The following is a 72,089-nucleotide window of genomic DNA, read 5'->3' on the forward strand; positions in this document are numbered from 1 at the left end:
ACGAGAAAATGTCTCTAATTTGTTTACGCCATGCCTTCCTGGGAGGTTATTACGTATTTCAATTGACATCTATTTGAAAGCCTGCACTGTTGATTTTTTTCTTCCTTCGATTATAATGATTAACATATAAAGTTAAAGCAGTAATGTACTGAATAGTGATCATCAATTTGACGTACACTTGTTGTCAACTGAGTTACGCTGTAAGCCTACAGTTATAAAAATAGTAAGTAGTTGGCATTTCTCCATGTGTAATAAGTACGACGTCTAGGATGGAATTCATGGAATACGACAAGATTGACTAAAAAATCAATTTACCTCTAAGTAGTTATAAGATATTGAGGCGCTCATAGCCAGTTGCGCTCACCGATCGGTAAACGATCTGTGGGTGAAGCAACCGTTGGCGCGGTCATTCCATAGATGGGTGACCGCATAATGGTATTTGAACTGGGCGTCTCCGTGCTTCGGAGGGCACGTAAAAGGTCGGTCCCGGTTGTTGTCGATCAAGATAACAGTCGTTAAGCCACGTCAGAGGCTTTAGGGCGGCTTGAATAACTTTGACACTAGGTTGACCACTAACCACACGATAAGAAGAAGAAGTTATAAAATATTTATAACAATACAAAATGATGAAATGCCGTACAGCGCAGTCCAAAGCTAACCATTAGTTTAGTTTACCCTATGCCACGCCAAAATATAGAGGCAATTAACTGTTCCAGGACTTCGTTATCATGAATAGATCTGATTTCTCGAGATAAATGAATAATCTAGGCTAGAAAACACCTGTTTACCAAACCCATTAGCCTTGTTCAGTAGCTTTGTTTGATTGCACGTAATTCATTCATTGAGGATTCACATCTAAAACGTTGCATTTCTTATATAGGATAGAGGCGCCCATAGCCAGTCGCGCTCACCGGTTGGTAAACGATCTGTGGGTTAAGCAACCCTTGGCGCGGTCAATCTATAGATGGGTGATCGCATAGTGGTATTTGAACTGGGCGTCTCCGTGCTTCGGAGGGCACGTAAAAAGTCGGTCCCGGTTGTTATCTACTACGATAGCAGTCGTTAAGCCACGTCAAAGGCCTTTGGGCGGCTTGAACAACTTTGACACTAGTTTGACCTCTAACCATACGATGATGAAGAAGATAGAAAGCTAAACTGACGCTACACACTGAACATACCTATAGTCATAAACTTACCGTTAGATAGAAACCCGATATTACTCACCCTCGCTGCTACATTTCTTGGTATTTCTTTTTAATATAATTAAATTAACTCTACACTCATCAATCTTGAGATAGTATTACGATGTGATTTAGCACATAAATATAAGTATAATATAATGTAATAGATACCTTACGTCTTGTTTTTTGATAGTAGATATCTTTACTAATATTATAAAGCTGAAGAGTTTGTTTGTTTGTTTGTTTGTTTGAACGCGCTAATCTTAGGAACTACTGGTCCGATTTGAAAAATTCTTTCAATGTTAGATAGTCCATTTATCGAGAAAGGTATAGGCTATATATCATTACGCTACAACCAATAGGAGCAGAGTAGCAATAAAAAATGTTACAAAAACGGGGAAAATTTTACCCATTCTCTTTTACGTGTCGCAGGCGAAGTTGTTCGGGTCAGCTAGTTGTTAATAACATGAAAATTATAGTTTTAATACTATCTTAATTTTGTGTTATGAAACCAATTTGGTTAAGGGCTCTTGCTGGAAATGTAAAAAATTATTTGCTATTTGCCAATTAACGGGTGATTTTGTATATTTATTGACTCAGTTATATAATAGATTTATTTATTAATTCGGTCAATATAATCAATATTGATGTTGATAATAACCATTTTGAAACAGCATTGATCATAACCGACCAAAACCTCAATAATCTACACAATTACTGAATATTGCTACATACTTTTTACAATAAAAACCAGACTAATTAGTCAATATTCTTTCCAACTTCGTAGTCAAAAACTAGTCACTGAACGAACCACAAAAGATTTTACTGAACACTTCAACAACTCATTTTTTTGCTGTTTACTAGACAAGAAATAATGCCAGGTTTCCACTTACGCCTTACGTAAGTACATCTTTTCAGGTACTATTCTCCAAGAGTTATAAATCGTTGCGCACATTGTAGTACTGTTGGCCAAAACAAGGCCATGTTATGAGTCCTTGACTGAAGAGATCTTCACATCAGAATAGATGACCAAGTTGCGTAAATACTTTGTTTGTTATACCTTTGATATCTTTAGTACGTACTTTTTTGGTACTTGTCCAGGATATGAGAGTTATGAAAATCTATCCTTATTCGTGAAATGTTTTGGAAATGAGAATGGGCACTTCTGGGCGGTCGGCGGCCATTAATGAAAGTAGTGTCAAATTAAAGTAATGATAACTAGGAACAACTTTTACTAAGAACGTTTTGCTGCAATCCTTTTAGGAAGCAATATATTGATTGTACAATATGTAAAGATAATGGAATTTCATAGAACATAACCAACTGTCAGAAGATGATCTTATCCTTGTCGCTCTGGGTACGTATCAAGTGAAGTTAGCTCGTAGTTATTATGCTATCTAACCATCTATCGTATGGTTAGTGGTCACCCTAGTGTCAAAGTTGTTCCAGTCGCCCGAAAGGCATTTGACATGGCTTAACGGCTGTTATCTTAGTTGACAACAACCGAGACCGACTTTTTACGTGCCCTCCAAAGCACGGAGACGCTCAGTATAAATACCACTATGCAGTCACCCATCTTTAGAATGACTGCGCCATCGGTTGCTTAACCCACAGATCGTTTACCGACCGGTGAGCACAACTGGCTATGAACGCCTCGTTTTTATGCTGAGCATTCAAGACAGGGCTTATATAACATAGAAGTGTATCATGAGCAACAGATAAATCGTCTCAGTGAAGTGAGCAAAATGTTTACTTGTTACGATATTTATTTTTTTACTGGTTATGATTGTTCGAATATTAATAACGTCTATTTATTGTCTATTTGTATGGAACATAAGAAATAGTATTTTTCATTTAATCTCCGAATATAAGCTAGAATATGTTTTTATACTATTAAAAGTACTAAAAACAAAAATGTATTTTATTCGTCATATAAGTGCGTCGCGGCAATAAAACTTCTACACAGTAGTTATCGGACCAAAACTACATAAAAAAGCACAAAATCAAGTTTGGCCGCGGATCGCCCAGGCTCCATACTATTTTGCCCATTCTCTTTTGTTTCCGTAGCATGTGATATACTAAATATACGGATTTAAATTCTTTATTGCGTCTGTTTGAAACTATTTTTGTAGATTAATTTGTTCTCTGGTCTACCTGGTCTGGTATATTGGAAAATGGCGTGATTTTTTGTAAGTATGCATCCGTATATATGTCATGAAATTGTGGTCATTGTAAAAATAAAAGACTATAATTTAATACAAAATAGTGTTTTTTCAGCCGTACTGCCGATGGTTGTCTCAATACGTCACAGATATGATTTATTAATGATTGCTGTTATTTTGTTTATCCAATAGTTTGTTTTTATTGTACAGATCAGATACATTTGTACTTGCGCAGTATTTTAAAGTTAAAGCTAAAAAAATAAGAGTGAGGTCAATCAATAAAACTCCATCTTTTATTTTTTATGAACTGCTACGAAGTCGTAGCTCGTAGACCTCGTAGCACGCTACGCCACTATAGCAATCATAAAATAATATTATCTTTCATAATAATTGAAGCTCTACGCTCACATTTATACGGAAATAGAACCTAAAAAATACAAGATTACGAGAACGAAACGTTTGAACAAAGTTTTATATCAACTTCAGCTGTATTTTTAGGATATTTTCACCTAACGTTCAGTTCATTCTCTCTTTTAAACGTACTTGTTTTATATTTACATACGACGTATGCAACTATTTTTATATGGTATGCATTATTATATGTTGAAAATATCGGTACCCAAGTTACTTATTTAAGTTATAATCCCAAGTTGGTCTTTTTTATGTCCGTTAGTGAACATGGTTAAACATTTACCAAAATTCCTAAACCGAGGGTTTTAAAATTAAGTACTTCATTACATTCAAAGGGTACTATAACCGAAACCATACTATGTATGTTTAACATCAGATGTCCCTGTCAGTAAGGGCATGATTTATTTAGAAATCTCCCGGCCAATTGTACTCAATACTACACTAATTCTATTCTCAAATATCCAAGTAATATACCTACATACATGATACTGTAAATGAGAATCTTGCTTTTCAAAAAAACACCGTATTATAAAAGTAGTAAGATCCAAACTATTATCAAAGTCAACTTCAAAGACACGAACGAACTGGACATTTCATTTCCTAATATCATTACGAAAGGGCTTTGTTCGTCCCGGGATTAATCTCACAAGCCTTTCAGCTGTCCGAGGCCTTACCTGAAATATTTAGGTTAATCACTGAAAAAGAAATTATTTAGTTTCAAAGAAACTATCTTTTAAGTTTATTTTATAAAAAAAAAAACAATCTAAAATATTTTATCTATAATTTCTATTCTATTCTATCCCAAGTGCGGGTTACAGAGTTGAAAGTCTTTGAAGAACTGTTTTTTACACTGTTTTTAAAATAACCGTTTCAAAAATAGTAATTTAAGTCCTTAGTTTGGAAAATATATTTTATCTTACCCCTTATTATCAAAATGGTAAGCACTATGCGTTGACCATTGTAGCTGCAACACACATGCCGGCGACCTTGCCGCATGCACATCCCGCTCAGAACTGTCGAATGCTCGAACCAATCAATCGAATGTTAGGAACTTAATGATGCCGGCACCCGCAGCGGCCATGACGGCGCGTGTGCGTGCTAGTAATGGCATAATATCACTTATTTTGAACTAATTCAACAACGCAATTTCAAACCGATAAAACCAAAATTCTGAATAGAATAAGAATATAATGTGTGGACTACTCGAAGAATCTTTGAATGAAGAACACATTTTTATCTTAGTTCTTAAAAGTAACCAAAATACTTTTAACTGACAGCCAACGCCATCTTTGAATAGTCATAAGAAAACTCTACACTGCTGAGAAACTACAAAATATGGCCGAGTGGACACCTCGCTTGTCCTTACTGCCATCTATCGGGTGGTTTATAAAACGATTATACCGTTGGAGGCTCCGCTGAAGCATAAACTTTACAAACGACACGAGATGGCACTGCATGAAAGGTTAACCAAGGTTGTTTACTAATAAATATTCTAGGTGTCGTTAGCAGTCTTTTCATATATTGTTATGTTAAAAATAATGAAGTTTGTACGTATATATTATGCCTACTTTCTGTTTTATACGATTACGATTTATCTTACGATTCATATCAATATTTTTCGTTAGATTGTATTTAGAAAGCATGTAAGTGCTACCTGGATTCCCTAAGTTTCTTATAAATACCGCTTTAAATTACAACTTACACAGCGTACGAAGTTTCATCAAAATTAACAATAAACTATATTATACAATTATTAAAAGCTAAAATTATTTTATATATTTTAAGTCTTTATAATTTAGACTACACAAGCTCTCTTATGCAGCTTAAGGTAACTTAACCTATCATCTTTATAGCTTAAGTGAAGTACACAAACAAGGGAGGAACGAAGCCGTTCAAGGTACAACTCTGCAAGCCACGCTTTTGTTATTAGACGGGTATGAAACAATCTTGTTAAATGTATTATTATTAATTAGTGGCTATTTTTAAAGTGACAAGTGTAGTATTCGCGAGAAAAAAATAGGGTTCACGATTCTCTACAATCGGTATTGTAGTTCCAAATGCGCTTGTTAGGGGCGCTGATCACATTTTCATACAAATTTCTCTATAGCTAGCCGGTTGTCAAAAGCCGACAGTGGTACCCAATTGTGCTATTGTTTAATTAGATAATTTCTTAGGGCGATGTTCGATCTTGCATTATTCGCAAAAAATATCTTGTAAGTTATATGTAGTTTCTAATATCACACACTCTCTTTGACATTTATCATCCTGCTAATTAATGCTAGTCTTTCTATTTTTTTAAAGCTAAACATTACAGTATGTTTTTGAAAGCAAACTCAAGTTAGTATATTGAAATAATTTCGACATGAGATATATATTTCATATAGATACGAAAGTCAGCCGATCTCAAGCAAAACCGGAACAAACCACTAGTCCGTAATAAAAATAGGCGTTCCACCATACTGAGTGGGTGTAAAAGATATTTCTCTTTTATACAATGTTAAAGTGATTATTATGATTCATTTATGACGAGAATGTATTACAGTTTGTAAAAGCAAACGATTCTGAGTCATTATTAACCCGGCGTTCGCACAGTTGGGTCTATTAGACTCGCGCTATTTTGAAACAAGTGTATTTCTCATAATTTTTGTGCTACGTTGCCAAGCTTCACAGTAGCTGGAGCTAAAAATCACCCCACCCCGCGGAACATAGCAATTTAAATGCGTTGCAGCTACAGCGATGGTTGGTAACAGCTAAACACAAAAAAGGTAAAAATGACCCAACTATACATTTCCAGTCATAATTTCGCGCCATTTTAAAAAGTAATGTATTACGTTGTTTTTGGAACTTAGGCAAAAATAGAGCGAGAAGAAAGCTAACGGCATCGGATTTTGAGTATTTCGGAGGAATCTGACTCCAATTATTATGAGAATCCGACATCAGAAACCGATCGTGAACAAAATCATCTGAGTGTTCGCAGCCAAGATAGTGACACCGATCAAGACGCATCTGATGATAATTTCAGTTGTATAATAATATAAGAAACTAGCGGGCTGGCATGGCTTCATCCGCGTAAATTACAATTTAATCCCGTTCCCGTGGGAATTTTGATCCCATTGATCCATAGAAACTTTGTCCCGATCACAAACATAAATTATCCAATTTATTTTAGTTGTTCAAAAATTACATTACATACATTTCGGTGATTCATTTTTATTTATATAGATTAATTATATCTTTAAAAAAGGTTTGTTTTGATAAAGTTTTATAACTTTAAGCAAGAGGATGTCATTTGGTTAATATTTAGTAATACATTTATAAAAAATATGTTATTACTATATGTTACGTAAAGTTGTTTTATTTTTCTTCCAAAATTTCTTAAATAAATACTTGTTTAAACTAATTAATACTTTATCTCACCAAATGTCTTGTTAATATAGAAATTATGAAGATTTTTAATATGGGTCTCCTAGACCCAACCCTACTATCGTTGTTACATTTTAACACTGTGCTGGCGCCGGGTTAAGTATTCCATTTCATAAACACGATAAATATATATGAATATTAATATTCCAAGATTTTTCTGTTGCTTGTTGCTATTTTATTTCTTTAACTTTGTATCATTATTTGATATAAAACAGGATATTTTCTGTAAAAGTAAGAGCGAGATATTTACTTTTGATACATGACACAACTACTTTAAAACACACTTCAGTTTTTTACTATAATTGATATACAAGCAACTCTTGTGATAGTATAAAAAACAGTCGTAAAAAACTCCAATAAAAGAAGTCTAATTTGGTACAAACTTTAAAATGACAATGCTTCAAATCGGCGGATTTCAGTTGAAAACGAACAAAACAGTATTTTCGAAGAAATTTGATCAGAAAATTTTATATTTGTTTTTTCTTTCGAGCAAGTTGTGCAAAACCTTTCCTCGTATGCAAGTACAACGGTCTATTCTACAGCATTCGCAAACTGCGCCATCATCTTTATTTCATAACGCATACATTTCCAGAGGGCTATATTTATAATTCGTAACATCTATATTTAAAGTACAGTCACCCGCACAAATCACGTACGCACAGATCACGTGCCAGCGACCGACCGGGACAGCGTGTTTGTGGGCATTTGAATTAAATTTTCACGTTCTACAAAAGCGGGATGTGTGCGTGACAGAGATCGCGTGTCACTACTCTGTACCTTTTCGTACATACATCTTAATTCCTGCGGTCACTTTCTCTGCTAACTTCGAAATTTATGAATGCCGTTTTCGCAGCACTTTTGCATAAATAAAGCAACTAAATGTCAAATAGTACTGCAGTAACAGTTAAGTGTTTTGTTTTAATATTTTCGAGTTAAAAGTAATATTTATGCGTGTTTTTGTGTGGTCGTAAACTATCATTAATATTTAGATAAGGTTTTAAGAAAATGGTGAAATATGTTTGTTCTTTGTCATAGTTTTTCATTTAGTTCTCCAAATTGCTCAGATAAAAAAGCTGGGTTATGATTCTATTAAATTAGAATGATATTTTTTCTTATATTACTTTAAAATTATGTATATTTCTACAGATGCCGTAGACTTTCAAAATTAAATTAAATCATAATAAAACTCTCAGACGTAGACCCCTTTTTACTCCTTTTCATGTCGTATCAAACAAAAATTCCAAAAACCAACAATCAATGAAAAAAACGCCTATTTTAACTATGAAAAAGTCTAAATTTTAAGTGGCGCACGTCCTCACCATCAAACCGACAGGCACTGAATAATTAAATCTGGTCTGTTCTCAAGAAAAATTGATAGCGATCCGAAGGCAATCGGAATATTGGCCACGTGACCAGAGTACGAGAGCACGGTTTTATTTTTTTACTAGTTATCCGCTCGGCCGACTGTACGCGCGTGTGTAAATATATTTTATTTGGCTATATTTATTATTTAAGGTCTATTGTTGATCATGAAGTAATATTGTCAAGTTATTGATTTAATGTTTTTTTTCAGTGTAAAATTATAAGGAAGACACATTAAAAAAAAATAATGTATGTTTGGAATACTAGGATAGTAACCACTCAATCGGTCAAAACTAATTTATTCTTATTGGTGACGTAATGGAACTGAATATACCTACTTAATTGTAAAACTAAACGTCTCAAAGATACTTTAAAATAAGTTCCTACAGAACACACTTAAGGCACTTAACAAGTTTTTATGCATTTTTTTCAAGATAATTATTTAAAAAAAATGCGCTCCTGATCCAGCTTATACGTACAGTCATGTCTTACAGACTGACAATTTTTTTTATACGAAATAAACGTCCCAATTCCTTCGTATATTCAATAGATCTATGTCATATAACCATGCTAATGTCACTCATCTATTTTGAACCTACAGTCTCCATTCCCACTTCCTAAGCACTCAAAAACATATAAAATAGTAGGTATCAGTAAACATGGAATATTATTAGGACACATAAACGCTCCGTAATAAACGTGTACTAGATTTTTATGTGTTTGTAATAAAAGTTCTGACTCGCCCGAGACAGACGGTGGGAACTTATTCTGGTTCGCTATAGACGATAAAGAAGCGAGCCTGTAGAGGTTATTTCAGCTATTTTACTAAATGGAATATGCTCTGATATAAATATTTAAGTTGTTTGAATATGTACAGAATTTAAAATATATAGGTAATTGTTGAGACAATGAGCTTGTGATAGAAGTCAATGTTGGTTGCGCTGTCAAGAAACTAAATGTAAAAAATGCTATATTAAATTAGATAAACAGTCAGAAGATTGGAATTGCCTGTAAAAATTTAGTTGGAAAATATGGCTTCGGAAAACAAAAACTGCTAAACATCACTAACAAAAGTGACGAATAAAAGGCATTTGTTTTGACAGGTTTACATTTAATAGTCAACCCAAAAATGTATTGTACAAAGCACATTGCGGATTTTTTGAAAAAAATTGCACAAATCTACTCGACCTATGAAATTTTGTTCAATATTGCCATCAATTTTTTGTCCAAACACATGGAGCAAAAATCTCACAGCACTGTGAAGTTTCGATTTGAAAAACGTTTGCATTTCAACAAGACTAAAATCGATTTTAGTTTTAACTATATTTGTAAATATCATTTTTTTCTATTCTATCTTTACATAAAATAGTTGCCTGGCTGTTCAAAAATAACAATATATAAAATAGAAACAAGTAAGTATAAAAAGAGGTAAATATCATCAGTCCCACTGCTGGGACCTAAATCCTCCAATTGCTGTTCGGGTGTGGGTTGACAATGTAAAAAAAATAATAAGTATTATCGTGATAATGAACATGCACTTGGCATTTAGCCAAGGCGAGAAGGAATTTTCTTTAAAAATATAATGAGTCTGAATGAGATATGTCAATCTAAACATAAAACAAATATGGTCTTTATCACGCCAAACGTTAATAAATAAAATACCAATAATGACGACAATATCTATAACACGAGAAATAATTCCTATTTTAGTACTACAAAAGAATATTCCCAGTAAATTACTACTTATTTTAGGTTCTCAAGAATATTCCAAGTACTATAGAAAAAACAAGACGGCCAATTCTCACGATATCGCGGCTCAATCGACAGCGGTATTTCCGAATACAAGTAAGGTATCGCTTCGAGAACCTGGCGTTACGGAAGCAATGTTTGTATTCAGTCAGAATTTCAATGTCCTTTATCTTCGAGGAAAAGGGCCATAAACATGGTCGTAAATTTCATGTTATTTGTGAAAAATTTTGTTCTACCAAGCTTTATTTATACGCACTTATTGTTTAGTGGTGTTTTGTGTGGAACAATCTGAAGTGGGGAATTTATTTGTTTGTGGTGATGTTTTAGGGCGTAATTTTTTTTGTTTGCACTTGATGTGTCAGTGTTTCGTTGGATGGCATTATTATGTATTGGAGTGAAGTCATTGTGCATTTTCGTTTCATTACTGTATCGTTTTCATTAATGTAACTTTAAAAAGTTTATGATAATTTTCAAAAAATTACGATAGGGTTGGTTGCTGTTGAAAAGATGCTAAAATGTCACAAGTTCTGCATCACTTTTTAGCGCATGCATACATCATATTTGTTATACACATAATTGTAGGCAGAGCTGTATGAAATCCCCCATCCCCATCCCACACATCGTAATTTACAGAGGTAGTCAGCAGTCGTGTACGTTACCAGCTCACAGAGGCAGCCAAGACTTTATAGTAAGATCAAAATGAAATTTTACAAGTAAAAACCTGAAAGTTTCAAGTGTTCCTTATTGTAACAAGTTGGAGGTATTCATAGCGTTTAATATTCAGCGTGAAAGTAATGCCGTGTAACTTTGGGGATAGTTGTTAACTATTTTTACGTGGGTCGGCAAGAGTTTTCGTTTTACAGTTTTACTTCTGTATTGACTTTATGTTTCACTATGTCGTACTTCTGTTCTAATGTTCTTTGTGGTCTGAGTTCATTGCTAGGATCGATGACTTGTCTGAGCTTTGGTGTTTTTTTAGTATTAATTATTTTGGGAACTTTTATTTATACTCAGTTAAACTAATAACCGGGTGATTAACGCCGGCTAAGGGCCGGTATTAATTATTGTTATTATAATGTAATTTTTATTGAACAAAGTTTTTTTGCCATACTAGCTTAGCTAAGATTAATTATATTTTTCAGAATATAAAGAAATATGAATACACTTCACTCGGTTCTCCCAAAAATGCATGATATTATACTCAAATGACACTGAAAAATAAATAAACTCCCAACATAATCCTTAAATAAAAAAACAGACAACGATCACACATCTCAAAAATAACGACACCATCAAAATGAGCACCAAAATTCCTAATTAAAAAGACGGACTCATTAATTCGGAAAAAGCGGTGCATTTCAAAAAGCGAGTCTCGCTCAGCTCGACCCCGTTCCGCTCGGGTCGCTCAAGCGCACTCCAAGCCGCTTGAGCGCTCGCCCGCGCTGCGCCGCTTAGCATGCATGTCGACAAACCACCGCTGCACCGTCATTATTTTTGTGTTTAGTTCAATTGTTGGTTTAAGGTTTTTGTTTTATGTGGATTTTAGGAAAGTTATTGTCGAAGTATTCCTTTTTTAGCACCATTTTTTTCAAATATTTTTTCATGCGTTGAAACTACTATTTCAGCACATTCTTTTTGTAAAATATGAATACTTAAGGTTGAAAATAACAGACTTACTGCTCTAAAGGTCGGCTAACGCTAAGCTATAGTATTATTAAGATTTTTATACATCATAAATATAGAATCAACTGCATTGTAGAACTTGCAGGTGTACTAGATGCCTTTACAAATAAATCTTTTAGTAGTAAAGCAATTGAAAATTATTTCATATGCACGCATATTTCATAATATTATTATCTTCTTGTAATAGGGGTCATATATATTTCTAGTCAGAACGTCGTATAAATCCCTCGGCAACATGCGACAGTACCGGGAGAGTTAACTAACGTTACACTTTGACGTTAAATTTAAATGTAACGGATTTATTGCATACACGGCAGCTATGATATATAGTACGTATAATACGAAAATTTGTAATTTTCAAACTTAACTTCATATTTTTTTTAAGGACAGTTAATGAATAGAACACCCTTAAAGAAAGGTGTTAAAATTATTCTCAGCCTTGATTAACGGTCAATAATTAAGCTTATGGTTATAATGTAACCTTACATCTCTGCAAACGTACGCCATAATTTTGAACACCGCTCTATACAAACCAATCAAAAAATATTTGCTGATTTAGGATATCGTCCAGATCTTTCTGGTTTAAAGCCAAATATTACTCTAGCTTATTGTCCAGACAATTTCCAGACAGCTACATTTAAAACAACAAACTCAAAGAAAACACAGCCCTAATTCGTCGCAGGCGGCACTCCAAAACAATCGTACATCAAACGTCAGAAATATAAAAAATACACAACAAACAGCAGAAACGCCGTTGTAATGAAAAGTAAAATTTTAACCATCTGCGCAACGATGGCCTCGGGATAAATTCTCGTGCTATAACAATAAAAACTTTTGGACTTCTCACCTTCTTAATTTCGGCTCGCAACTTTACAAGGCAACTTGGGCTCACGGCTCTATGCTATATTATTTTGTTAAATATTTGAACGAGGTTACGCCCAACGATGTACAATTAAAATTCAATATCTAACACCTTGGGTTTTGTTGGTTTCTCTGTTATTTTAGAATTTACTTAATATCAAGAACTGAATATTAAGGTCAGGTGCGTAGTACTCGTAACCAGTGGTATTGTATGACAAGATATATGTATATGAATGAAGCAATAGAAGTTTGTAAGGAGGTTCTCTAGTCAACCAAGTGGTGTTCTCTGGTCTCTGCCTGCCACTGTGGTAAGAAGGCACGACTTTTTTTTAAATCAGGTACTTAAATATAAAGATTTCATCTATAATATTTTAAACGCAACTAAGATCCTTATTACAAACAACGAATTCTAAGAATAAGTGTGACACCATCTGAAAAGGCATCGTTTCATAACCCCCTTGATACTTTAGTCACAGGAACTTATGCATAAAAATGACGACTTTAATAAAATTTTACAAGCTGAAATTAAAAGCAGCCATTGACACAAAGATGAGGAAAAACACGAATATAAAGATGAAAGAGATCTTTTAAAATAACGTTGAGATAAATGTAAATCTGACTGCCTCCAGATTCAACAATGCGAAGATTTTTATAAATATAAATTAATTAATAAAAAATACTTTGGAGAGCTCGTGGCTTAGTAAACAAAAGCCGCGCGGATCGATCGCTTTGGTTAAGCTATACTTGCCGAGGTTTTTCTTTTGATGGGTGAGCATATTATACATTCCGAGTACCTACCTGTGTGTTTGAAAAGGCAAGTTATATTGTGGGCCGTTTTTAATGATGTTCGACAGTCGTTACTAGTAGTCAGAAGCTTGAAAGTCTTTCAACCAGTCTTATCGAAGGGTATCGTGTTTATTATCCAGGTAATTGGGTAGTGGAGGTCTGAGAGGCAGTCGCTATATGAAAACACTGGTATTCAGCTGCATCCTGTGAGACTGGAAGCCGACTTCAACATAGTTGAAAGACACGTTAGGCCGATATTAAATAAAAATAATTAAGACATTTTCTTTCCCAGTCGACATTATTACGTGAAAACGTAAAAGTTATATAAAATACTCAATATTTAATTTTAGACTACACGGCAGTTCAGACGAAACTTCGTTAAATATAGCCTAAATCATTACTTTTTGAGTTAATAAGCCTCCGTGGGCATATCAAAACTTATATAAAACCTTATTACTTAACAAATACTGGTATTTTCTTAAACTGTTTCTTATTCAAATCAGTTGAATAATAAATGTCCACATTTTTAAGCAGTCGGAGGATACGTAATTTGTCATCAAATGATATGGTAAAAATTCATAAATAAAATCTACTATGCTGTACTATGCTGTATGTTCAAATTTATACATAAAAAATATCAAATCATATAGCTGTTCATGATAAAATTACCTACTTATACAGTAACTGTAGGAAAGTCCTTTATTAGTATCATATACAATATTGATCGTCGCACTGACGATCACACCGTCATACCTAACTTGCAGTATAAATTAACATTAAAACTAAGTACTATTCAACCTAAAATTAAAACAAATATATACTAGATACAGCAAAAGCCAAGAAGCTTGGTCAGTAGAACATAGAACCAAAATATAAAGGTAAATTTTAATTCGCCGTTAAGCTGAAAACATCAAGGCATTACAGAGGGCGTGTGTCGCGGACGGACCAAGTACTGAGATAACTTTTGCCCTGTTAAATAAAGACGACAGTTTTATTGAAAGTAGGGCCGTTTGCCTTCTGTAATTTTCTCGGGATACCCTTGGTTTGTGGTCCGAGGAAGAGAGAAAGGCGATTTGGTAATTGTTTTGATTTTTGTATTATCATTTTTTTCCCCTGCGGTGTGTAGCAGCCTACAAGTTTTAACCATATTATTTAAAAAGTAAGATTTCATACATAATAATATATCAAAGTATTATTTTATTGCTAGATTCTATGAAAAAAATAATGAATGTGTTGTATATGTATATAGTGTAAGTGAGATTTGAGTACAAATAGTATTAATGGTACTAATATTTATACATAATATTATAATGCAACGGGTCTTATACGCGATTGAAAATTTACAAAATTTTTTAAAGGTTAGGATACCTTATTTGCTGCCCGACGTTTCGATCGCATTACAACGACCGTGGTCACGAGCCAGCTCGTGACCACGGTCGATCACATTCGGTCACGGTCGATCGCATTACAACGACCGTGGTCACGAGCCAGCTCGTGACCACGGTCGTTGTAATACGATCGAAACGTCGGGCAGCAAATAAGGTATCCTAACCTTTAAAAAATTTTCAATCGCGTATAAGACCCGTTGCATTATAATATTATGTGTACTAGTCGCGAGAGTTTAAAAACATTACTAATATTTATAGTCATTTGACTGTGATTTGTATTCGTGTATTCATTGAAAAACGATTCCCTGTGAATCAATTTTAAACAATCTTGAAATGTTATTGCTCAGTATGATTCACGGTTATCTATATAACAATATTTTAGTAGAATTTAGTACTAAATACAGATTAACAGCATTTGTCATAAATAGAATGACTAACAAGAACGAAAGCAATAATTTTGCGGATTATAGCCATGCCGGCCTAAATTCAGTAATGAGTGGTTTTGCAATACAATGATAAAATTAATTATTACTATGGTAGAGTTTTGGAAAATGCAATATTACTGAGTGCATTTGACCCCAATGCAAGTGACAAGTTTTATTCAAACGTGCTAAATTAACTAGTTCATGCAGAAAAGAGTGTATAAAACGCACAGTTTGCACAAACACTTTCTATGTCATCACCTTAAGAAAACAGATCGATAAATCTAGAGTTCAGTTAAGATAATCAAATCTATGAATTGAAATCATTCAGTAGAGTAACACACATGTTACAATAGTCACTACGAGATGTGATAGATCGTTTACCACCAAGAAGACTTATTAGAGCTGGTACTCTCAAGCAAGTGTCATAATATTTTCAATTTGTATTATTATTTGTTATCGCTCTCGCTCCCACTTATGCCTTGATCAATCAACAAGAGGAGATAGAGACATTTTTCGCTTTTCCACAAAGTTAAAAACTCGTTATTCGCGGGCGAAAAGTTAAGGGGAGCGAGCATTGTGTCTGGCGTTGAATTTATCGCACCACTGTGATGAGAACGGCTCGATTATGACGTCACAACAACTGGCAAATGTTAATTGGGGCGTTTCGGCTTCTCGTGGAATGAGCTGGAACGGGCCTTGTCTTTCCAGTACTTTGTCCTGCAAGAGGCAACTGAGTAGAAATTGCTAGAATTAGGTTTGGTTTAGTGAGGAGTAATATTATGATTAGTTTTTAATTATGTATCTGTTGTTTTACTTTGATATTAATAATATTCTAGAAGAGAAATGGCAATTCGGATGCTAAGTACGATTTTTTCTTCTTTTCGTATGGTTAGTGGTAGTGTCAAAGTTGTTCAAGCCGCCCGCAGGCCTTTGACGTGACTTGAACTACTGCGACTATTCGTAGTCAAAAGTCATTCAAAGTCATGCATATTAAGTATAATGCCAGTGTCAGTAATTGCTGATGCGCTACCATTATCTTGTTTTTTTTAACCATTTTTTTAATTACTGTCCCTCTGCAGAACAAATTTCTCCTCCCAAACTAGGGAGGGGTGAGGCTATTGTGTTGATATAAAAGATTAATGTTTGTATCATTTTGTCGTTTGTGCAAACTTTACCGCTGCATTTTATCTATGACCGCTCTAGGTGAACTAAACGTCCTAAAATTGTTCTTCTCTCACACTGTCTGTCACTAATTGAAAACGAAGTTATTGGGCGACATTTACATAACTATCGAATAAATAAATAAATAAATAAATAAATAAATAAATAAATATCATTGGACAACTCACACACGGTCATTTGATTCCAAACTAAGCAGAGCTTGTACTATGGTAACCAAATAACTGATAAACGTACTTATATATTTCTAAATACATACTTATATAGATAAATTGACATCCAGGCTCAGAACAAATACTCGTGCTCATCACACAAAGATTTGTCCCGGGTGGGATTCGAACCCACCACACGCGGCGCTACGGTTTTTGCGGCGAGGTGACCGCTTAAACCACTGCGCCAAACGTGCAGTTAATAGAATAGATCCCATTTCCTTATTTTTAGATAGCAAGGTTAACATTTCCCGTACTTATGCAGCGTGGTGGACTCAAGGCCTACCCCTTCTTCGTTTGGGAGGAGACCGTTGCCTGGCAGTGTGACAGTAATGGGTTAAAAAAAGTTTAACATTTATGAATAGTAATAAACGCCCGGTGTCGTCTACATCGTCATTTACCATCAGGAGAAACAAAAGACAAATACTTTATCCAATATTGAAAATACAGCGAATGACAAGTTTGCATAGTTGCATGTATGGGGTTCCATATCACCACAAAATTTTAAATAAAACTAGAATGAGAGGAACATTTTAGAAAATATTTTTGCCTCAGTAGAAGACAATGAAGAATACACAATACCTAATAACTACACGAGAATGTGATACACTCCGAAACTCTTCAGGGAAATACACGCGTTACTATCAAACTTTATTTCCACAATTTTCCTCACAAAATAAACAACGAATAAAACTTCATAGTCGGACACATTGTTACATTTTTCTCGACTCCCAATAAATAAAATTGCTATACGTCTCCATACAGGCGTTGAACGAAAATCGTTATTTACCCGTAAATACCTGCGCGTATCACGTTTTACCCGAATTATGTATCAGATAATAATAACACGAGAAAAAAAGGGAAAAAAATAAGAAAAAAAAAAGCTCGCAAGAGACGCACTTTATTCTCACAAATAAAACACCCAGAAACATATGCGAAGAACTGGCTACAATATATATAAATATGTAACGTTACACACTCTTATTCTGATGGAAACGTCGACTTGAAATATCCGACTGTAATTCTATCTCTGTCTTTTGTTAGTGAAGTGAAAGAGAGAGATGTTTACGTTCGACGTTGAAATTTTCTGTCGATTCGGAATAGGTCCGTACTGGTTCCCCCACAATATATTTTATGGAGAGCGCAACGTTCTTTTTGCAATAGCTACCAGAAGGTGCGCCAACCCTTCATATTTACGATTAAGTCGTGATCAGAAATATAAAATAGTAGTGTTTTTTGTCGATAGCTTTTCCGATACAGCGCGCTAGTCAAAACGCGATTTTGTTTGTATGTATGTATTCGTATACATTATGTAAAAGGTGTCGTGTTACATGTTGATGTACATATGTTCTTGTTTTTGGTGTGTGGTTTGAATTTCTCATTTTTATCGCAAAGTTATCGCGTGTCTTGACAATATCGGTGATGTGTTGTAGATATATTACTCTCAAAATCATAAAGGAAAAGTACAGTTTTTTAACATATTTTTCTCATTTTACTAAAGCTAGAGAGATCAATATTATTTTCTCCATATAATATTACTATAATAGATATAATTCTACGCTAGAATGTGTCCTTCGCATTTTTCTTCTTTTGTACGGAAAGGTACGTGGCCTGACTGCGATTGAGCTAACATTATAATAATTACTTTCAAAATTTAAGAGCCGCTTAGATCAAACAACGTTCACCCATCTTTGGTCTTAAAGAGACAGCGGTTGCTTACCGTTAATAAATTTATAAATGAAAATTGGAACTAAGAACTACTAAGACATACCATTTACACTAATATGTAAACCTTCAACAAGGTTGAAAATCTATAACATGGTCTAAAATTCGATATTCATCAAAACATTAGTCGAAAATCTAAAATTGTTTAAACGATTTTTATAACTACGCTTCTAAATTGACCGATGAAAGACAAGAAAGAGAAAAATTGATAAAACTGCAAAAAAAACTATTTTGAGAACGCGAATGATGTATGAAGGCTCACAAATTTATTATTGGTCCATTTAAGTGAGAATGCTAACGACATAGTCTAGGTGATAAATAGTCTGAATTTTTTACTACCTACACAAACATTAGGCTACGTACACACTATTGGAACTTTACATTAAACGAGAGAAAAACTCGTCTAACTTAGTGGATTGACTCTATGAGTTTGTGTTTAATGTTATATCATTGATAACAACAGTTCAGTAAATAGTCTTTAAAACATCTTGATTCGTTTTGATTGACTTTTCTACATATTTATTCATAAATTATTAAATTAATTTTCAGAGCGTATTGCCACCGATAGCAACAAACACTCACTATCGTCCTAAATATAATATTTTATATATCATACACACAGTATAAAATTTTAACCGATAATAAAAAAAAAACAGTACTTTTATACATTTTTGTTAAGGACACAAAAATCAAGTAGATTGATAGACCAAAAATACTAAAAATATTGTCTTAAATTATTTATCGAATTAACGCAGCGTCGTTAATAGTATGACCTGTGCTTTAAATTGTCGATATGTCTTACGAATCGCTGTCGAAGCGAACCATTTACATCTACACCGTAAGGGAAAAAAGGGGTAAGTGATATTTCCATAAAATTCACACGTTTACTATCAAACATTATAACACATGTAAGGTATAGTTTATTTTCATGGTAGTTTTACCCCGTATTAGGGGAAAGGTGGGAAAAGTTATGGGTTTAGCTCCATTTTTCTATGGGGTAAGTGTTATGTCTTACTTGATGTTATGGTGTTAACAGGTTATGAGTATAACTATGATGATTTGTTACCAAATGAAACGTTTTATTATTTACTAGCTGACCCGCGCAACTTCGCTTGCGTTCAATAAGAGAGAATGCGTGAAATTTTTCCCCGTTTTTGTAACATTAATTACTGGTACTCTGTTCCTTTTGGTCGTAGCGTGATGATATATAGCCTATGTCCTTTCTCGGGTATCAAAATATCTCCATTACAAATTTCATGCAAATTTGTTCAGTAGTTTAGGCGTGATTGAGTAGCAGACAGACAGACAGACAGACAGACAGAGTTACTTTCGCATTTATAATATTAGTATGGATTTATATAATGGTTATAATTTTTAGATAAATGAACTTTTTTAAAAGTTATTCTTACGGTATACGTTTCGTTTTGCAATTGAATGAAACAAAGTGAAAGACCGTACCAAGAGGCGCTCTCTGCTTGCCGCTTTAGGAAATGTATATGTACGTAATTTTTTGTTAGTGTTTGCAACTGTACATTTTTACTCAAAACGGCCGGTTAATTTCTCATGAAATTCAGAATAAATTCAATGATAATAACTAAATTTAAAAAACATTTGGCAACCGCGGATCCCTAGAAGTTTACAGAAAAATAACCTTTGTATAATCTATCGCCCTGACAAATTTTATCTAAACCAATTTAAATTCACATGAAGAAGAACGACAGGCAGACTCACATCCACATTAAATTTAGTACGTGTAATATTATGGATACTATTTTTAGTCTTAAAATAAGCTCAAAATTCAAAACATACGAAAACATATAAAACTTACGTTACTCTCTATTAAAAATGTAGAAAACGCGATGAGTTTTCCTCTCACGATCTGATCATAAAATGTGGATCGACCGCCATACTTGATTTCAACTCTACTACATGTCTACATATTATTATATACTCCAGTTTGGTAACACGAGATGGTAGGAGATAAAGTTTTAAAGAAAATAAGATTTTTTTTAGCTTAATTGGAATTTTTTGTAAGAAAAGTTTTTGAGGCAGAAATTACTATATTCTAATGTGGGCCAATACGAATTAAAATGACATTTTTAATTCGAATATCTCCTCTTGTTTGATTAAAAAATTCAAAATGAACATAAATATGTAAAAAATTTGATACTTCATTTTGTTTTATCACGGAACTCAAACCACTTTACTGGTAGTATTTGCAATTTATCAACAACCGAATAATAAAAAAGTATCTGGCCACATGCCTTTTAATATTAACAAACTAATAAGTAACATTAAAATTACTATTAGTCGATACAAGTATTATTGATCAAACTCTAAAAAGCATTGATAACATTAAAAACTTGTCTACAGCTGTACGTCACTCAGCCTTACAGTCTGCATCAAAGAAAAAAAACATCTTAAAAAAAGAACGAGCTTCAAAAATAAAAAATAAAAGATGGCTGCTATATCATTTTGAGTGAACGAGTGTATAAAGCAGGGAGCAGTGACGTCACAATCTCTTACACAAACTGAAGCGATTTTTCCAACAATTAGTCGCAGCTCGGATGCAGTTCGTCAGGTGTCGCTGTAATCAGCGACGCGGCGCGACAACGAGATCTCGAGGAGAAAAGATGTGGATATGGTAATTTAGTGTAAGATGTCGATTTTAATGTCTAATCATGTTTTTTTTTATTTTGACCTAAAAGTTCATAATGTAGTCTTTTAAGAACTAAAATAAAATAGTATTTTTACAGTACTTCCGTGGATTTGCCTTATTTGGCGGTTTTTGGTCACCGTTTATATCCACTACTCGTTATTATTTGACATGTAGGCAAGTAATTACTATCCTATACTCAAGAGAAAAAAATCTGTTCATCTATTATAGTTCTCCAAAAGGTAAAATAACACAAAATACAAAAGATTTAAATATACTTAATAGAAATTAGAATCAATAATTAATATTTAAAAAAATATTTATAAATGAAAAATCATAATAATATGAAGCATGAAAAACGTGTTTATAGTGTAAACATTTACAAAATGTACCAATAATTAAAGAAACAGCCAAGTCCACTCAATTTTTTTAGCAAAAACCAACCATTTCTTCATTTCTGAATCATCTAAATCTAAACATACCACATTCAAATCTTCCCAACTCTTCAGTTCACTTCGTTACCGTGTTTACATAATCTGTTAACAGCGAGCGAGCTTTTCGTTCGCGTTTCTTAATTTGTAACTGCCACTTAATTGGGCGAAATAAAGCGTTAATTGCCACTGTAGGCTTTATTACTTACCAGTTATATTGAACGTCTTGTTTTCAAGACAAATGTTTTATCCTGTTTTGTATGAAAAATATTAGTTCATTAGTGTACAGACGATTTTTAAAAAGTGAAGAACATTAAATTTGGTCAATGGGTCTTTTTCGAGGAGGAAATATTAAAATTGTGAAATGGACGTTTTGACAGTTACGCCGACCGTGGTTACAAACAGACTGATGCAGAAGCTGCTTAGCTTCGAGTAGTCTTAAAGTGAAGACCAAGCGAGGATTGGCATAGAAACTCGCGTGGTAAGCAGACGACGTTTAGCGCCACACCAGTTGACCATGAGCTTGTGACGACGAGTAACTCAGTCGAAATGACGGGTAATTAATAACTTTTGCAATGTTTATGAAGATTATTTATTTAAAAATGTGACATTTATTTTATTGGTTTATTACTAAATTAGTTTTATTAGTTTTATGTCTCAAAAGATTACATTGAAGTTAGTATAGTAGCTATTGATATGACAAGAGATATCAAGGTAATAATTATATTAAATTATTTCATGATGATTCACATGTCAATTTTTTTTAAGCTAATATCTAAAATATATTTCCATCGAGTTCTTTTTAAATAGAAATGGTATCGATGTTTCGTATTTTCTATAAGACAAAATAATAACAATCGAAATAAATATATTACAGTTTGATAGAATGTAGGAGTTACTATAGATACTTTAAATCCACAATTCGGGTTCAATGACCTACAAACAGATCTAGATACAAAACAAACGAACATAATTCTCGTAATCTCGTCGGATTAGATCGGCGTTAGTAAGTTTTGATCAAAGTGGCAAGACGGGCAAGGTGTTTGAGTCGACGTAAATATTCTATGTGCGGTCGTTCGCCGCGAGTTATGACGGTACACTTGACCCAACTTGGTTATTGCTTACTTCTGGATTTTGCTATTAATCGCAGTTAGGTTCTAGAACTTCTAGATGTGATCGTGTTTAATATTAGTATGTAGTCGCTGGCTGTTTTTAGGAACCAGTTTTGTGGTGAACAGGTGATTGCGTGGTTTAATTTCAAACTGAAATTAATTCTAAACGTTCAAAAAAAAACGATGACAGTGTTTCGACAAGCATGTAATATTAAATTAAAACAAATATGATTATGCATGTCAACTTCGTTAGCTTTGAGTTATAGCACACCAAATATTAACTATAATAATAATAAATTTAACCCATTACTGTCCCACTGCTGGGCAAGGGTCTCCTCCCGTAATGAGGAGGGGGCCTTAAGTCCACCATGCTAGCCAAGTGCGGGTTGGGGACTTTGCATGCCCTTAATAAATGTATTAAACAAATTTTAGGCATGCAAGGTTTCCTCACGATGTTTTCCTTCACCGTTGGAGCTTGTGATAATTATTTCTAATACACACATAACTTCAAAAAGTCATTGGTGTGTTGCCTCGGATTCGAACCTGCGACCACTGGCGTGGGAGGTGTCAACTTATACCACTCGGCTATCACTGCTCCTTATTATATTAATATTAACTAACATAGATAAAAAAATACTTGAATGAAATGTCCTTATGATATATGATAATCAATTTTCCATAAAAACTCTGGATAAAAATAAGATTTTTTTCTTGTAAAATCGTCCCTCCAGCTCAGGTTTGTATGGTAACAGTTACCAAGTATTAACAAGTAAACCAAAAGTCGTACTATTATGATTACTAACAAGCTCATTAAATTCAAAGTGAACTTGAACTTGTACCAGAACTTTTAGCAAGCCCTTTACTTAGGCTCGTAGTACACATAACGGAGCGCGTATCCACGAAATATAAAGTTAAAATTGAATTTTTAGGTCTCGCTGCACTAAGAAATAGCATCTAGTTTCTTTAAAAACAAATGAAAATGTCTGAATTAAATACCTTCTCGTGTAACTTTTTATTATTTAATATTAGATTAGTCTAGATTACCCTCTACTTCCGAATTCTGAATAATAAAAAGCCTAATTAGACTTCACGGTTCATCTTTAAAGTCTATGCTCAACATATAACTGCTAAATAAATTGCTTGCGACGCTCATAGCAACATGAAAAGTCCACGGTTAGTTGGTGGCTCTAGTCGAGTTTTAAACAAGACGTTTTAAAATCCTTCAATACGCAGTAAGTCGAAACCAAATGATACTTACCAAAGGCTAAACTGAAAAGCTTAGTCCCATTGGTAACGTTAGATTGACGTTTACGAGACGGCCCTTTAAACAGCGGGAGGTTGATACGTGTGCTACTACCTTAAGTCTAAGTAACTTGGGAAGTCATTAAATAACAATATCTAGATAGCAATCCATTGGTGAGTTATAAGTGATTGTAATTTTGTTGAGTGTACCATTCAGTAATTGATGGATTAGACTGTTCTTAAATACTGTTGCTTTATTTAAACAACTTCGTACTAAATCATGGTGAAGTCCCAAATCATTTACTAAATAAGTATTTTAAGAATATTTTCTTTATAAACATAATCAAGGAAGTGATCTCATTGTTCCCATAAATTTAGCTTGACCTGTACAAAAATCTACAATCGTATAATACATTGTACCGACTTACTACAACGAAGAAAGCTACCCTAAAAAGTATGTATAGTTTTTCAAAAACGCAATAGATTGTTTGAAAGTAATATCTAAGTCTAACATGGTGTTCCTTAGGTATAATATGAAAACTTTAAAACAACTTCAGTAGAATATGATATAAAATTTAAACTCCCCGTAAGCCGTCTAAATTCTTCATTTGATACATTGCAATGAAGGAGCGTCTCTTTCATTTCAGAAGCGGAACCTAAAACGTATCTAAAATAAAATTCCCACTTAGCTCATGTCTTGCCCGCGTCCTTATTCAGGTATTCACATAAAGTCATTCCATTCGGCAGTGGGTTGTAAATTGTACGGAGTCGCCAGACGAGCCACGGAGCACGTACAGCCTTCTAAAATATTCAAGGGGGAGGGGGGCATAAAATAAAACCGTCTAGAAACGCTACTAGTATTAACTTTTCTTAGGTTTTTCGGGAAGTGGAAGTGACCAATGTTTGTACGTGAGTAGAGGCATATGTAGCTTATATTGCTTTTAAAATAAGGCCTTAAAGAAGACGCTCAACTGCACGAATCGTATCAATTCTATAAGACTGATTATGACGTCGATTACGACAGCCGTTGCGTGACAATTATTAAGAAAGCAACTCGTTGCATTCGGACGCTATCATTTTCGTGGTCTGCAATTTGTCACTTTAGCCCGGCTGCCGTGTACAGAACTAAAATTACATACATACTAAAATAGAAATATATATACATGCAAACATACATACCATGCATACATACAAACATAAAATCACGCTTTTCTCCCAGGGATATTTTTTGTAAGGGGATGGACAAAGAGCAAAGAAAAGACTTATCTTTTAAATTACAACAATAAAGGTATAAACCACACTAAATTTAACTACCTTAATTTGCTGCAAAAAGAAACGAATAATACGGAGAAGTAACTCCCATACAATTTTCAATCTACCAAAATCATTGAGTCACTAAACAACGGTTAGCTAGCTCAATACGTAGATATATTCAATCTGTAAGGATTAACGTTGCGAAATGATAATAGTCAGATAATAGTTACAAACAATGCTGAGGCTTAACCTAATATGCATAATATGTGCTATTGGTTTAGTGCATTTCAAAGCTAATAGTGATTATTGTATGTATCAATGATTATAATATACTAGCTAACCCGCGCAACTTCGCTTGTGTCACATATAAGAGAATGGGTCATAATATTCCCCGTTTTTGTAACAATTTTCGTTGCTTACTCGTCGCGTAATGTTATATAGCCTACCAGCTTTTACCCGCGACTTCGTCCGCCACCTAAATTTTCCCATGAAAATGCATCATTTTCCCGGGGTAAAAAGTAGCCTATTTCCATTCTCGGATATCAAAATATCTCCATACCAAATTTTATGCAAATTGGTTCAGTAGTTTAGGCGTGATTGAGTAACAGACAGACAGACAGAGCATGCCACCAACACTACAGCCATCAGAATTTATCCATGAAACTTATACTTACACTTACACCACAATTTTCATTTCCTTAAATCTATATGCATTTTATGTGTTGTCTACAAACAGTAGACATGTGCGTCTAGTGTGTTTTGAGCTGGACCCTTAGACCTTATCCGAAGGATAAGATAAAACTATCTCTGATGTATTTCTTTTAAAAGGTAAATTAATTTCTAATGGTACTACTCTTGCTGAAATTATCCAAAAGCCTACAAGATGCCTGCGTAGATCACAGATATCATATTGAAACACTTCAAACGATACATAATCCTGCCCATTCGATACAGTTTACACAAAATTGATCAGCTCTATTACTAAGATTGGGCCTAAGGCCTGAATGTTTAATGTACTCTCGGTCATCACCATCCGTCTTGCTGTACAGAATATTCATACGATATGATATGTTGAGATCGAGGTGTGTAAAGTTAGGTGTAATAAAGTATATTGATGGGTTATTTACGATCATATTTAAAAGAATTTTTAGTAAAATTGGTATCAAATACTGAAGAGTTTTTGTAGCTACCGATTTTTTTGAATTTCATAAAGATTCTTTCAGCCGTTAGCGTTTTAATACAACGAAAAGATAACTAAAACTACTATTAACAACTTCATTAAGTGATGTCAAAGCTATCATGACTCTCGGGAGTACGGAATAGTGAAGACTACCATTGCGTCCCACGCATCACAGTTTTCACAATAGATTTTGTATTGCATTTGAGATTCGTTATTGTTATTGCCCGAAAAAATATAGAAACTGACCCCAATTCCTGACCTTCTTTTCCAAAACCCAAACATATTTGTTGAGTGAAAACAAAGAAAAGAAAAAAAAGAACACAAAATTATTTATTTTGAGTAAAAATGTAAAGTGTAAAGAAAGCCGGCAACCAATTACTTCGTTATCTTGGGCTCTAACTGAATAAAACTCTGGGGCGTTTCATCATTTTCGCGTGGCGAAACTTTTAGTTAGTTTTTGTACTAACTTCTGATTTATGACCCCAACGTCCATCCCTCACGGCATACTCTAATAAAGGAATTTACTCAAAAAAAGGTCAAGGAATTATTTTTTTTCGCACCCACTTGATGAAATTTAAGCTGGTTTTGACGGGGGACCGTGTGTAATATTTTATAAGGACAAGAGATTTTTCGGAACAATCTACTTCGTTAGGGATTATTATTTTTCTTTCTTGTGGTTAGTGTTCAATTTACTAGTCTTCAACTCATTACGACAAGGCCTTGTAAAATTGTTCAATGAGGAAAAAATAATTTTAACCCATTAGTGTCCTGCTGCTAAAAATAGATAGTCATCCCGTGACCATCATCGGCTTATCTATAAATAACACAAGGAACTTCCAATAAAAATATTTTTTCTAGTTGTCAGAAGCGATAGTACGCAATGGTTTCTCATTTTCATGTGAAAGCAAAGGGTTAGAATGATACATTACTTAAACTCTTCACCAATTACACTCTCCACCAGAAAAATAATTACCATCATAACAAAGGCAAAAACAATCTTGCATTAACAAAATGATATGTAAAATCATACATATTCATCGATGAAAAACCATTACGTGTTTCGTCCCGCACGTTTTGTTAGCCGCGCGAAATCCCCAAATTGCCTTCTTTAATGTACGGCACGCGCTTATGAAAAAAAAATAACATGCGTACAGATGTTCTACTTACACAGCAAAAGTTGGCTCATGCCGAGCGTGGGAGAATAAGGGAAAACGTGAATTTGTACCGCCATTTTGAAAATATCAGGTAATAATGACGTCATGAGGTGAAAACGTACGTCAATCAAAAAGAAAGAGGTTAGAGTAGAGCTATGCTGTTGTTGGGTTCCTAATGAGTGTTCTTAAAATACTACTACTTTCCTTGTATGTGGTTGGAGGTATACCTACAAAGATAAACCAGAGTTTGCTTGATTTTGACGGGTTTTTAAAGCAAATCTCTTTGTCGATCAGTATAACATGAAAAATAGTTAAGTAGTGATTACTTAAGCCATGCCAAAGTAGTTATAAAGCATGAGAAAGTTTACTACATCGCCGATATACGTCGATATCGTATAAACAACATACATAGTGACAAATATTTTCTGATTGATTTTAGTACGTCAATTTTCAAACCAGAATTGTACTCCTGCCGCCGTCATTCTTTTAATGCGATGTTATTTCGAAAGCTGGTATCTCATCAAATATTTTTGACCATCTTTTACACGGCAAGATTCAAACAGTTACCGAAATTCTGCCGCCTTCTTTTATAGCAGAACTATTTACTAAGTTCTCAAAAAATGTACCGACACACGGAACATCGATAACAAAATAATGTATCATAAACGCCGGTGCATAATGCGAGGCATGCAGCACCTGCTCCCTGCGAGTAGCGACACATTTTATGAGCAGCCCGTGGCGCGAATTGCAACTAACTGCCGATATGAGGGCTTAATACGGGGTTACAATTGAGACGGGAATGCAGCGACGATTGAAATCTTTTTTGAAAACTAAAGTATCTTGTTACGGAATTAAGCATAAAGCTGTAAAACTTAAAATACTAAAAGTAATAGCCATGTTTGTTGTTGTTATAAGCATTAGAATCCTTGAAACATATTAAATACCGATTCAGTACCACGTTATCTGTATTAAGATTTTGTATGAAATTCGATACCGTGCCTCTAGCGGGCGTCGTAGAAACTATTTTAGCAGCACATATTAAATGTCAAACTCGCGATACTCGATCGTTCCAATTGTAGAGAATCGTGCTACTGTTGTTGGATATCTTGCTGAATATTTTAAAAGTGCGATTAAATTTTCATAAACTAGGATGAATTGGTTAATGATTTTGACAGATAGATATCACGAAATTTCAAACAGATTTTGGTATGCAAGCTACGATGATTAGGTTCTAAATAATTCGCTATCAATGTAACAAAGAATACGCGCGTTTATTTCTAAAACGTTCCTCTGTATATTCTCTCGCGTCTGCCAATAACCAGTGTGTTGCTGAGCAAAACTCGTGTTGTAAGCTATTTATTGGCTATTTACAATCATTCCGAGTCGCGAGTCGGCGATTTACAACGTACTCGGCTATTGCCAGCTTTGTTGCTCAAAAACTTACGAGTTATCGTTGTGATACTTTTGTTTGTTTCTTTTAGGCTCTTGAAGAAAATGAAATTTTGTTCAGAAATAGTGTGTGTGTATGGCGGCTATTGATACCAAAAAAATCGTTGATGAAATAGAGACAAACGTATTAATGTAATAGAGAATTAATTTAGATAAAACGATTAAATCATTTCATTAGTCAATTAGATTGGTTTTTATGTCTACATACTAATAAGTGTCACAAATAATTCATATTGAATTGAATTTCAGAGTAATATATTAATAAGCTTAATGATCTAGTGAGCCAAAGTTGCAAATTTTTAAATTTATCCCATAAGTTTTGGTCCTTGTTTTAACTCAAGCTTGTCCCACTACTGGATAACGGTCTCGTCTCAAACGGAGGAAAGGTTAGATCTTGAGTCCACCACGCTAGCCAAGTGCGGATAATTTTGTGGTCCCTCCACTGCCGCGTCGAAGACTTTTAACAAAACTTCCAAGTGAATACAAAATCTGAATCTACAAAAATATCAAACACATCAAACATTAATACCAATATCATAATAATATGAGACTTCAACCCCTTAATTAAGAGTAGCGATAATTCCCCACGTTTGACTGAGCTCGAGCATACCCGTGCTGTTCAGCTAGTTTTAATATTAAATGAGGTGTGTATCGATTCATCTGTTGGGGAGAATAGCTTTCCCTTATACGCGGGCTATTTTGATCGAAATAGCTCATTTTAAACGCTGTCGCCGTTAATTTATTCAGTAACAGGGTTATGCTATAATCACTTCGATGGGGTCGATGACCGTGCTAAGTTAATTAATATGTACGTTTTATAGGCTCATGTGAGGCTGCGTTTGATGGGAATTTTTGATCATTGGCTTTTTATGCCTATAGTTACATGATAGTATTGTAAGACTATTGTTATTAGGTCGATTTTACAACGGCTTTTAGATAGAGATTTAGAAAAACTAAAACGAATAGTTTCCTACCCACAAAATAATTAATCATGTTTAAATTTGAGATGCTGTAGGGAAGAACAGGCAAATAGTTATATAATTTATTAGTACCGTATTAACTTTCTAACCAATCAAAAATTTCATTGATATCTAAAATGTTATCACAAAGATACAGATTAAACTACAAAATTGTTTAATTAAACATTGATATTTAAAAACCACATAACATTTTACAATCACTAAAAACATTTCTAGACCAATTCTTTTCTACATTATGTCAGGCTTCTTCTAATTATCATTTACCCAAAATGCACCGCAAGAATACCCTAGCGGCATGTGGGAAGTAATCCTCAATGTGGAAGCCCTATAATGGTCTAATTAATACGTCGGACACAAAGGTCTACGCGTGCACGGCTGGCCTTTGGGCCAACCTTTGTGAATGTATCACGGTGTATTGTAGGTATGGTTTTAGTTAATGTTAGAATTTTGTTTCTGGTTCTGGATCATCAAAAATATACTAATATTTTACTCTACTTCTATATAAAAAATGTAACGACGTTTTGTTATGAGTGTCAACTTTTGATCTAAATAAATAAACGATTTGATTTTGATTAAATGCTTATAAGTGAACAATTTGTTATGTGACAAATTTGCTATACAGGAGCTGAAAAATACATCTTTCTAGGTCTTTCTAGTTGTAATGGTTTTCTGTAAAATGATTCTCCAATAATTATGTCGATACAGTTTCTTAGCATTTTTTTTTGTCTTGTTAATATCAGGCAGTTAAAACAAATATTGTTTTTTTTCCCACTACTAAGTAAATATTTTTAACTGCAATAGATCAGATACGTAATCCAACCAAACCCGTGAAAAAAAAATTGAAGTTCACAGCAATGAATATAACCTATGACAACACAACTCATGTGATAACAAAATTTATAAACTTTACCCAACACAATTTCCCAATGAAAATAATGTACCTACTTTAAATAATTGATAAGCCAATTCCATAAGCATTTGTCATAAAGTAGTATTACCATTAAAATCAGGTATTCATGTATGTGACGGTCATGAGAGATATTAGTGTTAGTTGCCGCAAAGCTTTCATATTAATTACATTGTACCATTTTGTGGTGATTACATCTGTTCATATTTATATTTGTTACATTGATTGTTAGTAGATTAATGTGTACTATTGTTAGTATCGTTTTTTGGTAGTTTGTGATTATTTTTATAGAAAAATTAAATTCGATATATAGGTGCCTGTTACAGAATTATATGCACCTTGGTAATTGTTTGCTTTCAAAGCAAAAAATTGCAGGGAATGTAAAATTTTGGGACTAGTGTTCAACAATTTAAAGGGAAAGGGCAGGTGTCATAAATTACTCCGCTCTTTTTTGCATGAACTAAAATACATACTAAGCAGGAACTAGTCCCACGTCGCAATAAAATATTTTTAACGTCTTGCACAGCAAAAGCTTTTTATAACGTCAAAATTGTTTTAAGTTTTACAATTTCAATCTTCTATTAGTCTCAAACCACACACCGAACATAATTTCGTGATTTCCTGGCATACCTTCAATTCTGTCTGTATAAATCTTAGTTCATCTCGAACAAGTGACCGGTTGATCAGTATTCGCGGCGCGGTGTAGGTATCGAGAGTTATGAAGGCACGCGTCTAGGAAGCGCGAGATGCAATAAAGTGAATTATGCACACAACTGTGCAGATACTTTGTTCTGTACCCTCGAGGATACGGCTGAGGTACAGTGATGGGAGGTAGCGGGAGAGGGGAAGTATAAAGAGCGGGAATAATTAATGAAATCAGACTTTTATGTAGGAGGTATAATAATAGACTTTCATCAGAAAGGGTAGGAGAGACTTATTCTTATGATGCTATTTAGTCGCCATACCCAAGAAGAAGGTAAAGAAGGTAGAAGGTAAAGAAGAGTAGTTTTAACCGTCAGAAACTGTTCTTTTTGTTTAAAAAAATCAACAAGAAATATCTATAGTATGATTGGTAGTGGCAATAATTTTCCGAAAAATTACGAAAATCGGCTTTTATTGTCCTATTTATTTTCCTATCGACGGTAAAGTATTTCCATTTGTCAATTGGCATTCACGAAAAGCATCAACATCTATTCTATTTTCTTCTTCAAAATACCCATTGAGCTACCTCGCTTCCGCAACGAGTAACTCATCCACATCCACACGCTGCAAGCTAAGCACTATTTCCTCACCCGAACCCTCGTGTTCCCACGAGACTCCTAATGCAGACTTACACAGAGCCGCAGTGTTCGTTCAATTTAAACTTTAATATGCAACCGACTACCACGCCAAATTGGAAATAATGATCTGTGAGTGCACTATTTTATTTTTGCCGGCGGTATTGTGACCGTGGAATATTGCATTAATGCGCCACCAATATTACGATTTACCGTTGTCATTTTAGTGTGGTTAATAGATACGTTGAGTTTGCAGTTTTTGGAATTTAATACTGTTGCGTGGTTTGTGTTTGAATTTTTGGCTCGTTATTTTGATTAACTTAATTTATTATGCTGCTGTTCTATTTTGGTCAGCAAGTTCTCTTTGTATACTGATTGGCGTAAACGGGTGAATATTTATGCTCTATAGTGGTAGCGTAAAGCTGTAAATTATGATGATGACTATGACGGCTTCAATCACATTATAAATTTAACCCATTACTGTCCCACTGCTGGGCAAGGGTCTCCTCCCGTAATGAGGGAGGGGTTAGGCCTTGAGTCCACCACGCTGGCCAAGTGCGGGTTGGGTTCACATTAATCGCAGCAAAAAATTTTGATCAATAATAACTATCATGTGAATTACGCCAACAGTTAAGAATACTTTTTGTGACCTCAATAAATTACAAATGTCATCGCTACAATTTACTAAAGAATTTCAGCACATTAACGCTGACAATAAAACTTTCATTGAGTCCATTAAAGCAATAAAATCCTAGACAAGCACTTTATTATCAATGTGATCCTTAAGAACAGTTGTGCGATTCTCTACATCTATCGACTATCGACAACCAGCTAGCTATCAAGAATAATTCTTGTATGACAATAAAGTTAGCGCCCCTAACGGACGTCATTGGAACTATTTTTGCAGTTTATTTTAAATGTCAAACACTCCATACGTGATAATACTGACTTCACAGACCGCGCTTCTGTAGCGCAAAATCCTACTATCTGTAAGCTGTCGGTACTATTAAGTAATGAGAGTTTGTCATTTAAAATGTTCGGCAAAAATAGTTCTAATGATTCCCGCTAGAGGCGCTAAACCAATTTTAATACAAAATTTTCTCGATAGCTACTCCGTTGTCGATAGTGGTAGAGAATCGCGCTACAGTTCTCAAAGACACTTTTAGTACTTTATTCAAAGTCTACATAAATGTGTAGTAGGTCAAAAAGTTAGGTATCTAGAACGTCTATCTAAAGCTATTAACCCTTTCCTTCAGAAAACTTTTACGACGCAAAGATGGTAACCATTTTATAGCTAGACTATAAAGGTTGGGACTCATTAAACCATACGCATCAGCATACGCGGTAGTTTCATCTCATAGTTGCCTCTTCATAAATTATTTAGGAATAAGGCTACTGGAAACGAATATTTTGTGCTTGCACACGAGTTTTTTCCATCTCCTTTTACGTGGTTAATCCATTCAAAAGTAGTCCCTTGACAGAAAAATTATGTAAGCCCATTAGCTCTCCAAGTTTAAAATAATAACACCACTTTTGGGCATGAAGAGCCACATGTAACTTATTCTTATTTGATGGTTGAACCTGAATCGCTCATATCATAGTCACAGTAATTATAATTTCAGGTCTTTCGTGCACTCTTTCAAAGCAATTTTCCAAACATACATGCTTATATTCCAATTAAGTACTCGTAGGTATAAAATTTATATAATTATGTGTTCAAATTGCATTTATACAAGCTGTAATATCTAGCAAAGTTGGTAAAATTCCACACTTACTCATAGAACTCGCAAAAACTAACCTGAAATTACACGTTTCTGGAATTGGGTCAAGTAAATATAATAGCGCTTAATTTCATAAGACTCTGCGGAAGAATTTATCGTCTTGTAGGTGTAATACCTAATTATAAGTTATTTCAAGCAATGATTATAATGTTGTTTTATTCATAATTATAGATTTTGTTACTAGCTATGCTCGTGGCTCCACCTGCGTTTCGGATTTGTCTGCTACATTTTATTTGATATATTGATATATGATTTTTTTTAATAGTTTTTGTGTACTCAGTAAATGAATTATTGTAACCCATTATTGTCCCACTGCTGCGCTAATTTTCACTCAGAATTAAACATAGAGAGATAATTTCAAGGCATAATTTCGGAAACTTGTACTGTTCGGTGTTATAAAGCACAGTCACATTTAATTCTCTCATATATATATAAATATATATACATATATATACAAAGGAAGAATAACATTATGAATTATTTGCGGGTAGGTGGGGAGAATTCTTAGCAAAACCTATCTGAGCAAGGCAAAACTTTTAATAGGTTTTTACGTAATCTATATCTTAAGTTTAAAATACGACCAAAAGTCATCCAAGTGAAAGTGGATACTTTTAAAAGCCTAATATCATGATTTTTCCAGCTAAAAACGAAAGCCAATGTTAGTTCGTTTGTTGAAATAATCAAGATCTTATTCCTAGTCCTCTCTATGACCACTCATTATTACTAGTCTCAAATTTTAATATCTTTACGAGTAGGTACAATTACCAAAATGCACTTTAAATATTCATGACATTTTTTCGTAACATAAAATAACAACCGGCATGAGTCGAACTTCTAACGGGAAGCTTTGGCTGCTGAATATTATTTTTTTTTTTTAGTTTAAGAAAATAAACATTTCAATTATTTTTTCAATAAGTACTTAATTAAAATAATACTTTTTTTATGTAACCTTACCTAAAATAAAAAGTAACTTGATTTTAAAGTAACATTACAGACTTACATTCAATATTTCACTCACCTTCAACACCCGCAATAAACAACCACAAAGGCCTTAACATTCCATTTTATAGGTGTTCTGATAATTTTTTCAATCGCATATCACGCCACAATTTTATCGTTCATCCTGCTTCCGAACTATAAAAAAATATATTACACCCATAATACCATAGAAGCAGCGGTAATTCAGTGAAAGATACAAATAAAACTCCGTGATAGCACGACAGGCGATAAAAGTGATATACGTTGTAAAAATCACGCTGCGAGCATCGTGTTTGCATAATGTAACTTTTATTTTGTGGGTTATTGAATATTTTAGAAGACTGTGCTTATCATAGGCTGTTATGAGGCTAAAATTACCTTATTGTCCGCTATTATAATCCAACACCAGTTTTGTAAAGTTAATGTGATTCATAATCTACCTAAATAGATAAATCTATTGGTGTGTCGAGGAGAACACTGAAACAATAAAACGGATAATTTGTAACATGGTTAGATTTTTTTGGGATGAAACCAAACTGAATGAAGTTTTTAAGTGCTTGTTACCTGTTGCCACGATAAGTAGAGTTGGACAGCAGCTCAATCTCCAATCAAACAAATTCTAAATTTTATTTGTAAATGTAAAATGTAAGTAAGACGCCATCAATATTCATAATCGCGTTAAGAAACTCAACAAAGCGAAGACTGTAAAACGAATTCAACACTTTCTGACTCAACCAAACGAAAAATAGCTACAAATAACACGCAATCAGAATCTGCAAGTGAAATTCATAATCCAGCTTTTCAATTTAATTCCTAGGAACAAGTTTCAAAGCTAAAGAAACGCTGGGACGGTCGGGTGCCGCGATGCGATGGAACATCGTCTTATGATTTGCCAAGCGAATATAAATCTTAATTGCCACATTTTAAGGGCTCTAGTCGCGGTGGTTTTTTGCTAAGGCCCTCTACATGGTGCTAGGAGTGCGGCGTGCTTGAGCGTGGGGTGTGGTGCAAGGAATATGTTTATGATGTCTTGTTACTTTTTTTGCTTCCATATTGTGTATAAACAAAGATATTGTCTATTTAAAGTTCACAAAATATAACATTAGTTAAGTTTTTGGTAAAATGAATACAAAATGGCGTTATTAGTCTAATAATCAGTTTTAAAATAGAGATACGACAGATATATTTTTAGACCTTTTCTGACATGCCTCCAATAAAATTCTATCATAATCAGGTTTAATAATATTGTAATAAATGCTTTACAAAATCTGCATTTACCAACTAGAATAGATGAATAACTCATACTACTCATATTTTCATTTTAATAAGTCTGTACACAAACATATTAAATTCATTACATCTCACTCGCTACATCTTGTGACTTGTACCACAGAACAAGGTGAAAAAGTAAGGTTTCCTTGAGACGCTGTCGTGGAAAATTTAAGCCTGCATTTATGTTAGTTTATTTTTCGAGTGTTAGGTAATTTTTCTGTTTTTACGCAAAAACATTTTTTATTCCGATGGATTTTCTTTGTAACATGTCTTTTTGTAAGTGACTAAGGAAGATATGACGTCTGAATACGATAATAATAAAAGTGGTATAGAAGTTGTTATTATGTATTCTGAACTAGAGTATATAGAAATGAATTATATTTGTTTACTCAGACGATTTTTTATTAAAATTTTGACTTGACAATTATTTGTGATAAACAAGTTCTTAATAAGTAACAGTTTTATTGAAGGTTAAATGTATTGGGTATCTTCTCTTATTTTAAAATCGATTAAAGGAAATGCAATAATAGACATAGTTTTAAACTACAAACAAATATAATATTGTTTTTCTGTCCACAAATGAAAACTTAATAGAGTATAAATATTTAACAGTCCTTTTTATTAATGAACTTTATTTACGTAGTACTACGTTTAATTTCGGAACTCATACACTGTTAACTAGTTCCAAATATATTTATAACACTGAAACATAACCTATACTTAAAAAACTCGACTACTATACTTGCAAGACTTACCTATACCAAAATTACTCACTTTTCATCGTAAAAGATGCTAAACCACTACGCTATCTATAATGAAAAGCCTGTAAACTAGATTTACGATACCGTGTAATAACTAGACGCGTTCATTGTGAGCAACAATGGGGCTTAGCTGCGTTATCTGCTGCGTATCATATTGGTTGACGGGTCAAAAATACGCGCGTATACGGCTAGGATTATGTACCAGTTTGCTTAGTTACTCGTTCGAGTTTGGAGTGAGTTACAAAGGTAACATGTAATACGTTGGTTAAAATACAAATAGTTAATTTTGTAAATGGATATAAATAAAAACGGGACCGATGGGATCAAACACCTATGGGAGAAGAATGAACAGGATAAAATTTTACTATAGCCAGACGAAGTCGGGACAGTTCGCTAGTCTAAAAATAAAATGATTTTTACCCACTTTATAATAAACCTCAGTAAAGTTTCGTGAAATATTGTTAGTTAAACAAGCTCCTATGTTACTTTTTGTTTCGATTATATACTCTTCTATTTATAAGTAATGGAGAACTTTAATAACTTCCTTTCTTATACTATAAATGTGGCCTTATAGGGCATCGACTGCACGGATTTATGACAAATTTGACATTAATGTAAGCAGATGCCTTCATTCAAGTAAATTTTTACAATTTTTATATCCACGAATCCTTTTACTAAGGTAAACCTGAAAGACTTAAGCTATTGTAACAGATGATTTTACCTACCATAGTCAGATAGCTCCATTATCATTGAGAGCCTATACACATAGATACGTAGGACATTTAATCGCCGACCGCAGTACATTCTAGGAAGCAGTAATCATTATAATAGAAAGCAATATTCAGTGCATTGTAAGGACATAATAGACTCTGAAACGCGATTACACTATGCCATGATTAATTACTAGTGACTGCAGTTATGTCAATAGGAATTTATATCACACTATTACAGTTAAAGTTTCTTCGGCCTACTATGAAACATTAAATCAAAATCAACTCATTTGTTAATTTAGGTCAAATGTTTACACTTATGATAGTCGTCACAAATACTGAATCTACCATTAGTTTAGAATGAGGTAAGAGTAGAAACTCATGACAAGACTAGCAAGAAATTTACGGCACTAAAATGAATAATTCGGGTTAACTGGGTGATTTAATTTATAATAAAATGTGTGGATAAATAGAAAGTGGTTATTTTTGACGGTTTAGTAGTTTTAGAACATGATTCAATTTCAGAAATTGCTAGCTGAAGGATTTATCACATACATTTCTGCCAAATAGATAATTTTTTAACTGACAAGAATATAAATTTGAGAACTGTAACATTTACTACTCATCATGAGAAAATAATCGAAAGGTATTGGCTGAATATAGACCCATTTAAATGAAAAGTCATATAATAATATGTATAACAACTTTAGACAATATTGCGGGAAATACTGTAGTCCAGTGACGAAGCCTTTAAAAACAAGTCAAAATAACCAGGAAATAATAACACGATGAAAGTAGTTGAGATATAAAAAATAACAGGGGAGCAACTGCAAGTAGTACGGACAAACAATCAAAACAAAACAGCTACAATATTTCATGAAAATCACCAACAAATTCAACGTCACAGCGATTCGACTAACGACATTTTGTCGCCTCGCAAATTTGTCGCTTGCAACATAATATCGTTGGCTCTTCAAGGTTTGTACACATTATGATTTACTTTGTTATGTAATGTCGTTGTTAATAGTGGCGCGTTCGATCATTAGCGCATTGTGATCGTTTGTTGCGTTCTTTGCGCTAAAATTTCATTTTGTTTGATTAACGATGCCTTTATTTATTGATGATTTTATTTAAATTCTTTTAACACAAAGATTTGCACTTTTTACTTATAACTTTTCCACTGCTGGGCAAGGCTAAGAATAGTATTTTAATGTAATTAAATCAAAATATATTCAAAAATATGGGTCTGTGTAAGAAACTCTACATTATTATTTATTGTGAGATGAAGCATTTTGCTAAGACTATAATATTATATAGGTATAATTTTGATGTCGTGTTCTTGATAGTCTTGTCGTAATCCTTTACAAAATTGTAAGGCTTACTAAGGCAATTAATTGGAAAGCAGATAAAGGTAGAGCTAAGTAGCAAAAAAAAAACAATTGTCATCTTGCGAATATCATCCGAAACAACAAACGTTCGCGGTCGCTATAGTGTTCAACACTGTTACAAAATAACGTTCCAACGTGTACTTATCTTAACAAAACAGCCTTTTCTCAATTAATATTCAAGACAGTGCCGCTGCTTGAATAATTAAACTTTTTTTATGGAAAATAAGTGGAGACTACGAGTACTTATTAGTCATGAAATGAAGTTAGCATAAAGTAATGCTAATGAACGGGCATTTGTCTCTTAGATGACATTAAGGGTTTTTTAGAGACAATTATTATGTAAGAAAGTTAAAGTTTTATAGAACAAGAATTATTATGCCAAAATGAACATAAACTGCTTCTGTCGGTAGTGTATCTGACTGCGAAACACGAGGTCCCGGGTGCAATTCCCAGGTTGGAAAAAGTGTTATATATATTTTTCTATTTTGTATTAATAAAAAAAGTAAACTGTCCGGTATATGGCAAAAGCTCGTCCCCCATTACATTATACTAACATTGTTATTGTAGAAACACCTTCGGGTACTACAGGCGTGATATTATTTATGTATGTAAAATTAAAAGTACGTGATTAGTTCCTGCGCCTTTACAATTTGGACACTTTCTTGTACCATATATTCATGATTTAATGAACTTCAAAAACAGATTTTTTTTATCAATCAACCTAGATTTTGTTAAGGGTGAATACATCTTCAACTTGTAAGGAGCTTCTGGATGCCATATTATATTGACAACTAGAATCTCTATAATAATATGGCGTATATGGTAGTAATTACAATATGTCATGAGTTGGCCACTAAAAGTTGAGGCTAATAACACGAACTAAAATTAAACTCTAAGCTTCACTTTTTAATACATTCCCGTTTGTTATCCCTATACAAAATTATAAAATTCCTCACTAAGACCATCAAATAAATCCTCGATTCAAAAACCCATTAAAATTGCAATAATTAAGAGTCGTGTCATAAAAAGACGGAGAGCGTATTCATTATTTTCATAGTAAACAGAAGCATTCATTCAGCTCTCGCTACTTCGTACGTATAAAGGGTGTGACTTGTTAACAAAAATATTTGCTTACCATTTCACGGAGGGAAATAGTTTTTTTATTTGTGTGCAGTGGAACGCGTCGCAGGTATTTTTGTAGCGAGACTAAAGAAATGTTGTCATGTATTTTTGTGTGAAATGATGGAGTTTTAAATATCAGATGTTTTGTGGTCGATTTGTTTGATTTCTTATGCTTCAAAGGAAAAACCGATATTTCATCTACCTACATTTTTAAAGGTTGTTTTTGTGTTTTTTGGTCATACTTTTTTTTTTCATAAAAGAAAATCGCGAGGGACGTTACTTAATGATTTTAGAGTACTGACATAAGTTACTTTATATATACTGAAGTTGTTACATAAAGCTATATTTTTGTAATGTAGAAGAGTCTTACTTAATCAAGTCAAAAACTCTAGGCCTGATCTCTTCCTTAAATTCCGGTTAAAGAGTCCTAGCAAGGCAAACGTAAATAATCTTCATTAATAATATTTGAATATGCAAACATTAGTAATTTTTAATCGAGCTTCATACTAGCGTTACTTATTAATAGCAAATTTTCCTTTCCCAATAGCAGATCAAATTCTATCTTCCATAAACACCGCTATGAACCTTGTACACGACAAGTTATAGGAATCTCTCGGGAGCGATAATATCGTGGACGTTTCTGACATATTCAATTAGCAGTCTTTTACGAGTCTCTGGAGTATGTGCCGTAGATACCGTGGTTTACGATGAACTAACTACGGTAGCAACCGCTGCAGAAGGCGAAGAATAGATACAGGAGACGATAAGGAGTGATGAAATGGAATTGAACTATTTGCATGTGAGTCGCGAAATTTCGAGTGATGAAATGGAAGAACGCTGTCGTAGCGACGTCTTGTCGTATTCATCACCAAACTGCGCCTTCTTCTCATAATTTTAATTAAAAACACAGTTTTGTAAGGGAACATACACACATAGCTTAGAGGGTAAGGCAATGAGCTTTTTCCCTGGAAAATAATTTTCTCAAAGTCTTTCCATGTATCATCTTCACTTTTTTTTACTCAATGTTTGCTAGGAAAATATGACGTTTCTAATATTTATTTTTAACTGCTAGACAAACAAGACAACACATCTCTTCTCTAGTAAATGATCAAGCTTCTAAAAAGCCACAAAATTTCCTTCATAATAATAAAATCGTACTAAATACTAAATTAATATCAAACATCATAACCCACATGTACAAACGTAACCTTCTTCTTGACATTGTACAAGACGAAGCTCTCATTAACATTAATCATGTGACGTCACTCGATGACGTTGCAAGCGCGTATGATATATTATTTATACGTCTTAGTGCGATTAAAGTTATTCATTATTGAACAAGTGTATTGGGGTACAGGTAGTTTTGTTCATTCATTATTGTATTAAATAGAAAAGGAGTTATGTATATTTTTAACGTATAATCCTAACCAACACTTGGCCAGCGCGGTGGATTAGCAAGGAAGGAAATTCTTGTCCACCTGTAAATTATTTTCGGGTTTATTCAATTTTACTTTCATCATACCATTCATAGAACCATCGATCCATATATAAAATGTATTTTAAAATCCCAATGAAATCAGAAATTCAACTTTTTGTCGTTATGCGATTTCCCATTTTAACAGAATTTTTGCATAACATTATCTATTGCTAAGGCCATATTTAAAAATATAAGTGATGATTTAATCATTTATTATTTTGATTAATTTTAATTAATGATTAAGTTCTTCCAAATTAAAAAAGTATTTCGTCCTTACTGCAAACTACGATTGCTTAGCTGCCCGAGTCAGTCCATTATTTACCCCAAACCACCTAATTTCATATATAAAAATATATTTATCTAAGCTAGACAAGAAGTGAATATAAGAAGGAACACGCAAACTCCACGAAATATTGTCGGCCGCTCATCACAGCGATCCGTCAACGTCATCTCTTTGAGATAAAATGCCATTTTGTAACACCCACTTAGATTTATGATAGCACACACTTTATTATTTAAAGCTGTGTCGGCTTTTGTTTTATAGTTCAATCAAATTGTAAGGTTGTTTATAGACAGTCTTTACCGATCTTAGTTTTCTTTGGAGTTCATCTAGATGTTTTTTTATAAAGAGTAAAAAGCCTCTTTATTTATAAAGAAAAGCTAATACTTTCTTAGATTAATTGCAAAAATTGTAGGAGACTATTGCAAAGATTGGGAAAAATGTAAGCGTTTTTTAAAATAATTTCTGTCCCACTACTGGGCAAGGATCTTCTCCCGAACAAGGAAGGGGTAAGGCCTTGAGTTCACTACGCTGGCCAAGTACGGATTAAACACAAAATAATAATTGACTACCGAAAAGCATCACTTCTATCAAATCCGAGACTATCAGAGCTATGAGCCCGACAGCCATAACTTTAAAACAAGTTCAGATAAAATGCATGATCACGTATATAATAACTGTTGCTGTATTAAACAATATTTTTTACACTCAGAAATTTTAAAAGATACTAACTATCTATACTATTTTATCCTAACATATTCATTTGATTATCCTTTGATTACACTTGCGAATACAAATAGCGGCAAACGTAAACACAACGTTGATCTCATCTTAATCAAACTCCCTCATAATTCCTATAACACTTCATTATTAATGAAATAACAAAAACAAGAGTTTTAACGTTTAATAAATGACTGAATTGTGAAAGTCCTGGATGATCTATCAACGTCTTCTCAAGATAAAATTACGTCACCAAAATTAGATTTATTATTGTCTTAGGTTAACTGAAGTGTGTCATGCGTTCTTAACGGTGTTCTGGCGGTTGATTTATTGTTATTATATTAAGAAGATACGTTTGGGGTTAACTCGGATAAGTATTACGGTTATGAATTGTGAATATCTTGCGGTATTTAAAGGACTGTTATAAAAGATGCCTTATTTGTGAGAGTAGCTAATATTTTAAACTCAAAACCAAACGGTAATGCGTGATTATAGCTTATAAAATTTCGCGTAGCATGTTTAGTATATACTGACTTTCTCAGTCAGCCTGCGCCCACGGCCAGTGTAAGCTACGCCGTCATTTCAGGCATTCCAGTATTCTATACTATGCTTTGATTTATTCGTGTTTCTATTATATTATGCGCCGTAATCTTCTGCTGTTATTACTACGGAAAGGCAAACGTTTGAGAATTAAAAATAATTGTCAAAATTGTTCTTTCAAAATAATTTAGAAGCTTCAGTTTGTAGCAAGTAATGGTAACAACTAAAAAAAACAAACCTAACAACTAGGTACCATTACAGATTTGATCCCAATGCCATATAGTAAATGCCATCTTATCAATACTAATGTTAAAAATAAGCTAGATTCTTTAAATCAGCAAACATTCTTCAAACGTGTAACTCAACTCGTTTCCTAAGCAATTTGGTAGCTGAACCAGATAAATTGGCTTCCTTCAGAGCCTAGACGTTTACACAAAGTGTGCTAACATTACGCCGGTGGTACCGTGGTGCATAATTGTCAGTGTGCTAGTGTGCTTTAATTGCACGAATGTTACCACTCGGGAGCGCTTGTGGAGGCACGCGGGTTGAGGACAGAGTGCACTGTTTATTGTTCTTCAGTTATCTGTTTAATATTATTTTGTTTAAACGTTTTCTTTGACGGTAAACCTCCATCGTTCGGGAGGAGACCCAAACCCAGCAGTGGGATAATAAAGGGTTACAAGAATCTTAAGAAATATTTATTTTTAAACAGATGTTGGTGTATTCGACTGATGATCAATAAATTTCGGATTGGATTCTTGATTCTATATAGGTGTTTTAAATTTTTGTAATTTATGCCATGTAAGAGTCCAAAGTTTCTTAATCAATATCGATTCTAATTACACTTCATGAATGAAGAATTATGTATCTAGATGTTTCAGAAAATAAGTCGTGTTTAAAATTTTTTATTTTACTTATACATATATCTATTGGCACAGTAATACGCCGCCAAATCGAGCAGTTAATAAAAATTGGATCGACAATTGCACTTAGTCTCATTGAATAAAATATTTTTTGTAAAAACCATTTTATTCCTGAAAGTTTAACAATTATAGCCAAACGCCAAAATAAAACAAAAATTCCATTGTTAAAAACTATCAATAAATAAAGTTACAAACAAACGTTTGTATGCCGAAACAAAATCCGTAAAACACTAGAAAAACTGCACACGTTGAGCTCCAGGCTTTAAACGAGAACGGTTGAAATGAAACAAAATTTGGACGCTAGTAAAAATGGCAAAAAGCGGCGCGTGTTGAAGTGGCCGGTGGCGGTACTGCATTGTTTCTGTGTAATTATGTGTAGTTCCTGATTTAAACGACCGTACGTATGTTGGAGAGATCGTGAATGAAATCGTGGGTTGAATCAACATTTGTTTGCATATCAAGAAGATAAAACGTTTTAGCCAAAGATTTTTGGTAGTTGCTCTCATGGAGAGAATGTGAATAGCTGGTAAGACAAAGAATATAATTAGCTAACTTTAACGCTGATGGTTACTTCAATAACTGTATTATTGATAGTAATAACGGTCATTATTTGATGTTAACTAATCAATAATTCGATTTACGTACATTAGATTATAGTTATGAGATTAAAGCCGAAAATCTTTCTTAAAAAATGTTTATAGTGATGTTGAATTGACATGAACCCAGGATAGACATTTTTGTTATAAGCAAACAAAAAAGACATGTATAAACGACAACTTACATAATAGTCCATTCCATACACTACCAATGATGTAACTACTGTCTCTTTTTCTGGCTATACAGCCCATAATATGTTAGACGGGTCAGTCATTATTTTCCTCCTCTACTCCTAAAAAATTTAAAGATAAAAAATTTGATGAAACACGACAATATAACAAATAAAATCCCATCCAAACCAGAACAGAAAAGTGTTCAAGCATCCAAAAAAAGAGCAAAACATGTAACGTTTGAAATGATAATGGAGCATCATTAAGATATTCGAGCATCTCAAGCACTCGAAGAGTTTGAAGATTAGTTCGTGAGTCATCGGTAATAGCTGAGTCGACTGCCGTCTACGATGCAAATCACGAATCGATTCAACCTCCACCAATCGTCTCCGAGAATTTAACACTTTTGAATTCATAAGCGCGAGATGGAAAAGTTTTTGTGACTTCGGGTTTGTCAAATAACTTGTTATTACTTGGGAGCGAGTGACTTCTTTTAAAAGGTACTTTTTGTTGAGAATTGAAAATGGTGAGATTGCATGCCATTTGCGAGTCATGAAAATTTTAATGTAGGGTTTTGTGGGAGGGTTATTGAGTGACTATAAATTGTGTGGCTTTACTTTCTTATACTTGGTACAATATTACAAAACTTAGTAAAGAAATAAATGACAAACAATGTTATTATAAATTTATAAGCATTATAAAAATAATTGTTCCTGAATACGAAGGGTCGAATAGATGTATCTAGGAAGTTATATCTATACAACAAATATATGACAGAGATTTATAAAATACTCTTCAAACATTTACATAGCTCGTTATAAAATCGTCAAAAACCTTCAACATTTACTTGTAATACACCAAAGAGGGAATCCTTATTACAATTTACTGTACATTACATTACTTAATCCCTTAATTAATGCCCTTTGGCTTTGACAAATTGCTCATTCATATAATTGGTTTTCAAGTCTCAACAAAGTGCAGGAACACATCTGTACCGAAAGCTTTTCAAAGGACCTTTGAGTCATTATAGCTTAATGGCATTATAATAATTTAAGTGTAGGAAAAATATTTAAAATTCAGTGTGGATGGTTGTCTGGCGTCGCCCGTCGGTCAGTCACGCTCGGGATCGGGTTAAAATTCAACAGTTTTCGCCTTTCCCCTAATTTATTCAAATAAATTTTGGACATGCGACACGATGAGAAAATGGCCTGTTTAGTCACGTCAAGAGGACCCGTTTTGTATTCAAATTCTTGGTCATTACCCCCGAAATACTCGTTCTAATGGAAGATCAACACATCTTCATTTATATTTATGTGGAATTAAGTTTACGTGTTTGTGTGGTCGGGATTTTAAAGCCGTTTTTAAGTAATTTTATTCAACCTTTTTCATACTTTTCAGATGAAAATGGTTTCTGACATAATCATCGTATTGTAGCGCCTTATTTAATTTGGCGTAATCACATCTAGCACTACCTTTAAACAGGTTTTGGATAATTCCTATGTTCTTGTAATGTATTGACTATATATTTATTATTATTTATATCGATTATATGTATAAATTTGTCAATGATTTTAGCTGTCTATTATATGGGACATGGGACCAATGAATGTTGGTGGTAGTTCTGGTGTAACAGATGGTATAAGAGGTTCTTTTTTAATACAACTCGGCTTACAGCTTTTATAACAATAGACGTGATGTTATAAATAAAATATTGAGTGTAGTTCAAATTGTATCTAGCACTAGGTCGGCTGTCTATCTTAATGATAGTAACCAATTGTCAGCTCACGTGCTCAAGTGCTAAAACACTACACGCATGACTTGTCTTCCTTCTGTTATACTCAATAGATTACTTCCTCTTTGTACACTTACTGTTTATTAAATTTTATGTACTTTTCCATCGCTGGTATCCATACACCGTATTAAAGAATTAAGTTTAAGCTTCGTGTTTACTAGCTTATATTATTTATCTCTTACCATAGTACCTGTCGTCTTATATTCGAGACAAATAGTTTTCTGAAATAAATCATTTTGAATATACTTAGAAAATTAACAACTTTAGCGAAAGAATTGGATCGAATTAAGTGTAACACTCGTAGGTAAAACATATTTTGCATATTCTAAGAGAATGACTACAATCGTAACACATTGCTATAACATTTTAGGTACAAAAATACGATTTGAGTGGTCATAAATAATTTTTATCACAACATACAGGTACCTAATTGTCATACACGGAAATCCTAACACACGTCAATTACCTCTAAGTAGCGTTCCATTCCGTAACATGTTCTATCTCGCTCGCACACGTGGTTATCAACAGTGTAGTCGGGTCGCCACGCGCGTGCGCACCGCGCGTCTACTCACTCAAGGTCGTCGGCGACCTGTCACACAGTATAAACAGAAAAAGTGCCGTGATATAAAGTATTTCTCGTGTTTTTCGCACAAAAAACTAAAATATAAAAATGTCCTCACAGTTAAACGTTGCTTTGACCAAGTGATGAGCTGAAACTACGACAATTGTACAGTTTTTACGGCAAATACACAACATAACCTCTCTCGGAAAAAGTTTGATCGAAATTGTTAAGATATTTTCAACTTTACGGTTACTAAAATAAGGTTGAGAATTACATTTCAAAATGAAATACGGGAAAAGAATAGTTTTATTTACGCTATTTGCAATGAACTTGGTGGACCAGCCGGCGCCTGAAGTGAAAATAGAGCAAGGGATTTTGAGCGGTAAAATTAGTGTGGATGGGTCGTTTTTCGAATACCTCGGAATTCCTTACGCTACTACTAATAGCAGTTTGAGGTTCAAGGTAAGCTTGATTTTTTTACTATTGGTAATAATGATGTAACTTATGTCATAAATATATTAATATGATATACATTGTTTAGCTTATATTCGGTCTCAGAGTATAATAAATGTATTATTTTCTTATCAGTAAGAGTTTATTTCGTAGCGAAAGATAACTAAAATGTGGGTCACGATTATACTGTAATTTTCGAGGCTAAGGTGAAAGTAATTATCGATTCTTATAGAAACCATTTCGTACCAGTATCGGATTTGTAGTAGTAAAATTTAATGTACAATACTAAAATAGAACAAATTATCGATTTAATTCACTTTCGTACTTTCACGTTTTACAGTTCAATCTATGTTGGTTCAAAATATTACGTAAAATGATAATAACATATTAAAACCCGGTTTGTTTCTGCTTTCGAAAAATAAGATTCGAAAGTTCACATTTCTCTTAGTCTACTTAAATAATAAAAAGGTAAAAAAAAGTTCACGCATGGCGCATGTATTTTTAAAAATATTTAGCATACTAATAAAATTCTAAAAAACTTACTCTTAAGTGAAATAAAACAAGCAATATTATTTTATTGTCATAGGCACCTCTTCCACCGCCGTCATGGAAAAGCGTGTACAAAGCAGTAGACGAAATCTACCAATGTCCTCAACCAACATTCATCGGCATTCTAGGAACAGAAGACTGTTTGAAAATAAACGTATACGTACCAGCAAACACCAAGAAACCACTACCAGTGATGGTTTACATTCATGGGGGAGCATTTCTTATAGGAAGTGGAGGAAAATTCATCTACGCACCAGATTTTCTAGTCAAACAAGATGTAATATTAGTTACCTTTAATTATAGGCTTGGTGCCTTAGGCTTTATCTGCTTAGGTATCAAAGAAGCTCCAGGAAATGCCGGTATTAAAGACCAAATAGCTGCTTTGAGATGGGTGAAGAAGAATATTGCAGCATTCGGTGGAGATCCTGATAATGTGACGCTATTTGGACAAAGTGCTGGCGCGACTTCTGCGTCGTTACTGTTAGCTAGTGAAGCAACTGAGGGATTGTTTCATAAAGTGATTATACAAAGTGGTTCGTCTGTCTCCAGCTGGGCTATCAACAGACAACCGGTATGGGTCGCCAGTATCATAGCTAAAGAACTAGGTTATACTACAGAAGATCCATATGAGTTGTATGAAATTTTCTCAAAATTACCTCACAAACAATTGCTAAGAGCTAGGCCTAAGAAACCGCTAGGAATGTATTTTGATACCCAAATGCTGAATTATCCATGTGTTGAACAAAAGATAGAAGGGGTAGAAGCTGTGATAACCGATTTCCCTTATAATATATTTAAAAATAATCCTAAGAAGAATATACCTGTTATTTATGGAACGACTAGCAAAGAAGGACTTTTCTTACTGCCTGAAGATACAAAAGAGGCATTGGAGGCCAGAAATGCTCGATACATTTTTGCGTCTGATCTTGAGTTTCCAAATGAAGAGGAAGCTGCGCAAGTGTCAAAAATGGCAAAAGAATATTACTTTGGTGAAAAGAATATAAGTTTTGAAGTGCACGACATAATAGGTGATCTCAACACAGAGTTATACTTTGAAGTACCTGCTATTATAGAATCAGAAACTCTTATTAATAGTATAGATGCTAAGGTTTATAATTACTATTTCAATTACGCTGGTGGCAGGAATTTTCTGAAATATCTCACTGGATATAAAAACGCGCCAGGCGCCGTTCACAGCGATGAGATTTTGTATTTATTTGACGGCAAAATATGGCCGTTCCCAATTAACGAGGATGATAGAAAAATGATTAACTGGATGACCAAGTTATGGACTAATTTCGCGAAATATGGGTACGTTGATTCACTTTCTTTTCTCAGAAAATAATATTAATTTGTTTTGAAAGCGTTTTTAAGCACACGTAATCAGAGCTTGGGCTAAACACTTTTGTTATAAACTAAAGTTCAGTAATTTAAACAACTTAAGTCTTTTATTTCTAACTTAAGTCAAATGTTGCAGTCATATATTGATATGAATTTTTGATTTGCCTTTATTATTCTTAATTTTAAAATATTTTTTTTATCCAACAATTTTTTTTTCAGCGATCCAACACCAACAGATGATTTACCAGTTAAATGGGAGCCGAGTACAAAAGAAGAGACTAAATTCCTCTACATAGAAGAACAACTAAAAATGGGTTCTTTACCCAATCCTAAAGCGTATCGGTTGTGGAGGGACATGTACGATAAGTACCGGAAAAAGAATAAACCAAATGATTTCAAAAAATAACAAATGCATTTTTATTTATATTTACCGACGGAGTGTTAAAGTAAAGAAATGAAAAAAATGCGACAAAATATTTTACGTTATCGCGACTTGTACACATAATATAATAATGCAACGGGTCTTAAACTGTTTGAAAATTGATAGTTACAATATTTTACTGTATTTGTTTACCCGAAATTTCGATCGAATTGCATCGACCGTGCATTATACTATAATGCGACTATTATGCAGATCTGATTCTTCAAGAGCAACAAAACAACAAAAATGTCTTAGCTACACGTACTCTGATAGGAAAATTATATTAATTATGAGTACTATTATATAAGTAGGTATATGCTTAGGTCTATTAATTGAACAATTCGTAAGTAGTTTAGGTCACAAAACAAGCCATTCATAAAATTGATTGTTATTATCAATTTAATAACAATATTAGACAGATTTATTATCAGAAATAATGTCCTCTCATAAACTTTATATTGTTTTGATAGTTCTTGATAGTTAATTAAACTTAACTAGGTTTTGACCGCGACTTCTGCAGTTAAAAGAAGCCTATATTTTAAGACTTCGATTTTAGATAGGCTTTTAAATAAAATAGTCTTTCAGGATCTCAACAATTTCGAAGTTATTTTTTACATTTTTGTTGAAAACTAACTTTAACATCATAATGAATAGATGATTGTTAGATAAACTTATCATTCTTGTTACCAATTTCATGAGTTTTTTCTTCAAATATTGATTGGATAATAAATCATATGAACTTAAGACCTTCAGGCAGCCGATAATGCGAGATGGTTCCCTATTACTTACAATGTATTAGTAATTAGTAGGGCTTCATATCGTGCGTGAAACACTCGTACGAACTGACCTCACTGAACTTCTAAATATTGCTCTCAGATTACCAAAACAGTTATAGATTTACGAGTCCGAAGTTTTGTTGCATCAGCATCAATTGAAAATGTTGTAGCAATGTAATATATTTCTTGAAAAATTCTACTATGTTTTTCATAATCTTTAGACAAGATATTGTAATATTTGAAGTGTTAAAATGCAAAGAAAATGAAACATTATTCGTGTGAATATAAGTGTGAAAGTTGAACAATGAAGTGTGCTAAAAGAATAGTTTTATTTACGTTATTCGCGATGAAGTTGGTGGACCAGCCGGCGCCTGAAGTGAAAATCGAGCAAGGGATTTTGAGCGGTAAAGTCAGTCCGGATGGGTCGTTTTTTGAATACCTAGGAATACCTTACGCTACTACGAATAGTAGTACGAGGTTCAAGGTAAGCTCTTATTGTTTGCAAATTGCTTCACTTTAAATTTTATTTTATAGTTTTAGAGAGTAATATCGTTTTAGTTATTAACGTCACTTTTCGCATCTATTTACCTTACAAGAATAAAGATATAATAAAGAAAATAGCACGTTCCTATTATTTTTAAAATAAATAGCACCGAAGTATATACAGCGAGTGTTTGAGTATTTGGGTTCGAATCCCATACAAAACGAACAATTATTTGTTTGAGCCTGGTTGTAATGCGTATCCTTGAATTGGCAAGTTAACTAATTAAATCAATGCCAGTACTAAATTTGTCTTAATTTTTTAGGCCCCACTACCACCTCCGTCTTGGGAAGGAGTCTTCAAAGCGACTGATGAAACATACCAATGTCCTCAAACTACTCTAGTCGGAACACTCGGTACTGAAGACTGTTTGAAAATCAACGTTTACGTTCCCGCTAAAGCAAGAAAACCTCGTCCAGTCATGGTGTTTATACACGGTGGGACTTTTGTCATAGGCAATGGAGGAAAAGGCTTATACGGCCCCGAGTTTCTCATGAGACAAGATGTTATACTAGTCACATTTAACTATAGACTTGGAGTGCTAGGATTCCTGTGTCTTGGTATCAAAGAAGCACCTGGTAATGCTGGTTTGAAAGACCAAATAGCTGCTTTAAGATGGGTACAGAAAAATATCGCAGCGTTTGGAGGAGATCCTGAAAATGTCACTATATTTGGACTAAGTGCCGGAGCAGTATCTGTGTCTATATTACTAGCTAGTAAAAGCACGGATGGTTTGTTTAACAAAGCAATTATACAAAGTGGTGTTTCAACTGCCAGTTGGGCTATAAATAGACAACCTTTATTTACTGCTACCCTAATAGCTAAAGAACTAGGTTATAATACAACAGATCCTAAAGAAATATATGACTTATTTTCTAAAATCGACTACAAAAATTTAATCGCAGCAACACCTATTAAACCAGAAGGAAAATATTTCGATTTTCAATTACTTAACTATCCATGTGTTGAAAATGTTATTGAAGGAGAAGAAGCAGTTATAACAGATTTGCCTTACAATTTGTTAGAAAAATTTAACATGAATGTATCAATAATGTTTGGTACTACAAGTAAGGAAGGGCTGATGTTATTAGCTTATGATACTGAAGAAAGTTTAAAAGAAAGAGATGACAAGTACATTTTTGCACCAGATTTAGAATTTAAATCAGAAGAAGAAGCTGAATACTACTCTAATGTAGTAAAGAAAGTATACTTTGGAGAAGAGAAAATAAGTTTCAAAGTACGAGATATGATTCATCAGTTATATACACATATGTATTTCGAAATGCCGAATTTACTAGAAACAGAATTAGTTCTAAATACTACCCCAGCGTCAGTATACAATTATTACTTTAATTATTCTGGAGGAAGAAATTTTCTGAAGTATATTAATGGGTACAGAAATGAATCTGGAGCATGTCATGCTGATGAACTTATGTATGTGTTCAAAGGCCTTGCTTGGCCTTTTCCTATAAGTAAAAGAGATCAAGTTATGGTGGATCGAATGACGGAAATGTTTGCCAATTTCGCTAAATATGGGTAAGAACAGAATCAGTTCTATTGTAATAATTGTGAAAGTTCTTCTCCATCTTTTGATCATTTTGATTGCGTAGGAGGAATCATCGGCATAAGCTACTTATTACATAAATTAGTTAATTTATTTTGCCACTTCATATTGTCATGGTGTCATTTTTATCAGCGATGTATAAGTAGTACAGTTAAATTATTACTCATACATACATAGATAACAAATACAGATAAAATTATCTATCTAAAACACTTTAACTGCACGTGTGGTACATTGACAAATTCTTTGAAATTTCTTTTTAACACGTTTTGATCCAATGAAAATTTTTTACAGAGATCCAACCCCATCTACAAGTGAACTACCAATTAAATGGGAGCCCAGTACGAAGCAAGAAATAAAACTACTTTACATCGATGAAGAGCTCAAAATGGGTCCAATCCCCAATCCGAAATACTATCGACTATGGAAAGACATTTACAGTAAATACCGCAAAAGGGACAAAGTAAATGATTTTAAAACTTGACCAGTAGTTTTATTATAATCTTGCAAATTAGTATTGTCTCTATACTTTTACTATTGTTTTTTTTACCCATAACTATCCCATTGCTGGGCAAGGGTCTCCTCCCGAAAGGAGGAGGGGTTAAGCCTTGAGTCCATCACGCTGGCCAAGAGTAGGTTGGGGGATTTTCATGCCGTCAAGAACTGTGTTAAACATATTTTTTATAAAATGTAATTACTTTTATTCACTATTAATTTATGTTTTTACTTTATTACCTAACATGGCTTGCAAAATTTTACAGAAAAATTTATAATTCAGTGAGTTAAGTACTTGTTTGACAGCTTCTATAAATAAGACAAATTGGTTCCGCTAGAGTAACTTGTAATGAGAGATGCACTTTGTATCGTATAATTCAGTATTGTATAAGCCTTTGTTCTGTTAACAAACATTTAGTAGAATTGTGATATTATGTAAAACCAAGTGAAAAGAAAACACTCAGTGTATATTCAACATGGTTTAAATTGCAATGGCGTTCATACCTTAATGCCGGCCGAAAAGAAATACGAAAGCTAAAAGCCAATAATTAAAGCCCCCTCGCTCTTTAGGTCAATAATTTATTGGAATACGTGACTTCAAACACCAAGTTCCTCTGAGTTAGTATCCCTGCTTAAATTACATTAGGATTTTGCACGAAATTTTGATGGAATACAAAGTACACTATCGATATTGTATCCGTAAAGGTCGCATTATCTTGAAGATAAGAATGTTGTAACACTCATTCTTGTTATCTCGTCTGCTAAACATTTGATTTTAATTGTCATAGCTAAATAAAATGTTGATATTTTAAATGTAAATTGTAAAAACATTAGTTATGTTAGTGTAGAAATAATTATAAAAGTCATTGGTGTATACAGAGTGTAATAAAACAATGAAGAGCAAGAAGCAATTGGTTTTGTTTACGTTGTTTGCTATGAACTTAGTGGATCAGCCGGCACCTGAAGTCACGATTGAACAAGGGACTTTGAGCGGTAAAATCAGTGGCGATGGGTCGTTTTTCGAATACCTCGGCATTCCATACGCTACAACTAATAGTGATACGAGATTTCAGGTATGGATTAATAGTTTTGTTTGTTTAGCTAGTTATGATATCCTATACTTGATCGCATTATTTCATTTTTCAAATTATATTTAAAGCTATGTTTTGAAATTGAATTTTCGAATGCTATGAGACCGTTTATAAGTGAGAGTTTATTAATTAATCAATGTACAGTTTTCATGTGCTACAATTCTCTTGGAACTTGCTGTACATAATTTTTTTTTTTTTTTCACCAGCTATACATTTGAATAATTAAATATAAATTGCTCTACAGGAACCTCAACCTCCGCCAAACTGGAAGGGCGTATTCAGAGCTACTGAAGAAATATATCAGTGTCCACAAAACACTCCTATCGGAGTCGTTGGTAGCGAAGACTGTTTGAAAATTAACGTGTACGTACCGGTTACTGCTCAAAGACCACTTCCAGTAATGGTTTATATTCAGGGTGGTGCTTTTATATTAGGAAGTGGAGGCAAAATGATCTACGCCCCAGATTTTATCGTACAAAGAGATGTAGTCATCGTCACATTTAATTACAGACTGGGAGTCTTAGGTTTTCTATGTTTAGGCATTAAAGAAGCCCCAGGCAATGCTGGTTTGAAAGACCAAGTGGCCGCTTTGAGATGGGTGAAGAAAAATATTGCTGCGTTCGGTGGTGATCCTGATAATGTTACTATTTTCGGGCACAGTGCTGGAGGTACCTCAGTAGCTTTGTTAGTGGCTAGTGATGTTACTCATGGATTGTTCAACAAAGCTATCATTCAAAGTGGATCTGCTCTTACTAACTGGGCAATAAAACGAGATCCAGTAGCAGTAGCTAGTAGGACAGCAAAATTACTTGGTTATGACGTTAAAGATCCGAAAGAGCTGTATGATTTATTTTCTAAATTGCCTTATGAGAAACTAGTTAGTGCAACGGCTAAAATACCTATTGGACAGCAGATAACTACACAAGTATTACACTTACCGTGTATAGAAGAAGATTTTGGGAAGGAGAGATTTTTAAACGACCTCCCGTATAATCTGGTAACTAAAAATTCAAAGAATATAACTCTGATGTACGGATCAATGGATAAAGAAGGACTATTCTTTGTGTCAGAGGAAACAGATGAAAGTTTAAAACAACATAATCATAAAAACCTATTCGCTGATGATTTAGAATTCAAATCTAAAGAAGAGGAACAGAAAATGAATGAAGTATTAAAACAATATTATTTTGGAAATGAAGAAGTCAGTAGAAAAATGTTAATGAATTTATCTGATTTGTACACAGACTTGCATTTTGAAATGCCTATGTTAATAGAAGCAGAAATAATGACTCAAAAGATGGAAGCTCCTGTTTTTATTTATCATTTCAAGTACGCTGGAGGTCGTAATATGGTGAAGCAAAAATCTGGTTTTGTTGATGAACCGGGAGCGTGCCATGGTGATGATATTTTGTACATGTTTAAAGGAAAGTTATGGCCTTATAGGATCAAGGAAGCTGACCAAAGAATGATTGATTGGATGACGGATATGATTACTAACTTTGCTAAGTATGGGTACGTACTTAATCAACATAATTATTTACATACACACCTACACAATATCACGCCTTTTCTCCATAGAACCACAATAAGAAAACAGACAGAACAGAGACCAAAGAACGCCATTTGAAACGATCCTTAAAAACTTCCCTTGCCTCTTTCACATCTTGTCATTCATACATGTTTTTTTTTAATAATTTGATGTCTCAAGTTATAAATAGTTTCATATAACTTAAATCTCGTTAAGTCGGTAGTTATGCTTGAATTAAATTTCCGGGCAAGTGAAATATTTGCACGGAAATAAATAATTTAAGTAATAACGTGTCTATTATGAACAGGAAATTGTTTTTCTCATTCTTTAATTCACATCGAGAGCCATTTAATAGTAGTATGCACTATTCTTACAGCATTTCTGCTTATTTATCAGTCTGTTACACAAATACATTTACAAGTCTAGTTACAAATTGAGTGGTCCAGAGTTCCGAGCTCAAATTACCTAGGGGAAGTTCAATTTAGCCTCAAACAGCCGGCTGTTTGTCAAATTCCAAGAAATTGTATAGATTGTAGGTAGCAAAGCTTCAAGTCTAAACTAATAACTTTGAAGGCTATGTACCGAATACTCCTAAGTGCCTGATACTAACTTTGTGGTTATATACAAGATAATATGGTATCCGTTCATATTTAGTAATAGGTGTTACACTATACATCAGTTACTTTTTGAGAGCAACGTCTCATCATGTTATGTTGACAAAAAAAAAATACATGTACGTGCTCGGTAAATGGCAATAGGCTCGCCGATTGAAACGACTAACAGTCTTACGGGAGAAATGTGGGTGTCTTACTCCTCTGCTTTCACCTTCGGTTGTATCACACTTGATATTGTGTGTTTAAGCTACCAATTGTGAACATCGTCTTTGAAAATCATCATTAGCTCATGCTCTTGGTTGTTGGACTATAACTACATTATAAATTACAGAAACCCAACACCAGATACAGCGAAGAACTTACCAGTGAAATGGCAAAAATGCGACAAAGAAAAACTAAAGTTCTTATATGTCGACAATGAACTCAAAATGGGACCAATCCCGAATCCTGAAGCATTCCGAATTTGGAAAAACCTTTATAATAAGTATCGTAGATTATGAACAAATGTGATATTATTATTTAGTAGTACTATTTGATTATTATAATTTTATTATATTTTGTAAGGTGATGGGCACAATTAATATTTGAACTGAATACTCGTTATGGTGTAAAACATTCCATTTTCAATTGAAGTGTTGGAGATATTTGGTAATTAAATGATTCATTAGTAGGTTGATTTTTTTATTTGTAATTTTTAGAGAGCATTAAATCATAACGAAATCGATATCGTATGACGGCAACGTGTCTGCCATTTTTAGTATTTTATTTTCTGCCACTTTCAATATAATTAAATAATTATAACCCATCATTGTCATACTACCGGACAGGGTTTCCTCCCGTAAAAAGGGAGGAGGGCTTTGAGTCCACCACGCTGGCCAAGTGCTAGTTAATAGTATAGATTTAACCTTCTGGTTAGTTGACGTCATGTAATATTATGTCCATTAAGAAATTAGCTACATGGCAACAATGTGAATTTGCTATACCGACTTATTCACATATTAGCAAAAGAAGACTAAAAACCAAACCTAACAAATAAGAACAAAAGACACTCATCTAAAACGCTATATTTATCTGATAAAATAAAATACTTCGATGATTTATACGCAAAACATTCCGTAGTAAAAACTTCTAGACGAACCCTTCAAAAAACAAACAGTATTTTCGCAGAAACATTTGCAAAATATATTCCCCACTATCACAATAGCTGGTTATTGTATCAATTCCTATTCATATCTCCTCTTCTAGCGCAGTAATTCAAGAACACAATCTTGAGCACATATGTGTAAAACAATAGCAATTCTTATTCTAGAAAGAACGCAGCCAGAATATTCACAGGCTCCATGTTCAAATTGTGCCAAAACTTGAGTTTAAATTTTTATAAAATATGATTTATTGTACACACGGGTGTAAAAATGGTGGTTGGTGGGAGTTAAAAGCGATTGCGGTTAAGGAATCACTATAAACATAATAATTAAATTGGTGGACAAGTAAAATGTTTATTTTCTTAACAACGCAATTGTTAAAGTTTTATTCATATGTCTTTAAATATAACCTATTGACTAATCTTGTGCATAAAAAATCACTATACTTATAATAAAATGTTACGTAAGACAGTTCATTGAAAAGTTTTGACAAATTATTTCGAAATCAGTCATTCCTTGTCGTGATTGTAGTAGCCTCACTTCTTCTTACTTTCAACTACTTAACATACATTGACACAAACGGCTCTGTATAAGAATACACAAAACGCAAACATTTTACACCTATTTTCATATACACAAATACGCCTAAAACCAACGCTACAAATTGTTCTCAGCGATGATAACCGCTAAAGGTTATCCATTGCGCCTTATAATACAGTCAGATCGGAGTTCCCAACTACAATGTCTGTTATGAATATTATACAAGGGTACTGCGTCTGCGCCACTTTTGTTTCGTATCTCAGTAATGTACTTCAATAGTTAAGACTTGTGCAAAACTTTCCTGTACACGAATTATGTTAAAATCATTGCTTATCTTTGGCAATGGGATTCTGTTTGAATATGAAGTGTTGTTTAAAATATGGATGTTTGATTGATATTGAGCGTTTTGAATTATTTGTGTTTGTATAATAGGCTTCATATACATTAATATTTTTTTACTGGCTACAAGGTATTCAGTACAGCTCTACTTACGTAGCTTTGAAACGTGTAGTGTGTATTTATAAGAATTTTAAGACTTTTTTACTTTATATGTCAGATACGCGAAAAGAGAAGAAGGTCATGTAAAAGATTTAAAAAACAAACAAAAATCATTAAAGCCAGTACGATAAATTTTGTCTGTTTTCATAAAACAGTTGTGCGTTAATTACTAAATAGAATCGTACTATATCTTTTTTTAATCTATTTAACCTTGCCATAACGCTTTAAGTACATTTATTCATTTTATAAAATATATAATTCTCTTAAAAACAGTCCACAGATTCAAGAAATATGTTTTAACTATTCCAATCTAGTTCTCATTTTTGTCTTTTCACAACTCAGTAATAATAATTATATCAGTCCATCGCTATCACTTGCAGCGTTTATCGACCCGTAGGGTGCAAAACCCTTTATCAACCATAAAGTAACCACACTCCAATTAAACTCCAATTACTTGCTTCTATTTTAATTTGCCACCAAAAAAATAGGTCCCAGAAGCGCGAGTCGAATTTTAACAAGACGTTACCCCGCTATCTCGATGTTTTCATTACTCCACCCTGTAGGTACAATTGCAAAATTTTATAAGTATTTAAGCAATAAAATTAAATTTACGACGCTCCTTAACAACGGCAGTGCGCTTAAAAAGATAACCCCGGGACGAGTAAAGGCGTTATTTATCGCAACTTTGGACTTTCTATTCATAATGTTGCGGTTTAATATTTATATTTTTGGGGGCTCTTATTAAAATTTTATTTGTTGTAACTTTTTTAATTAGTACGCTGAACGTTGGTCAAGTGTCTTCGAGTTTGATAAAGGATTGAAGGTAATAACAGTGTTATTTTTTTTCCGGTATCCATACGTATCACGAATCTCAGTTGATAACTAGTGTACTTCAAAATATTGATCACTATATGACAACTAGTATCTAAGTAAACATACAGTAAATTGCCTCTTTGAAGTAACGCGTTAATCACTATAATTTAAGGAAAAAATGGCGTCTATCAAAAGTTTGACTTCTAAAATTTAAAGCTAACCGGTTGAAGATAGTTGATAGTAATAGAGCATAGTGGCTTTTAAATAGTTGTCAACTGAGACGTGATAACCACCCAGATAGAAAAATACCAATAAATGTATTGATATTATTTTGTCTTGTTACCGCCTCTACTCCGGTTAAATCACTGGTTATGTTGGGGCTACCCACGACTTTGAAATAAACTTATCAGAAAACTCTTTGCAATAAATTTATTTTCGTAACAAAAGAAGGTGAATAATAACAGACGAAATAAGGTTTAAACTTCACATAAATGATTCGATACAAAATCCTACAAGAACCTAATTAAATCTTCCCACGGATGTCTGTGAGTCAGTCGTACTTATTTTATACAAAATACAAGTCCATATTAAAATCCTTTTACTCGTAACATTCGGCCAAAGCAGATGCTACGTCAATAAGCTGGAATCGAATCATAAATATTGCCGAATATGATTACCCGAGATCTCGATATCTCGGTATCAGTATCCGATGTTTGTGCGAAAATTACTCGATTATTAAAGGATCTGCAACGGATTTTCGCATATCGAATGGAAATAATAGCGAAACTCCCACCAAAGGTATCTTGCATGTAAAATAATCCGGCGCTGCATTTGCCATTCATTGCGCTTTAGATAAAACACGCAGACATTTTTATTTTTCCATGTAAAATGTCCATTTCAACACGTTGTTTTGCCAAACTAAAGTAAGTTTTGTGCACAAGCCTATAAGTTTCAAATTGGTTGACCGTTTGACATGAAAAAGATTGCAAGACAATTTCTCGATTTTGAAAAAAGGGCGGGCAGACGTGCTTCTTTTTATATTTATGGAGTTATGCGATTTTGTTATTTTATGAGTGCTTTTACACGACTTATGGGATTGGCTACTCGCTGGAGTACATTTTACGATATTGATTTTATGCAAATATGTTACAGTGGGCAAAAAGAGTAAAGAATATTATCGTTTGTAGATGTAAAATATTGAGCAAACATCGCTAACATAACATCGCTCTGCGGAAATTTCTACTATTTATTTTACGGATATTTACAATAATTTGCTATTGATATTGCCTACTATTGCCGAAGCAGTAAAACACTGTTATAACAGCAACCACTACAGTATCTATTATCAAGTATATATTTATACACGCAAGAAAACGTAATCATACATTTGCTCGACGTTTTGCCACAAGTTACATTACAATCTTAAGCTTCCGACTGATCATGCGATTAATCTTTCATCAGACCCTTACGACAAAAAGTCGCAAGTTCGTATAAAAATCAAAATGAATAACAAAAAGCGTTTGTAGCGCGCGCCGGCCGTAGAGCCACAGACGATAGCCAACAAACAATCACACCTTATCATTGCCTCGCTCAATCTACCACATCTTTTCCTATTGTACGGGAAATTTAAAAATGTTCGCCAACATTTCGGTGCTTTTTCAATGGTTTCTAATTAGATTTTGGTTGAATAAATACTGTATTGAGAGTCGCCGTGTCGTTGAACTTGGTTGACTTGGTTTGTAAATAGATAATGAAAAATAGTAGAAGGCAATTCAAATAAAAAATATTTTTCACGTTCAAATAATATGAACATTTGGCCAATTTGTAGAAAAAAGAAACATAAAACGGGAGAAACTATACGCTATCGTTACGATACTCAAGTAAACTAATGACGTAGAGTAATAAAATGATTCCCTTATAGGACACCTAGAACGAAGCTTTATTACCATCATATTGCTATGATGCTAAATTTGCTACTCACTATAATATTACTCATTGTAACCAAATAATCAAATAAACATTCCACAACTACAGAAAACCCAAGCCAATTTCTAAAACAACACGCAACAAACAAAACTAACGAAAAATATTATCATCACAAACAAGTTACCATCTGTATTCATTATCAAAGTATTATTGTCTATACGCCGGGTGATTACGAGCCAACGTCTACCCAAGCCTGGCTTACAATTTTGTACCTCTAAACAACGGGATATTGCCAACCCTAATTTAAATTATTGGTCCGTATTTTGGCCTGAATTTGGATCTTCACTTGATTCCAACTGCGAAATAAGGAGGCTGATTTTGAAAGGAAATTACTGAATTAGAGTGTCATCTTTGAAATGAGATTTGGTGTTTTATTGGCATATACTAACGATTTTTGTGAACAGTTTCGTTTGTAAATTCTACTGTTTTGCGCATTTTTATTTGAAATTGTGTCTCTTGAGACTGGCTATTTCACAATATGCGTAATATTGCGTATAAAATCGGTCGTATTACAGACCTTTATTCTATTGGCTTTCGTGCACAAGTAGTGACTGGTTTTAATTTTTTTTAACCTCAGACTCTACCACTGTCGGGAAAGGGTCTCCTTCCAAATGAGACAGAGGTTATGCCTTGAGCCCAGGCTCGCCAAGTGGGGATTTATCATTATCTTAAACTTACTGAACAGTTTTCTTTTATTCTACAATGATTTATTTTTAGATGTTAAATTTAATACACAGTAAAAACCGTAGGTGCTGGTATTGAAAAACATACGAAATTATTAGATAAGCATTTACCTATCTTAAATTGTTTGTTATTCTGAACAATAAAACACATGATTAATTTATGTGATCGTCAAATAATATTTAAGTACTAAGTCTAGACGTAATTCCTCTTTCTTGTATTTCTTCAAGATAAATAAAGATTGACATAATTATTATACAAAGGTGTCTAGATTTTTCTTTAGTAATTTTCTTACACACTAAAATAGCGCGGTATATGTTTGAATTATTTTGTTAAGCGTTATTGTAACTTAATAGAATTACATTTTAGAGTAATAATTTGAAATATGTTTACAATATTTTGAAATAGCTATAGTCTTCTCCACTCCAAGATTTTTTCAAGTCATATTGAGTTTACAAACATAGATAAAAATACAACTCAAAAATATTATAATCATAGCAAGTTTGTATTTTGCAAGCAATAAGAATATGGCACAAAAAATAAATTATAAAAAAAAAATATTGCAACAAAATTTCTAATTTATAAAACTTGTAAAACTCATTAGGATCTGTCCTTACTTCTTAAATTTATTTCGCATCAATCAAATTTGCGACAGATGCAAACCGACTAAACGTTTCATTAGCAAATCCATATTTTTCCGTCCGGACACAGCCCAGGTGTTCAGAGATCCACGTAATCAGTACTGCTGATGAGAAATGGCTTCGTCTCGAACGCTACTGGTAGCGATTGGAAATTGCTATTGGATGTTTAAGTAGCACCGATTTGTCATGATCTGACCGTCTTAATTTTCTTGAAAGTTAGTTAGGACGTATTCGGTTACATTTTGAAATTGGGGCGCTCTTTTTCATCCCATTCTTTTGTTGTCATTCTGTCTTTTACTTTAAACTTTACCAATATCATCATCATCATTATCATCTATCGCTTTTCTCTACCCAGTACAACTACTGAAAGGTATGAGTCTTCTCACGTTAACCCCGTGGTCTTCTTTTATGTGCCACCCTCGTTCAGGTCGTTCGAAACAACCGTAGTTATGTCATCGACCCATCTTCCCACAGGTTTAATAAGTTTATATTTTTTACTTTAACTTCTATATACAATAAGTCATCCCACAGCTGAAACTTGAAGGTTATATAAATTTAAAGTCAAATATATTAAACGCCCCATTAGAAATGACTGAGTATTTTTTTTATGTTACTGAAAGACTCGCCTCCGCACAGCCATGCTTTTGGAGTCACTTCTACAATAATATTACCTTTATGTCAATACTTGAAGAAACTCTAATAATTCATGGCTTAAACCCACAATGTAATCAGACTATAACTATAACTCAAGGTTCCAGACAACACAATTAAAGTAGAATCCACAATTTTGACAAACTCAATCACGGAGGCCTCTCTCAGAATGAAATAATTCCTTAGATTTCCGTCAGTGTTATCCACATGGTTGGATTTGAACAGTTTCATCATAATAATACAGAATTGTGAGTATAATTAGCTGGTAGTAGTGAAGTGACGTGTTTCAAGTGCTCTCGTCTGCAGAGCCCTGGCTTATGTAAATTATATTGTCATCTTCAAGAATAGGCATTAAACCGCGACGTTTACCTGCCGTGGTACAAGTTTTAGGAGAAAATTATAATTAAATTAAAATCAAAACATTTTAATACTTATTTTTACACTTACGTAAAATAATTTGTTTATCCATAGGGGTAGGCAGAGACCAAATACGTCGTTTGATACCATTACTTCAAACTTCCCTTACTTCATTCACGGAGACCGGCGCGCCGGTTAGAAGTAATACGCACCTAACTTTTCTGATTTTTGTAAAACGTGGAGTTTAATTGGTGAATTCAAAAAATAGAAGCGTAATGTTTAAATGTACTTCCATTTAACAACGCCAACAAAATTATGAAATTCCCATTTTATTTAGAAAACTTAGTAAGTATCATCTTACTTTTGAAATAATATTTGTATTTTTAAAACCGCTTCACTCTCATCACTTACAAAGATATATTCAAGAGAATCCCATCTCATTCTGTAACACAGAATTATTCCTACTTTACGTACTACTCCTTTATTGTTCAACTCTATAGGTATTACTTAATAACTGTGTCATCATATTAGGAGAGCTTAGTTAAGTTTGAGCTTCATCATCGTAAGGTACACGTTTCAGCTTGAGTTCATCGTAATAATATGACTAGCATTCTTGATTATGATAAAATATCTAGATATTTTTTCTAATGTAAAATAATCTTTTTATTTTAAATTCGAGCGTTCATTAGGATAGTGTTTATATGAGTTGCGTATAAAAAATAGGCATGAATAGAATAAAAAGGATTAGGTATTTTTTTAACATCAGTTTTATACAAGCTCTCCTTTTTAAAAGCCGTTACGTTTTAGGGGTAGCCGCAGATTCAGGTTATGTAAAGACTGTCACGTAATATGGCTAAATCAAGAATTTTATATTAATTTTGATCCGATTTCAGGTGAAAATCAATTATTATGAATTTTTTCTTTTTGATTAAAATCTAAATCAACCACTAACCACGTGAAAAAATATATTATAAGGTTTAACATAAATTATGACGCCTTTTTTCCAAAGGTGTAGGCTGAGGCGATACAGCCATAAGGTCTATGAAACATTTACTTTATTAACATTGTTTTCCGCACAGAGTACATTAACCTTTACTCTCAATAGATAAATAAATAAAACGTACAAGAACTTTACAAAATGTCTTGTCCACAATTCAAAGATAATAGCTGAAGTTAAATTTAGATTCAAATAAACTAAACAAGACTCTTTCAAAGAATTCTGTTTCATTGTTTAGTTTTGTTTTAATTTATTCTTTTTAACTTGTTTTGTCATCCCTTAAAGTTTTACTGAATAGATATATTAAGAACAGTTATAAGTTTTCTAAAAGTATTTTCAGACAAGAAATGCTAACGATTTTGCTTTGATACAGATCATGTCAGAAAATAATAAGTGTTACGTTCATAGTATAGTTACTACGAATAAAAACAGTGTGTGCAAAGATTTCAAAACGCATGAAATTTTCAGAGTTGTATAAATATAAGTGTCTTCGAAATAATATATGAGACAGTAAAATATACTGGCGTAATAGACAATCGCTAATAAAAAGAGTTGTATTGTAAAAAATACATTCTTAAAAATATTATAGCCCTTGGCAGTCTAAACAAGATCGCCACCGCCCATTCTTCATTTAAAATCCCATCATTTTTGAAAAAACTTTTCTAATTACTTTTACAAAACGCCATCTATGCCAGCAAAAACACAACTCCCGTCTCAAATAACAAAAGCCAAACGTGCATAATTAATATAAATATTACGCATTCTATTTGTAACATACCCACGAACATCACACTTGCATTAACTAATATTACATCGTTTACCGCACTAAAGGTACTTGGTAGGTGTTCAAGCTATCGGTCTTCCGCGGCAGACCCTAATAATCTGCCGTAAGCTTGGGCACAACGGTGACTCTTTACCTCGCGTATAAACAGCGTTATAGCGTTATTGTATGGGGTTTATGGAATGTTGATGGAGGTTCAAATTAAAGAGTTGAAGCGTTAGGTGTGCGTGGATAAGGTTTTTGGTTTCGAGGTGGTTTTTGTTTATTTGAATAAAGTATATTATTTGCAGATGTTTATATAACTGAAAGACTATCATATTATTATGTGAACATTTGACATAAATAAATGATTTGATTTAGATTATACACCGGATTTCGTTATATACTTTTAAACTAAATAATCGATCTCTTATCCTTCAAAACAGGAAAATGGTCTCAAATGTTATTTTTATAGCCTACACATACTTCAAATCAGAGTCTTAGTTCGAACGACATTAACAAATGGAGAATAAATCCCTGTTCAGGAGTTGTTTAATGCAGTTTAAATTATATTTAAAATTTTAATAATCTATTCTTCTTATAAACAAATAATAAATCCCTTCGACTAAGTTGACTACTATAATGGTCTATGCTAAAGATTTTTATCGCATTCAATAATTTTCCCTACATTCTTTAATATTATCCCTTACTATTTTTTAACACTAAACCGTAAACATTTTCTCAAAAGTCCACCTCATTTCACAACTGCACTCGCACGTCCATTAGCAATATCATCTAGAACTGTCACCAGTTTTACCCTTCTAAGTGGTGGTCGTAAGCCGCTAAGCCGCCACCCGGCTTGACTTCCAACACGTATTAACTGTAATTGTTTATGTGCACTTGTTTAATGCTTATTATGTTGTCGCCTCGTAATTGTATGGTTATGTTGTACTTAGAGAGGCGGCTTACTGCGTGTAAGTTGGATTTTGGTGAATTGAAGCGTTTGGTAATATGAACATTTTGTGACTTAATAGCGAAGTATATCATGTATATGATTAGGAGTATTTAGTATTCTTATTTACGCAGTTTTATCTATCTATTTATCTATTAAGCCCACTTCTACCCTCTGTTGAGTATTTCCTCTCAGTTTGCCATTTGTTACGATCCTATAGACAGTTTTATTTTTGATATTTAGTTATTTGCAAATGGTGAAATACTTGAATTGATTATGTATACCATCGATTTGTATAAAAGATTCATAATATTTCAAAAGTATTGATTTTGATGTAATACTCTTAATTATATTGAGTAAAACTTTACAATTATAATTTACTTTAAAAAACAGGTCACGCCATCTATTGTCCCAAATAACAAACATTGAATAAGTAACAACAAATTCACAAAATACATTACTAATGACAAATCCACTGTTGTTTATGTATGTATTGGCATTTATTATAATTCCCTCAAAGGTTATATCTGGCTATATTTTTGTGATACAGGATTCCATAATCCTGTAACATACAGGTATTGTTTTATGGGCTTATCGGATAATTAATGGAAATTGCGTGATTACGGCCAAACAATTGGCATATTATGTGGAGATTAAATCAATATGTGCAAGAATATTCGTAGCTGTTATGTAATGATAGAACAACGGAATGCAATCTCTGATGAAGTGAACTTACGTAGGATTAACTAAACTGCAACTGCTAGTTACTTCTGCGTATCCAATTGCTCGGTTTCGTAATTTGGCTTAGTTAAAGACAAATTTGCACCAGCAGACAGATAATGTAGTAGTGTGGAGAGTGTATATGTTACTGTAAAAGCCCGAACTGTGGAAAATCCTAAGATTTTCCGGTAAAACCTAAGATTTACCAACTCTCAATGGTAAAAGTCCGAACAAGCCAGAGTTTAAAAACTATGTTACGATATATAAAAAAATCTCCGTCATAAGTATGTTTATAACTACATATTTCACGGTATAACTATATACTGTGACATAGTTATAAAGAAGAAGTTTTGGGCAAAGCGACATGGGTAGGTTAGGTTAGAAGCCTTAGTGGTTATTTTTTTTTAACCACCCAGAAGGAGGAGCCCCGCGAAGCGAGGCTCCGGCGACATCTCGACATCATCAAGTGAATATAGGTAAAAGTTCGAAATAAAAGAATTGTTCGGACTTTTACCATTGCGAGTTGGTAAATCTTAGGTTATACCGGAAAATCTTAGGATTTACCACCGTTCGGGCTTTTACAGTAACATATACAATGGTTAAAAACGAGATGAAAGAATAAACATAGAGCCACAAATTTTACTGTAAATTTCAGCTTGCTATTACTTGTCTTTATAAATTTCTGTGCGTTTTGATCATGAATTTCGCTCTCCGCTTGGAATGAGAAGGAGCTTAGGTCTTCGCGTCTATCACATCAGCCAATCGCAATTCAGAGTTAGAAGAAATGCTACAAAAAATATTAAGGCAAAAGATGCATGCAAAACTATTATGAATCTTAACTATTTAAAACTTAAATAACACAACACAGTACGTAACGTGAATGAAATTTCAAGTACAGTTCGTCTAGACGTAGAAAAGGGGCCGAAAGCAGCAACAACACTTGAATCCCTAACCAGCCTTCAAAAGGTAGCCTACATTACAACTATCCCTACTAATTAGCACGAATATGGCGGAGAATATGAATAATTATGAAAGGAATAGGTGTTGCTTCAAAAGAGATATGTTTATGTTGCGGACTGTACACGGTTCGTCTTTTTTGGATATTTTGTTAGTGTTTGTACTGTAATGTAGCTTTACTTTATTTTAGCTAGGATTTAATAGGTAAACATCGAGCGAATGATACAAACGTAAATTATAAGAGCTTCAGATTCACCTATTCTACATGCTTGTCGGAAATATAAATTAGATAGACCGACTTGATGCTCACTCAGTTAATTGAGATCCGAATTTGTAATCGTTAGATAATTTCGTCCAAAGAATATTTTTAAGGAATGATTATAATAATATGTAGCCACTAGACAGGACTGAACTTTGGCAGTAGACATTCGCTAAGAAAGGGTTTTTATCGTTTTTACTCCCAAGAGGCTAAAATAGGGGATAAAAGTTTGTATGAATATTCTGACCTAAATCACAAATTACGCAGAAGCAGTCACGGGCAAAAGCTACTCCTAATTAAGTCTAATAAATCTTACTAACATTTCAAAATATTTAAAGACCTTCTAAAAATTGTTTACTAAAACACAACGGCTTAATGTTTCACATAGCATATCTTATTCCTAGAAGTTATATCAGAAGTTAATCATGAGGATTGCGGCAACTGTTCGCCAACTCAGCTTTCATGGCATCAAGAACGGTTCTACGAAACGGGAGAGGAACGGCGAACCCGAGAGAATACGATGTGAAAGCATTTAACAGGAACATATATCAGAAATTAGTTTGGAACTGGAATCACTGCATTCTACGGGAAGGGAAATATTTTGTTAAAATTTTTTTAAGGATTTTATTTTTTATTTACTGGCTGTAGTGGAACACAAATAAGAGTACATTAGGTACGAATAGATAAACAATTTTCATATAAATTACTACCCGTACTTGGTCAGCATGGTGGACTCAAGGCTTAACCTCTCCCTCATACCGGGAGGAGAACCTTGCCCAGCAGTGGGATTGTAATAGGTTAGATTTTATTATAACTAACTTATGCTCACAGCGTATTCTCTTCTCGTACTTTTTTTTCTACTTTTTATAATAAGTTTTCACAAAGGTAGTCGTGACATTTTGCTTTGCCAATATTTGGAGTATTAGTTATATTATTATCTCCAGAAGCTATTGCTGAAAATAGCCAATACCCTAAAATCTGAGCTGTTAGTTGAAATATTTGTTGTAATTATATTTTGTTTGTGAACAGTCGTTCCTTAAAAAGTTGAATTCATTGATGTTAGCCTAGACCTAGGTTTTATAGATTTTCCAGGGCTTTAATGTTGTTATAATTAATATTATAATTAAGTCTTGTGTACAGACGATAACTGTAGGGGAGGAAATAAACTACATACAGAATAGCTATTTTATTAAGTCCTCTTACAACTTCATGCGTATATTGTACTAAGTTTCATAGCTGAAACATGAAAATCGATACTTAAACAACTTTTCTTGAATATTGTTCAAGCGAGGGAAAAATCCTGCTCATAACTAGGCACTTTTCAAAGATTTTCTCATATTAAAGAGACATTATCGAAGCGAAAATATTACACGAACTGGATATGCAGCACGTTACTTACCTATTAAATGCATTAAGCTTTTAACACATGTCTAATTCAGGGGTACATGTATACGGACCCTTACTTCTCCATCAATCGAAATTCGACTTTAGGGGGATAAAATTAAAGTTGTTTTTTCTCGATTTTCGGTTTTCAGATGGGATCATTTGAAAGTTTTTCATAGCAAGAGCTAGAGTGTCGGTGAAGGCGTGAAGTTAGGTCGTCTCATTTATTATTGAGCGGATACTCTCGGGGAGTTGGCAGAGTTTAAAGTTTGCCGTCCACTGTAAGTATAGCGTGGTATTGCTCTGACTCAGCATTTTGTAGGGAAAGTTCATAGCAGCTACTTATTTGGTAACTTTAATTGAGTTAAAGTGCGACATAAGCGGTGTTCAGGTGGCTATGAATATGTGAATTCCAAGTTCGCCGGTTCCTGTAGATAGTTCGACTTCGAAGTCATGTCGGAAACGTAGTGCAGGTAAAGATCGTGAGCTGTATCAAGCTGTTGAAATTAAGTTTAGTGCCTCTTAATCTTCTTTTTTTTTTGTAATTTAGAAATTAACATAGTGTAACGTTGTTTGAATTCTACAATATTTTTAAAATATAGAGAAGTAAAATTATGCTTCATTTAATAAATGTACAAAGTTGAATTACCAGTAAGTCTAAAAATTAAAATAAATATTATCAAAAACAATCAATGTAAAAAATTTACATTTAAATTAACTTTAGCAGACAGAACTGTAAAAAGCCTAAAGCAAGAGAGCAATCGCAACTTGTCAATCAGTTTCAACAAAAACAGCCCCGAGACAAACGAAACCGAAGCACGAGTCGTAGGATTTGTACCGTCATCCCTACTGATTTGTTAAACAACAAATGACACAGCCTAAAAAACATTCAACGATAAGATGCGACAATTCGAAAACATTTAAAATATTGTTTGCAAATTTTCTAGGCTGTGTAATGAGTGGCTTTGATTCAGCTTGGATGGAAATAATTTCCATTCCATGATTGGAGCACACGAGCGACACCTGAGACGGCGTTTGTCAAACTGACAGACGTTCCCCCTCTTTTTGTATAAACATCAAATATGTAACGAATTATTCATTGCGGTTCGCCCCGCTCCAGCGAGTTTTATTACAGTTTACGCTACGAACGTTCCGGACTACGGAGCGTTTTCTCGTTTAGACGGACGCTTACATAGTTTGAGGTACATTGTGTGTCTCGATTTAAGTTTTAGCTTTAAATTTTTACAGTATTTTAAGGAATAGTATTTATTTATTTACTTTATTTATAAGGTTTTATAAAATTACGATTGATGTCCATTTATTTGTAGTAACATAGGTTCAATTTAGTATTTTTCCGAAAACTTTTAGGTGGTTTCTTAATACGTATTTTTTACCGCATTGTCTGATTTCCGGGAAAATCCCGAAAAACTTTTATTATTATTAAGTTACTCCTGTCATTAACTAACCCATTGTCATGAGCTCAACTACAAAAACTTTCCAACATTTTATCTCAATTAATTTTCTATAAAATGTATTTCCGAGAAAAACGTACCAACATTGCTCAACAAAAAAGCTCGTACTAAATTAAGAGAGCCGTTACCGAGTAACTTAATACAGAAGGAATAAAGGCAAAATAAAATCACCAAGATCCCCTTCTAGATAGGATGGCAAACAAGACAGCTTATTAAAAAAAAGGCAGCCCAGGTAAACGAGTAAACGCTTGATAAGTATCTTGTTTGAGACAAAAGGGGGCCTAACAAAAGCCGTATCGTTGTTTTTCAATTTCACGAGAGCGTGAAGAAGATACGGCAGGCGGGGCAAGAGAACGGTATTAGTTTCTCAAGCACAATAGCTAGGATTGCCTGCTAATGAAAACAGGAAATGTATTAACGTTGTTAGTTAGTTTTTCGTTTTATTTGCTCTGATTAGGTTTTTGATTGAAATATCCGCGAGTTTCTTACCAGCTTTTCTAATAAAATCTTTTACTCTTTCCCGAGTTATTGTAGACTAGCTGACCCGCGCAACTTCGCTTGCGTCACATAAGAGAGAATGGGTCGTAATTTTCCCCGTTTTTGTAACATTTTTCGTTGCTACTCCGTCCCTAATAGCCGTAGCGTGAT

At 33.6% G+C, this 72,089-nt stretch overlaps 2 protein-coding genes across 3 annotated transcripts; both read left to right on the forward strand.

Annotated features, from left to right (window-relative positions):
• The first annotated feature begins 47,234 nt into the window (after positions 1 to 47,234).
• On the forward strand, positions 47,235 to 57,303 carry LOC142973221 (esterase FE4-like). 2 transcript variants are annotated; one of them, XM_076114857.1, is made up of 3 exons: positions 47,235 to 47,721; positions 54,735 to 56,002; positions 56,964 to 57,303. In XM_076114857.1, the coding sequence occupies exons 1-3, from the start codon at positions 47,542 to 47,544 to the stop codon at positions 57,130 to 57,132; spliced, it is 1,617 nt and encodes a 538-aa protein (XP_075970972.1). In that variant the 5' UTR covers positions 47,235 to 47,541; the 3' UTR covers positions 57,133 to 57,303. The 2 variants fall into 2 exon arrangements, with proteins under 2 accessions (XP_075970972.1, XP_075970973.1); XM_076114858.1 differs by lacking the exon at positions 47,235 to 47,721 and adding an exon at positions 53,531 to 54,472.
• Positions 50,709 to 53,388, forward strand: LOC142973234 (juvenile hormone esterase-like). The gene is made up of 3 exons (XM_076114872.1): positions 50,709 to 51,283; positions 51,606 to 52,876; positions 53,199 to 53,388. The coding sequence occupies exons 1-3, from the start codon at positions 51,104 to 51,106 to the stop codon at positions 53,386 to 53,388; spliced, it is 1,641 nt and encodes a 546-aa protein (XP_075970987.1). The 5' UTR covers positions 50,709 to 51,103.
• Positions 57,304 to 72,089: the final 14,786 nt, after the last annotated feature.

This window comes from Anticarsia gemmatalis, chromosome 5 (genome assembly GCF_050436995.1).
Source record: "Anticarsia gemmatalis isolate Benzon Research Colony breed Stoneville strain chromosome 5, ilAntGemm2 primary, whole genome shotgun sequence".
Taxonomy (NCBI): Eukaryota; Metazoa; Arthropoda; class Insecta; order Lepidoptera; family Erebidae; genus Anticarsia; species Anticarsia gemmatalis.

What these genes read in the sequence shown, in the direction of transcription:
- LOC142973221 (XM_076114857.1), top strand. Translation starts at nt 47,542, where the DNA reads ATGAAATACGGGAAAAGAATAGTTTTATTTACGCTATTTGCAATGAAC. An exon ending in ATAGCAGTTTGAGGTTCAAG is followed by an intron (nt 47,722 to 54,734) that starts GTAAGCTTGATT and finishes ATTGCTCTACAG; the next exon opens with GAACCTCAACCTCCGCCAAA. An exon ending in ACTAACTTTGCTAAGTATGG is followed by an intron (nt 56,003 to 56,963) that starts GTACGTACTTAA and finishes TATAAATTACAG; the next exon opens with AAACCCAACACCAGATACAG.
- LOC142973234 (XM_076114872.1), top strand. Translation starts at nt 51,104, where the DNA reads ATGAAGTGTGCTAAAAGAATAGTTTTATTTACGTTATTCGCGATGAAG. An exon ending in ATAGTAGTACGAGGTTCAAG is followed by an intron (nt 51,284 to 51,605) that starts GTAAGCTCTTAT and finishes TTAATTTTTTAG; the next exon opens with GCCCCACTACCACCTCCGTC. An exon ending in GCCAATTTCGCTAAATATGG is followed by an intron (nt 52,877 to 53,198) that starts GTAAGAACAGAA and finishes AATTTTTTACAG; the next exon opens with AGATCCAACCCCATCTACAA.